This window comes from Lolium perenne, chromosome 5 (assembly GCF_019359855.2).
Source record: "Lolium perenne isolate Kyuss_39 chromosome 5, Kyuss_2.0, whole genome shotgun sequence".
NCBI lineage: Eukaryota > Viridiplantae > Streptophyta > Magnoliopsida > Poales > Poaceae > Lolium > Lolium perenne.
In genome coordinates this window covers 265,822,806-265,893,955 of record NC_067248.2, presented here as the reverse complement: position 1 = coordinate 265,893,955, position 71,150 = coordinate 265,822,806, and the positions used below count along the sequence as shown (strand labels likewise).

The 71,150-nt window shown below is 43.2% G+C and overlaps 4 protein-coding genes and 1 long non-coding RNA gene across 6 annotated transcripts; 2 read left to right on the top strand and 3 right to left on the bottom strand.

The window, feature by feature from the left end:
• Nucleotides 1-30,387: 30,387 nt before the first annotated feature.
• Nucleotides 30,388-32,473, top strand: LOC127303024 (uncharacterized). Its single transcript, XM_051333770.2, has 3 exons — nt 30,388-30,957; nt 31,066-31,403; nt 31,532-32,473. Exons 1-3 carry the CDS (start codon nt 30,466-30,468, stop codon nt 32,061-32,063), a joined length of 1,362 nt encoding a protein of 453 aa, XP_051189730.1. The 5' UTR covers nt 30,388-30,465; the 3' UTR covers nt 32,064-32,473.
• A 225-nt stretch (nt 32,474-32,698) lies between these two features.
• On the bottom strand, nt 32,699-37,425 carry LOC127303023 (uncharacterized). The gene is made up of 4 exons (XR_007853224.1): nt 37,078-37,425; nt 33,707-33,755; nt 33,411-33,504; nt 32,699-33,105 (listed from the first exon to the last, which is right to left on the bottom strand). It is a non-coding gene; the product is annotated as an uncharacterized lncRNA (long non-coding RNA).
• A 3,750-nt stretch (nt 37,426-41,175) lies between these two features.
• Nucleotides 41,176-44,680, bottom strand: LOC127303022 (probable UDP-3-O-acylglucosamine N-acyltransferase 2, mitochondrial). Its single transcript, XM_051333768.1, has 10 exons — nt 44,318-44,680; nt 44,020-44,218; nt 43,840-43,916; nt 43,425-43,474; nt 42,930-42,994; nt 42,642-42,693; nt 42,482-42,552; nt 42,326-42,392; nt 41,685-41,756; nt 41,176-41,593 (listed from the first exon to the last, which is right to left on the bottom strand). The coding sequence occupies exons 1-10, from the start codon at nt 44,439-44,441 to the stop codon at nt 41,519-41,521; spliced, it is 852 nt and encodes a 283-aa protein (XP_051189728.1). The 5' UTR covers nt 44,442-44,680; the 3' UTR covers nt 41,176-41,518.
• A 9,948-nt stretch (nt 44,681-54,628) lies between these two features.
• LOC127303021 (uncharacterized) lies at nt 54,629-61,801 on the top strand. Of its 2 annotated transcripts, XM_051333766.2 has the most exons (16): nt 54,629-54,934; nt 55,982-56,395; nt 56,479-56,704; nt 56,810-57,064; nt 57,148-57,257; nt 57,758-57,853; nt 57,936-58,023; nt 58,211-58,440; nt 58,683-58,867; nt 59,090-59,289; nt 59,498-59,830; nt 59,936-60,037; nt 60,167-60,464; nt 60,662-60,810; nt 60,886-61,170; nt 61,348-61,801. In XM_051333766.2, exons 2-16 carry the CDS (start codon nt 56,085-56,087, stop codon nt 61,546-61,548), a joined length of 3,069 nt encoding a protein of 1,022 aa, XP_051189726.1. In that variant the 5' UTR covers nt 54,629-54,934; nt 55,982-56,084; the 3' UTR covers nt 61,549-61,801. The 2 variants fall into 2 exon arrangements, with proteins under 2 accessions (XP_051189726.1, XP_051189727.1); XM_051333767.2 differs by lacking the exon at nt 54,629-54,934 and having other exon boundaries at nt 55,911-56,395.
• A 504-nt stretch (nt 61,802-62,305) lies between these two features.
• LOC127303020 (uncharacterized) lies at nt 62,306-67,453 on the bottom strand. Its single transcript, XM_051333764.2, has 4 exons — nt 67,184-67,453; nt 66,006-66,303; nt 65,037-65,153; nt 62,306-64,950 (listed from the first exon to the last, which is right to left on the bottom strand). Exons 2-4 carry the CDS (start codon nt 66,300-66,302, stop codon nt 62,830-62,832), a joined length of 2,535 nt encoding a protein of 844 aa, XP_051189724.1. The 5' UTR covers nt 66,303; nt 67,184-67,453; the 3' UTR covers nt 62,306-62,829.
• Nucleotides 67,454-71,150: the final 3,697 nt, after the last annotated feature.

Below are 71,150 nucleotides of genomic sequence, written 5' to 3'. Positions count from 1 at the left end.
CACTCTACGCTTAAAGTCTTGCTCTCCAAAGATTCTTGTATTAGGACATATTCTTATGCTAATGGACTTTACTAATGGTTGTGGTGATAGATTCCTATCTGAGTATTCAAAACTTGGTTCTACCAGCTACGGTGTAATATGGCACTACGGTGTACCAGCTGCGGAGTCCAAACCTTAATTCTAAAAGATTTATTTAAAGTAAGGTATTGTTTTCCCTTACTACCATAACGAAAGTAATGGTACTTAGTAAGGTATTTACAATAGGCATGGTCCTGGTGGTTTATTCCTACGAATGAATTAGACTCATTTAGTCCATCCAATCATGGCTTCTAGTTTATGCCAATTATACCTCTTTTGGTTTCTTTAGGTTCCTTGCAAGGAATCTTTCTAATAGGCTTATGTTTTGATATGGTCAAATTCCTTCGTCTAGTATCTTCTTAGGCTTAGATTGGACTCTGATATCTTCTTCATGCAACTTCATTATCTTAGACTTACTTGTGCTCTTTTATTCCTGAGTAATTATCAATCACCCGCTCAAGTTAGGGTCTAACCCTTACTTCTTCGAGATATGAATCTCGGCTTCTGATCTGACATCCTCCTGAGAGTACTGTTATATGGATACTTTCCAACAACCTTATGAAAATAAGATCGGACTTCCTCTCAGTTCAGACCTTCTTTGTCATATTCCAAATCAAATCTTAATACTTCTCCTTCAATCTTCCTCTCCCCCTTGGAGTTTACTAATGATTTTCAAACTCCTTTTCTTCTAATCATTAAACCCCAAGGTTAGAAGATTGATCTTGGTCTGGCTTATAGTTTGTATTTTTCTAGAGCCTCACGAAGAATTCTTTGCGGTGTATCCACACAGTTGTGGGTATCCGATGGGAATCCTCCAACAAAATGTTTAACAGCTACACCAGCTGCGGAATCCCTCTTTCTTTTAGAGTGAAAGAATGATTAAGCTACGGAATATCTATTACCAGCTGTAGACTATCTAGAACCAGATGTGGCTTACTTGATACCAGTTGTGGACTATCTTATGGTTCTAGTCAATATCTACCTACCAGTTGTGACTAATTTTATAGTTTTAGTTAAAATATACCTCACTTCACATACTTTCTCTTCATGATTATCCTATATCAGCTGCGGTCTTATTATACCAGCTGCGACTTCACTTGTCTATTTTTCCTTCATCTAGGGTTTGTTTTGCAAGAGAACCACTTGTTGACACTGTAATATAGTATCGTAAGTGACTTCACTTGCATTCCCTTCTCCCATAATGAATATGGTTCCACTTCTACTACTCCATATTCACTATTTTTCTCACTTTCATGGTACTTCCCTGTTGAAGTACTCCTTAATTAAGGATAAAAGTGAGTTTTGCTTTGTCCTACCTTCAGATTGTTGTGGTTGCTTCCCACAATTTACTTCCTTCATCTAGTGAACCTTCATCTTGTCTTCAAAATCTTCAGAATTCGTCACTTCCTCACACGAATACCTTTACCCTCTAGACCTATAACATCAAGTAAGAGCTTGATATTGCAACATGCATTTGCATATCAAAGTTAAACTTCATGTATGGATATAGTAAATCAATGAAAATCCAATAAAATCCAAGAAGATTCAGCTTTGTGCTTATAATACACATCCTTATGCCTGAATATAGTAGTTGGGTAAGACATCCATAAACATCAGGCTCAGATGTGTAGTACATAACACCACATAAGATAGGTTTAGGTTGTGATACTTAGCACATATATATGGATTACTACTATTTGTCTCAATATTTACCTCGATTGCTCACTTGCAATCAAATAAACTTGAGAAAATTGGTTCAGAATAGCTGTAGTTGACCTAATTTCCTTGGAAAGTACTAACTTACCTTCCATTTAATTGAAAACTAACCTCATGTGATCTCTTGAGACCATAACATGGCTACTCTCAACACATGATTGTTAAAGTCTACCACCAATAACTCCAAGTTTCTCTATAAGCTATGCTTATAAAGCCTTCTTCCGACTATTATCTTTGGTTCGAGCATACTTGGCACAGTTTCCAGGATTTTAAGGCCTAAGTTGTCAAACTATTCCTTAAATCCTACTCCCTATCATACTTCTGTTATCTCACTCATGATGTTCTACTCCATCACATCATGATTCTCAAGTGAATCATACATGATTACCAACTCTACCATGAAAAGTAGACTTATGTAACTTCTATCACTCTTCCTTACCTCCTATGATTGACTCATCATAGATCTAAACTACCTCGTATGACTTATCTTCCTCATTTTATACCAGTCATTTGACATTTTAAATGACTCCTACTTAACCATAACTTGCATTGGTATACTTCTTCCAATAGGATATCTTCCTTATGGTTGTATCCTCTCTTTGGACTACCATGTATTGTATACCAACTGTGGTCTACTACCACCCATTATCTTAGGCTCCAATGGTGTTCTACTAATTTGGAATGTAGCAAGATAGCTAACCAACTTTACTTTAGAAAGTTAGATAAAAAAGATTGACTCAAGTGTGTCAGGATTATTCTCAAGTGAATACCCATCTCAAGTCATAAGAGTAATTGGTTTAGATAAGACAACTTCCTATAGACACTACCAAACCTATAGGTCTCCTTTAAAGGGTTTTAATCCTAGGGTCAAAGCATTTGCTCTGATACCAGCTGTGGTGACCCAGCGTACCACTGCATGGTGTAGTACACAAGTCGTTGACATAACACATGTGAAACACCGTTCCACTCATATTACATCCCTCAGAGTGGTACAACAGAAACATATGCGAGTCCAAGGTATGTCTATAGAAGTATATACGAACTGTTTACAGAAGATCAACACAGCCTCCTACTTTACAGTGAGGTAAAACTTCAAATAACGCTCCAGAAGAACGACTCGTAGTCTAACTTATTGCTAACCCTAGCTCTAGAGATATATGGCTTGCTATAAAATTCTAGCTACTTAGGTGCTAGGATTAGGGAAATGTTCCCTTCTATAACTAGTCTAAGTTTCCACTCTAGCTGATGCAGAAGTTGACTCCATTGACTTCTTTGATTGTATTCTTCATCTTGTTGCGGTTGACTTCTTTGTCTTCGAGTTCAACGGTAGTTCCTCCTCCGGTGACTCCATAGCTAAGCAGGGGATTTAAGAGTGGGATGCGTACGAGCGTACTCAGCAAGTTCATATTAGGAAATAGGTGTATCATGCACTAGCTACAGCTATAGACCAGGAAGTCATAGGCGAATGCAAGTTTTTGTAAACATTTCTTCAAAAGGTTTATTTTATTCTGAAAACTATGCCCGTCAGTCTTCACAGGTTGACTAGAACTTCATGGAGTTCCTTTCCTGCCGCGTTCGTAGTTCCCTTCCCGGAACAGGAAGTGACTGCCACAATTTGATACCCTCTGCAGAGGTGCGTTACTTTTCCCATAAGAGAACTTATCCTTGTTGCTAACCGGGCAGCTGGCACCGTCCACACTTCCTTGGTGTGAGGCCAGGTGTAAGATCCAAGTCCACACTGCCTTCTCCGCGACCCCGCTGATCCACCCTTTTGTAAGTCTGTCCTCTCCTTTATCTATGGGTAGACCGACCCAGGCCTTTTGTTCTCACCTATACCATTAAGGTAGACCGTTCCGAAAAACTCATGTGCCTTGTCCTATACACCATAGATAAACCGATCCGGACAACCCTTACAATCCTTCATAGACCCTTAATAAGTCTGCCCTCTCCTGTATCTAATGGTAGACCGTGACGGACCACATGTCCCCACCTTTACCAAAGATAGACCGATACAGGCAACCCTTATCACTAGTCCGTTGATATGCGAGAGGGAAAAGATACAACTGACTTCCCCAGAGCCATTATTGATCTTATGGTTAACGCGATATGTACGGCGCTAGAATCACTGGACGGCATTGGTACTTAGTCCTATATGAGTAGTACCCTTGCAATGGAACCTCCACCAATAAACACATACCATGGTTCCATTGCCCAACACATAGTCATATTCATAATTGTAAAATAATACTTTGCTTTTTTAATGCAAGAGTGATAAGTATAGTACTTCGCATATAGTTTGATAAAAATAATCAAATGACATGAGCAAGCGATGAACTTGCCTTTCTTGACTGCAAGATTATGCAGGCACAAGCTTCGATACGTGAGAACTCCAAATGCTGAAATACCATCATCGTCCGGTAAGGACAATGTTTAAAGAACTGGCAAAGATGCTATAATGCATAGTATGAGATGCAATCGTCCCGAGCGTAACCTAACCTCGATGATTTAGGATGTATGATTTGTAAAGATTTCTTTGGGGTTTGTTACACTTTTATAATGGTTCTCAAACAAGGTTCTTATTAGGGTTTGGTTATATTAGCATCATAACCAAGTGATATAAGACATCATAACAAGCACACACATAAAGAATAGTGGTAGAACAATATGTAACTTTTTTTTGTCAATTTTAAGTTCTACAGAACATGGTTGATGATTACTTATATTATATTTCAAAAGAATAACTTTTGAAGAACATGTTAATTAAGAAATAGTAAGTATTTCAAATAGGAACTATGGCTTCTATGGTTTGCTTAACATTTGTACTTTAAAAGAATAACTTTTGAAGAACAGGTTAACAAAGAACAAGAATTACTATAAATAGGATCTAAGTGCTATTAGGGTTTACTAATAGGGCTAGTTGGTTCTTAAGTAGAAGTGATCTACATGTAGCAAGTATTAGTAGGTTTAATACTATGGTTTCTCCTAGACATCATATCAAAGGATGGTTCAAGGTGATACTAGGGGTTAGGGTTTACTTCCTATTTGTTTCACTAAAGAATCACTAATGGTTTCTAAGCTAAGTGGTTTATTACTTTCTAAGTAATGTTTAGTGGGATAGGAGCATGTTATGTGCATTACTACACAAAATTGGTGTTAGGGTTCATCACTAGGATTCTATTAGGGTTTGATGGTTGAGGTTGGTCCTAATGAGATGGTATATAGGAGTGGTGATCAATGGTACTAATCCAATTAACAAGTTAGGGTTTGCTCCTAAGTGACACTAGGGAATCATATAGGTTTTAATTAAGAATAGGGACATGAAATACTAATCTCATGTGACTAGGTCTTATGCTAGTGGATCATAAGCATGAATTCATTTGTTTCTTACTAGGGTTTTATAAGTATAGGTGAAGCTTATATGATCACATGGGCTAAACCCCTAGGGTTTTAGATTTGAAACAATTGATGATGAACACATAAAATAATGGTTCAAGGTCTTACTTATATAAGAACTAGGGTTTCTAAATTATGGCATAACTCTTAAACTAATAATTGGTAAAAGAGGTGTGATTACTAATTACCTTGAAACAAAATTAATAATGGTTTGACATTTTATTAATTTTCACAAGAATTAATATTTAGGGTAACTCCTATTTAGGTTAAATATAGAAATTAGGGTTTAACAATTGTTATTAGGTTTTTAAAATACTTAACTTGTTAACTAAAGATGTTTAAGTAAACAAGTTTTGAATTTACCAAATTAATATTAGTTTTTAACATTTTCATGTTTGATTATTATTTAAGAAAATGAGAAATGGTAATTTGCAATTTAGGGTTTATGAATTATCACTAATATTTAAGTTAAGGAAAAGATGATTAAGAAAATTAATCTTAACATTTTATTTTCTTACTGAATAGCTAATATTTAATTTTGGAACTTAACTAATTATTAAGTTCAAATTAAGCTTCAAATAAATGAAAAGGCATAATTAATGAAGTTAAAAATAAGTGAATTTTTATTTTGACACACATTTTTATTTTATATTTTATTTGAATAGAGTTTATTTTTGTGAGCATTTTCATATATTATTCATATTTTTCTGAGTTGAAATGAATTTTATATGATTTTGCAAAGTTCTAGCTATTTACTGATTTTTAAAATTAAACCTAAATACTAAATGAACTGAGACAGATGTAGCCTTAGACACTGACTGGTGGGTCCTTTGACCAGTCAACTGCCACGCGGGCAGAAGACTAAGTCAAAGATGCTGACGGGGCAGGGACACGTCACTCTCGCCGTCGGCTCAATGCCGGCGACCAGGCGAAGACGGCGCCGCTGATTTAGTGACTCCCAGCACGGCCTATTGATGGTTTCCGAATCTCCTCGACTCACTGAGACTAGTGGTGGTAATGGTTTAGAGAGGGGGTCAGCGGAGCATCGTCGGAGAATGAGTCTGTGGCGGAGCATCTCTGGCGAGATCTCGAACGCGAGCTACAAGGGGTTCTAGGAAACGAAAGTAGGTTCTAAAGACGCGTATGCTCACCCTGAACACGATGGTGTGGTCGACGACGACGATTGCTGACGGAGACAAAAAGGATTTCACCATTACCGGCGATCTGCTGCAATGGGAAAACCCAAAATTGACGTTGCTCCGAGCTCCCCTGGATATTGGGCTCCTCCCAGATGCTCCTGGAGTCCAGGCGCTCCTCCTGGATCACGCGCCGGAGGCTAGGGTGGCCTGTACCGCCGTGTTCTTCCTCGACATCGGCAAACTGGCGCAGATGGAATCGAGAGATAGAGAGGGTCCGAGGGGAAATGGATGGATGGGAATGGTTTAGGGTTCCATTGCGGTGCTTCAAGCCTATTTATAGAGCTCGAGGCGGTCAGAAGCGTCATCTCGCCGGCGGCAGGGGTGGAGATGCGACGGCGACAATGTAGTGCATTTTGGGCACGAATCTTGATGTCTTCGGATAGGCTCGGACGTGAGAGATATAGGGAAAGGTTCTCGAAGCTTCTGTGGCGTCCGAGGCCGTCCCTATCACCAACAGTGAGGTGGTCGGGTTCCTCCTCTGCGCTGTCGTCTTCGGAGAAGAAGAAGACGATGACTTACCTCACACGAATTTTAAAGCGAGCCAAAACAGTATCTGGACTGGTTCTGCGCGAGGATGGGCCGATGGTGGGCTGCTGCGTTGGGCTGCGCGGTCCAGGTAAGCCAGGTGAGTTTCCCTCTCTTTTCTCTTTTCAAATTTCTGTTTTGTTTAATTACTGATTTGAATTTGCTATTTGATTCCAAATTTGAATTTTGTCTTATTTTACAGGTTCTAAATTATTTGAATAACAATTTTTTTGATAATGATACTTACTGTATTGCTTTGTTTTCAAACAACCATTGTATAATTGATTTATTTTGTGTTCTTATGAGACACAATTCAAATTTTCAAATAGATATGATTTTAGGGTTTATCTCAATTTTTTTAATTAAGGAATTAAACCTGTTTTAATTGATTTGAAATTAGAACATGTGCATGGTGAACACATTCTATTTTTCTAGTGCTTAACCATAGTGATCATTCACATATAATTTAATTATGGCTAGGGTTTAACAAATGGTAAAGGAAATGGAATTGGTTCATGATTTTTATGTGAATGATAGTTCTTAAGGTTTAAGAAGGTGATTTGGATATTGGTTTCACTCTACTCACCAAATGATATTTAGTCCTAAGTACATATGGCTTAGTTTATACTTGTGATCCATGTTGCACAAGTTAGAACATATTATTTTATGTGGATTGGATCCTATGTGAAAAGGTTTAGGGTTTTGGTAATGCTTCACTAGTTGAAGTATAAATAGGCATGAGGCATGGCAAGGTTCTACTTATAATCCAAAGTGATAATTGGATTGAAATGCAAAGGTGATCTAGGTTTTTAGTGGTGATCACCCATGTGATATACAATTAGTATTTGGATATGGGCATAAGCTAGGGTTATGCTAAATTGGCTAGGGTTACTCCTCACTTAATTAGGACTCATGCATAAAGGCAATACTAGGTTTGTCCCCACTGTTTGGATAAACAAGGTTTAGGTTTAATGCCCTTACTCCTCCATACAAGGCATGATGATTGGTTTGGGGTTAACTACTAGTGATATACTTATTATTTTATGTGATAGATGAGATCTATTAATCATATGTGTTTAACTTATCATCTATATTTACAAGGTATAATCATGCATTTAGACAAGATCCACTCATTCGTCACTAATCCCTCTTTAATATTCCTCTCATCACACTCATCTTAGATTCTTAGGGTTTATAATTAATACCAAGTTGTGATGATTATAGAATTGGTTTCCTAAGGTATTGCTATTGGAATAGGGTTCTCACCTCCAAGATCAAATATTGACTTGAACACTAGGATTAGTACTTTTCTACTATTCTTGTATGAACATGGCTATGGTTAGTATTATAACTTCTCTCACATCTCAATGTCTTGGAATATCCTAAGGTCCTACTCAAGAGATGATGATATGATCCTCTAAATATATAGTTTCCCTAGGAATTCTACCTTGGTATCTTCTGTAGCTTGTTCTTCAGGAACTCTGATAAACCTGCATCTTGTGGTATTCCTCCACCTCCTAGCTTCTTTATCTTGATCCTAGCTAATTCATATGCTGTGGCTCTATGTGTTTGTTCCCATGTATCATGGTACTAGATGAGCAAATGGATGAAGGGTGTGGCTCTATTTATAGGCTTTGGCAAGCTCTAGTATCATGACACATAGGTGATGACTCTTGTGTTGGTTAGATAAGTAAGGTGCTTGGTTGTCATGCCCTGATCCATAGCAATCCTTTGAGCATGAGGTGGCAAAGCTTGGGATGCAAGTCATGTAGATATTTTCATCCTATGTGGCAAGATCATTATCCTCTCATATGATTTATTTTTGGATAGCCAAGTGGCATTTGCTACTAAATATCTTGTGCATGGTTTTATTATTGTGGATGAGTCACCATACCATCTTTGATTGGATTTACATCATAACATTGGTCAAAAGGTTAAGGTTGAAGGTTATTCCTCGATTTTGGATAGTTGGGTTTGATTTCACCAAGGCATGATCATATGAGTTTCAAAATACTCATAGTTAATTTTATACAAATAGTTTGAACTATAATTCGTAATGTAAATGGATTTAGTTTTATGATATTCCATGTATTTAATAAGTTATGATTTAAATAATAATGTGTGGCTTTTATGCATGATGACCCACAAGTATAGGGGGTGTATCGTAGTATCTTCGATAAGTAAGAATGTCGATCCCAACGAGGAGCAGAAGGTGTTGACAAGCAGTTTCGATGAAGGATTCACTGTAAATGCTCACAGACAAGTATTCAGGGGTTTTTGATGTAACAGATGAATAAAGTACGAGTAAGTAAAGTGCGAGAGTAATAATTGCAGCGAGTGGCCCAATCCTTTTTAGCACAAAGGACAAGCCGGTTTGTTTACTTATAATGACCAAACGTTCTCGAGGACACACGGGATTTTAGTCTAGTGCTTTCGCTACATACGGCTAATTAATCTTCATTGTTTTGATAAGTGTTGTGTGGGTGAACCTATGCTAATGTACCGCCCTTCCTAGGACTAATACATACTTGTGATTATACCCCTTGCAAGCATCCGCAACTACAAGAAAGTAATTAAGATAAATCTAACCACAGCCTTAAACTCTGAGATCCTGCTATCCCTCCTGCATCGATATACCAACGGGGGCTCAGGTTTCTGTCACTCCGGCAACCCCGCAATTGGCAAACGAGTACAAGATGCATTCCCCTAGGCCCATAAAGGTGAAGTGTCGTGTAGTCGACGTTCACACGACACCACTAGAAGAATAACACCACAACTTAAATATCATAACATTGAATATTACTCAACCATACTTCACTACTAACATTTAGACTTCACCCATGTCCTCAAGAACTAAACGAACTACTCACGAGACATCATATGGAACATGATCAGAGGTGATATGATGATGAATAACAATATGAACATAAACCTTGGTTCAATGGTTTCACTCAATAGCATCAATAACAAGTAGAAATCAACACCGGGAGAGTTTCCCCTATCAAACAATCAAGATCAAACCCAAATTGTTACAGCGGTGACGGCGTGCAGCAGTGGAGACGGCGGTGATGATGATGAAGATGATGATGATGGTGATGGAGATGATGTCCAGCTCGATGACGGTGACGATGGCGTCGATTTCCCCCTCCGGGAGGGAATTTCCCCGGCGGATCTCAGCCTGCCGGAGAGCTCTTTTCTCTCTGGTGTTCTCCGCCCCGCAGAGGCGGCTGTGGCTCTTTGCGATGTACCCCTGGAGCTTAGGTTTTCGGGACGAAGGCGTACGCGAAGAAAAGGAGGCGAGAGGGGGCTGTGGGCCCCCTCCTCACAGGGCGGCGCGGCCAGGCCTTGGGCCGCGCCGGCCTATGGGGTGGGCCCACCTCGGGTCCCCTCGGCTCCCCCTTCTGGCTCCCGTCTTCTGGAAAAATAGGATTTTTCATATAATTTCCATCAACTGTTGATCTTCCGAAATATTGCATTCTGACGGCGCTTTTTCCAGCAGAATCCTGACTCCGGTGCGCGATCCTCCAATAATCATGAAACATGCAAAATAGATGAAATAACATAAATATTATCTCCAAATATGAAATATATCAATGAGTAACAGCAAATTATGATATAAAATAGTGATGCAAATTGGACGTATCAACTCCCCCCAAGCTTAGACTTCGCTTGTCCCCAAGCGAAACTGAACTCGGTAAACAGGACCACATGTTTATGGAGTGAAGAGTCGATAAATCAAATACGGACAAGAAGCATCATATTCATTCACACAAGACATTCTAGTGAACAACTTCCTCATATAACTCAACTTGAAACAAGTATAAGGTAATCACAAATAAAGGCGCATAAGAAATCATAGTTGGTGATGGCAAACTTCATTCTTGGTCAGAGAACAGTTAACAGGTTATTCTTATCTATCAAGCGGCGCTCTCATGTTAAAGTTTATATGGCTCATCTTGCATACTCAATCATAATGATCATTGATAACTTTCAAAGCTATATTCATTTAGATTAAACTTGTACTAAACAAGGAAGAATAAAAGACATGATGAAATAAATCACAGTATAATGGTTTGATCACAACAACTCAAATGCTTGCTTGAGATGGAGGGAAATAGGTTTACTGACTCAACATAAAGTAAAAGACAGGCCCTTCGCAGAGGGAAGCAGGGATTAAATCATGTGCTAGAGCTTTTTCAATTTTGAAATCACATAAAGAGAATAAAAGTAATATTTTGAGAGGTGTTTGTTGTTGTCAACGACTGGTAGCGGGTACTCTAACCCCCTTGCCAAACAGACCTCCAAAGAGCGGCTCCCATGAAGGACGTTATCTCTACCAGCAAGGTAGATCATCCCTCTTCTCTTTTGTTTACACATGTACTTTAGTTTATTTAAGGATGAAACTCCCCCCAACCTTTGCTTACACAAGCCATGGCTAACCGAATCCTCGGGTGCCTTCCAACAATCTCATACCATGGAGGAGTGTCTATGGCAAAATTAAGTTGCTTACTGATGAATCAGGGCAAAACATGTGAAGAGAATTATTAATGAGAGTTGATTAATTGGGGCTGGGAACCCCGTTGCCAGCTCTTTTTGCAAAATTAAAGGATAAGTGGATGAAGCCACTAGTCCATTAGTGGAAGCTGCCTAACAAGACTGAAAGATAAAACACCACATACTTCCTCATGAGCTATAAAACATTGACACAAATAAGAAGTAATAAATTTTGAATTGTTTAAAGGTAGCACATGAAGTATTTACTTGGAATGGCAGGGAAATACCATGTAGTAGGTAGATATGGTGGACACAAATGGCATAGGTTTGGGTTGAGGTTTGGATGCACGAGAAGCATTCCCTCTCAGTACAGGTCTTTGGCTAGCAAGGTTAATTAGCAAGCACAAAAGTTGAGGGAAAGAAACGAATATACATGTGATAGAAACAATCATGCATCTTTCTTGTAAGCACAAACAATTTTAACTTCAGAATAATAAGCTATGAGCTAACAAGAAAGGAAGACAATGAAACAACTATATGTATTTCTCTTTTCTACTTAAACCTCAAGGTGTTGTTGCTATTGACCAACGCTAAGTTTGCCAAAACCAAATAGATTTACTCAATGCTCCCAAAGTGGTACCAATACTAAAATCAAGATCAATCATATAATAGAAATTGCAAACTAAAATAAGGTGTGCAATATGTAAATGATAAGACTTCTCATTAATATTTCATAACGATAACTCACACCAAGGGATACATAGACAACCAACTAAAGGAGAGATACTTCCACACTGCAACCCATCTTATATGATAACTTCCCTACTCATGATATGACATTACTTGATAGTAAAAAGGTAAAAGATAGTGATGATGTGATACTGCGGCACTCCCGCAAGCTTGGAACAAACCAAGGGGATGCCAATACCGATGATGAATTACTCCTCCGGCGGTGGTGATGGTGAATTCCGGATAAGCTTCTCAACGAGCTCCTTTAGCTCATCAATCCTTTACGTGAGGTTGCGGATCATCTCTGAATTGTGCTCGACGCGGTTAAGAAGCATGTCCGACGGCGAGTCCCAACTCTTAGAGTTGTTTCCCCACTCTTCATCTTCAGGCTTCATTCTTCCTGCAGCGTTAGAATGATCTATATCCCAGTTGCTGGGCAGCACTGCTTTGGGAACCCTTTCAGTTTGACTATTATGAATTAGAATGTGGAAGGGGTGGTAGGTGCTTGGAGGAGATGTCCTTGGAGCTAGGTAGTGACGTGGAACTCTTCCTCCGGTGCTAATCTGTGCGCTTTTATTGGCGTTGAACGGGTTTGACACCACTCCGATGCTTGCGACGGTGGCACGCGGGCGTACTCGCGGAACTTCCTCAACTTCCTCTTCATCCTCCTTGACTTCTTCTTTCAACTCGGGGTCTTGAATATCTTCCTCTGAAGGCTCCTTGTCCTTGTTGTTGGAGACCATGGTGCTTCTAGATCAAAGACGGATCCTGGCAGAAACAGCTCGAAACAAAACACGTCGAGAAAACAATATACGGACCTCCAGGGGTCCGGGGGAGTATATAGAAAAAAAATTCACGACAAACAGAAAGTACCAGATCGAACCAGAGTCGGAGACGGGCAACGAGGGGCCCTCCTCACAGGGCGGCGCGGCCAGGCTGGGGCCCGCGCCGGCCTGTGGGGGCACGCCCTCGTGCGTCTCCTCCACTCCGTTTCGATCTCGTAATTTTTCATATTTTCCAAAAGTTGCAAAAACATTGTTCGGAAAGTTAAACGCGGACTTTTTCTTACCAGAACTGTTACCTATTCAAAGTCGGACTCTGCAGGACTATCAACTTGGCCTTTGATGAAGGCTTCCGGAGTTACCACTTGAATAACATCAACATCTTCATTATAAGAATCTCCCGAGATATAATGCTTGAGTCTTTGTCCATTCACCACTTGTGTGGCATTACCTTGCAGAGAGCTAATTTTAATTGCTCCTGATCGATACACCTCATCAATGACATATGGTCCTTCCCATTTCGAGAGTAATTTCCCTGCAAAGAATCTGAGACGAGACCGATACAATAGGACTTTATCCCCAATATTAAACTCTCTTTTGATAATCCTTCTATCGTGCCATTTCTTAAATTTCTCTTTAAAGAGTTTAGCATTTTCATAAGCTTCACTTCTCCATTCATCTAGAGAACTTAATTGCAGCAACCTCTTATTACCGGCTAGTTTAGGATCTTTATTTAGTTCTCTAACAGCCCAATAAGCTTTGTGCTCTAGTTCTAAAGGTAAATGACAAGCTTTTCCATAAACCATTTTATAAGGTGACATTCCCATGGGGTTTTTATAAGCAGTTCTATAAGCCCATAGTGCTTCCTTCAATTTACTAGCCCAATTCTTTCTAGTTTTATTAACAGTCTTTTGCAAGATAGATTTAATTTCTCTATTTGATAGTTCTACTTGCCCACTAGTTTGAGGATGATAAGCGGAAGCAATTCTATGATCAATACCATATTTAGCAAGAGTTTTTCTAAAACCACCATGAATAAAATGCGAACCTCCATCTGTCATAATATATCTAGGAACTCCAAATCTAGGAAAAATAATGTCTAAAAGCATTCTTAACGAGGTCTCACCATCAGCACTTTTTGTAGGTATGGCTTCCACCCATTTAGTAACATAATCAACAGCAACAAGTATATGAGTGTTACCTTCTGAAGAGGGAAAAGGTCCCATGAAGTCAAATCCCCAACAATCAAATGGTTCAATAACAAGAGTATAATTCATAGGCATTTCATTGCGTCTGGAGATATTACCAACCCTTTGACATTCATCACAAGATAAAATAAACTTCCTTGCATCTTTGAAGAGAGTTGGCCAATAAAAACCTGATTGTAGAACCTTTTGTGCGGTTCTATCTCCGGCGTGATGTCCTCCATAAGCACTACCATGACATTTGCTCAATATCTCTTGTTGCTCATATTCGGGAACACATCTTCGCAGAATACCATCCACTCCTTCTTTATATAAGTGTGGGTCATCCCAAAAATAATGTCTCAAGTCATAAAAGAATTTCCTCCTTTGCTGAGCTGAAAAGGTTGGAGGCAAGTACTTGGAAACAATAAAGTTAGCATAATCAGCATACCAAGGACTGTCTCGCGAGCTCACCTTTATTACAGCCAATTGTTCATTTGGAAAACTATCATTAACAGGAACAGGATCATAAGCAATATTTTCCAATCTAGACAAATTATCAGCAACAGGATTATCAGCACCTTTCCTATCTACACTATGTAAATCAAATTCTTGCAACAGAAGTACCCATCTAATAAGCCTTGGCTTAGCATCTTTCTTTGTCATAAGGTATCTAATTGCAGCATGATCAATATGAATTGTAACTTTTGAATCAACAATATAGGATCTAAACTTATCACAAGCAAAGACTACAGCTAATAATTCTTTTTCAGTTGTAGCATAATTCCTTTGAGCAGCATCAAGAGTTTTGCTAGCATAATGAATAACATTCAATTTCTTATCTACCCGCTGTCCAAGAACAGCGCCTACAGCAAAATCACTAGCATCACACATAATTTCAAATGGTAAGTTCCAATCAGGAGGTTCAACTATAGGGGCAGTTGTTAAGGCTTTCTTTAGAGTTTCAAAAGCTTCCTTACAATCATCATCAAAAACAAAAGGTACATCATTTTGAAGAAGATTAGTAAGAGGCTTTGAAATCTTAGAGAAGTCTTTAATAAACCTCCTATAAAACCCAGCATGACCAAGAACACTACGAATACCTTTAACATCCCTAGGATAGGGCATCTTCTCAATGGCTTCAACTTTAGCTCTATCAACTTCAATACATCTCTCGGAAATTTTATGTCCCAATACAATTCCTTCATTAACCATAAAGTGGCATTTCTCCCAATTAAGAACAAGGTTAGTTTCTTCACATCTCTGCAAAACTTTATCAAGGTTCCGCAAGCAATTATCAAAAGAATTTCCATAGACGGAAAAATCGTCCATGAATACCTCTACAATACTCTCACAAAAGCCATGAAAAATAGCAGACATGCATCTTTGAAAAGTAGCAGGAGCATTACATAAACCAAAAGGCATACGCCTATAAGCATAAGTTCCATAGGGACAAGTGAAAGTGGTTTTCTCTTGATCTTTAGTTTTAACAACAATTTGTGAAAACCCAGAATAACCATCAAGAAAGCAAAAATGAGTATTTTTAGACAACCTTTCTAACATTTGATCAATAAAAGGCAAAGGGTAATGATCTTTCTTAGTAACCTTATTAACTTTTCGATAATCAATGCACATTCTATACCCTACAACTACTCTTTGAGGTATGAGCTCATCATTATCATTAGGCACAACAGTCATTCCTCCTTTCTTAGGAACACAATGCACAGGACTAACCCATCTACTATCAGCAATAGGATATATAATACCAGCTTCAAGGAGTCTTAATACCTCATTTCTTACCACATCCTTCATCTTAGGAATTAGACGACGCTGAGGTTCAACAACAGGCTTCGCATCATCTTCCATATTAATGGCGTGTTGGCAAATAGAGGGAGAAATCCCCTTCAAGTCATCAAGAGTGTAGCCAATAACACCTCGGTGTTTCTTCAGTATTTCCAATAACCTTTCTTCCTCAATATCTGAAAGCTTAGAACTAATAATAACAGGATATATTTTCTTATCATCAATATGAGCATATTTAAGATTATCAGGCAATGGTTTTAAATCAAAGACAGGATCTTCCTTAGGTGGTGGTGTTGTACCCAGATCTTCTACCGGTAAATCATGCTTAAGAATAGGTTGACGAAGGAAAATTTCATCAAGCTCATCTCTTTCTTCCCTAAAAACTTCACTCTCACTATTCTCCAAATGTTGCTGCAAAGGATTACTAGGAGCAAGAGCAATAGATGCACACTGTTCAACTTTAAAATCACTATTAGGCGAATCAATTTTATAAGGAGTTTTGGTAAATTTAGAGAAGTTAAACTCATAAGATTCACCAGCAAATTTAGTCAAAATTTTCTCTTTCTTGCAATCTATAATAGCTCCACAAGTATTTAGAAAAGGTCTACCAAAAATGATAGGACAATATTTACTAGCAGCAGAACCAAGTACCAAAAAGTCAGCAGGATATTTAATCTTACCACATAGAACTTCCACATCTCGAACAATACCAATTGGAGAGATAGTTTCTCTATTAGCCAGCCGAATAACCACATCAATATCTTCAAGTTCACAAGAACCAATTTCGTGCATAATCTCCGTGTAAAGCTCATAAGGAATAGCAACAATACTTGCACCAATATCACATAAACCATAATAACAATGATCACCAATTCTAACAGATAGCATAGGAACACTAGCTTGCTTGGACTTATTAGGATGTGAAACAATATTAGAGGCATCTTCACAGAAAATAATATGACCATCCTCCACATTTTCAGTCACAAGATCTTTAACAATTGCAACAGCAAGTTTAACTTTTATTTGTTCTTCAGGTTCTATAGGTTTCTTTTCACTTTTATGAACCGCACTATTTATAACAGAGTACTCCTTCATTTTAGCAGGGAAAGGAGTTTTTTCAATATAAGCTTCAGGAATAACATGATCAACAGTTTCAACTACAACACATTTATTTATAGATGAATCAATTTTTTCTTTATACGGTTCATGATACTTATCAAAATTCTTCTTAGGCAATTCATAATGAGAGGCAAAAGCTTTATAAAGATTTTCAGCAACTTGAGAATCAAGACCATAAGTAGCACTCATATTACGAAATTTATCAGTATCCATAAAAGCTTCAATGCATTTATAATCATAATTTATACCTGATTCTCTATCCTTGTCGTTCTCCCATCCTCCAGTATTTTCTTGGATCCGATTAAGAAGGTCCCTTTTAAACTCTTCCTTGTTGCGTGTAAATGATCCAGAACAAGAAGTATCCAGCAAGGTCTTGTCTTGAAAAGAAAGTCTTGCATAGAAATTATCAATAATAATATTACCAGGAAGCTCATGAATGGGGCATTTGAGCATTAAAGACTTCAATCTCCCCCATGCTTGGGCAATACTCTCTCCTTCATGAGGCCAAAAATTATATATGCGATTCCGATCTTTGTGAATCTCACTTGGAGGATAGAACTTAGAATAAAACCGGGGCACAATATCATTCCATTCAAGAGAATCCCCATTATCCAGTAATTTATACCAATGCGCCGCTTTACCAGACAGCGATATAGAGAATAGTTTCTTCCTCACTTCATCCATAGCAATACCTGCACACTTGAATAAACCGCATAATTCATGTAAGAACAGTAAATGATCTCCAGGGTGGATAGTTTCATCCCCTGTATAACGGTTATCCACTACACGTTCAATAATTTTCATAGGTATTTTGTATGGTATTTCTTCCTTACCTGGCGCCTCATCCACTACCTTTGCAGTAGTAGTAGATTTCCCAAATAAACACTCAAGAGAAGATCTCTCCATAATGAATTATAGCAGCAGGCAGAAATAAAATCAGCACAAACAGTAGAAATTTCCCTTACCAATTCCACTTACCAATAGCGCTTCACTCCCCGGCAACGGCGCCAGAAAATAGTCTTGATGACCCACAAGTATAGGGGGTGTATCGTAGTATCTTCGATAAGTAAGAATGTCGATCCCAATGAGGAGCAGAAGGTGTTGACAAGCAGTTTCGATGAAGGATTCACTGTAAATGCTCACAGACAAATATTCAGGGGGTTTTGATGTAACAGATGAATAAAGTACGAGTAAGTAAAGTGCGAGAGTAATAATTGCAGCGAGTGGCCCAATCCTTTTTAGCACAAAGGACAAGCCGGTTTGTTTACTTATAATGACCAAACGTTCTCGAGGACACACGGGATTTTAGTCTAGTGCTTTCGCTACATACGGCTAATTAATCTTCATTATTTTTATAAGTGTTGTGTGGGTGAACCTATGCTAATGTACCGCCCTTCCTAGGACTAATACATACTTGTGATTATACCCCTTGCAAGCATCCGCAACTACAAGAAAGTAATTAAGATAAATCTAACCACAGCCTTAAACTCTGAGATCCTGCTATCCCTCCTGCATCGATATACCAACGGGGGCTCAGGTTTCTGTCACTCCGGCAACCCCGCAATTGGCAAACGAGTACAAGATGCATTCCCCTAGGCCCATAAAGGTGAAGTGTCATGTAGTCGACGTTCACACGACACCACTAGAAGAATAACACCACAACTTAAATATCATAACATTGAATATTACTCAACCATACTTCACTACTAACATTTAGACTTCACCCATGTCCTCAAGAACTAAACGAACTACTCACGAGACATCATATGGAACATGATCAGAGGTGATATGATGATGAATAACAATCTGAACATAAACCTTGGTTCAATGGTTTCACTCAATAGCATCAATAACAAGTAGAAATCAACACCGGGAGAGTTTCCCCTATCAAACAATCAAGATCAAACCCAAATTGTTACAGCGGTGACGGCGTGCAGCGGTGGAGACGGCGGTGATGATGATGAAGATGATGACGGTGATGATGATGAAGATGATGATGATGACGGTGACGATGGCGTCGATTTCCCCTTCCGGGAGGGAATTTCCCCGGCGGATCTCAGCCTGCCGGAGAGCTCTTTTCTCTCTGGTGTTCTCCGCCCCGCAGAGGCGGCTGTGGCTCTTCGCGATGTACCCCTGGAGCTTAGGTTTTCGGGACGAAGGCGTACGCGAAGAAAAGGAGGCGAGAGGGGGCTGTGGGCCCCCTCCTCACAGGGCGGCGCGGCCAGGCCTTGGGCCGCGCTGGCCTATGGGGTGGGCCCACCTCGGGTCCCCTCGGCTCCCCCTTCTGGCTCCCTTCGTCTTCTGGAAAAATAGGATTTTTCATATAATTTCCGTCAACTGTTGATCTTCCGAAATATTGCATTCTGACGGCGCTTTTTCCAGCAGAATCCTGACTCCGGTGCGCGATCCTCCAATAATCATGAAACATGCAAAATAGATGAAATAACATAAGTATTATCTCCAAATATGAAATATATCAATGAGTAACAGCAAATTATGATATAAAATAGTGATGCAAATTGGACGTATCAATGAACTTTAGACCCTGTGGTTTACCTTATTTGGTAATGAGTTTAAAATTGAATTAAATTACACACAAAGGTAGTTGCTAACTTTTAAGTGTTAATAAGTTAGGGTTTGATTCTTAAAGAATGTGTTGTTGTAAGGAATAGCATGTGAAGATCTTTTATAAGATCTTGGAGTTGACCCTTACTTAAGGTGTTGTTTGTTGTAAATCTACTTTCATTTGATCTAGCCCGTAGATCAATCATCTCTACCCAAAACAGGGTTTTAGCAAAGATCATAGTGAAGTTTATAGCACTTGACTTGATGATCTACTTCAATTCCTGCAAGTCAAGTGAAACTTCAGTTAATGTGGTAAATTTTATTTGAAAGCGCGAAAATTCCACGGATTTTCTATGCATGAATGCAATACACACTTTCGTGTTCTCTCATTCTATTGCCTCTAAACCCGAGATATTACAATTTGCAGTTACGGGAGGCCAGCTGCAACTTCTGCCGCTGGACCGTGGAGGTCTTGTTCGACGGGCAGGGCAAGATGTACTTGCACACGGGGTGGGACAAGTTCGCCCGTGACCTCGCGCTCGAGCCCGGCTGCCAGCTCACCTTCCTCTACGAGGGGGACAACGAGATGATCGTCAAGGTGTTCGACGACACAGCTTGCCGCAGGCACTACCACACCGGCGAATCCGGCTAGGACACCGATAGTTAGAACTTAGTGTTCTTTCTTTGCAGTGAATTTGGCTATGGGCCAGACGAACCCAGTAGTCGAGGTTTCTGGATGTTCGTCCTCGAAAGAACCAACAGGGCCACCGACACCATCTGGATTTTCCAGTTTGGCTGACTGGGTGTGCCCTCGAATGTTCTTTCTTGGCAGCGAACATACGGAAATCAACACAACTGGTTTCCTCATTTTGCAATGTTTTATTTGTGTCAACCATGGTTCAAACTATGTATTAGTTTGTGTAAACCATGTTCCAAACTATGTATTAGCTTGTTTAAAATCATGTTCCAATATATAATATTTGGAACTATGTTTAAATGGAGAAGATAAAAAAATTAAGAAAAATAAATGCGTCGCCCCGCTGGAGCCACCCCCAGACGCAAACAGACGCACGGACAAAAACAGTCATTTTAGCATCCGCAGCGCGACGCAAACGGACGCTCGCGGACAATAAAATGCGTCGTGCCGCTGGAGATGCCCTGAGGGGAGAGAATCAGGTAGCAGGAGCCGAAGTTAAAGTTAAAGGAGGACGAACGGGTGCGTAAGGGCATCTCCAACCGGGCGATGTAAATGGACGTTGAGCGACCATTTGCGTCCGTTGTGATCAAAATGCGTCTGGGCCCTGCTCCAGCGGGGGCGACGCAAAGTGACCGACCGTCCGCGGCGACGCCAACCTGGCCAAAAATATGTGCCAGGTTTGCGTCTCCCCTGACGCTCCACGGTCGCGCCGAGCGTCCTCCATTTCCTACCCGGTCATACAAGTCAGGGACAGCGAAATCGACCGCTTCGATTTGCTTCTTTTCCCCCTCTTTGCTGCCTTAATGCGACGCCACCACCCCAACCCCACCCGCCGCCATCCCGCCGCAGCGGCCACAGTACTCGCCATCAGCTCGGTTCTGGCCGCGCGGGAGAGCAGGATCGTACTCGAGGTTGGCTCCGGCGCGTACCTACCGGCTGTTTTGGGGCCAAACGTTGCCGGTTGCGCCGCCCTTCCACGCGCCCACGACCTGTTCAGTCAATTGCGCCAGTAGGTTTCTTCTCCTGTTTTCGGCTCTATTGTGCGCGGCCATTGATCCAAAGTTCGTACCCATGCAGATGGGCATGTGGCAGATGCTGGAGAAATTCCACGCGGAGGTCGTTGACTCCTCTTCCGACGAGGAGTCCGATCAGTCGACGCAGACATTAGCAACTACTGCGGCCTCCATGATCCACGAGTTCACTTCAAATGAGGGGCCGGTGCACTGGGGCTCTATCAAGGGCCGCTCAAAAAACATGCCGCGCAACAGAGTGGAAGGGCAGCTCCGGGTCCACAAGGACTACTTCAACCTCACCGATCCGGTGTTCAAGGAAAAAATGTTCCGGCGCCGGTACAGGATGTCATGGGAGCTGTTCATGGGCATTCTCCGGGGCGTCAGACACTGCGACCCCTACTTCCAATGCAGGCCCGATGCAACAGGTGCACTAGGATTCACCTCCTACCAAAAATGCTCCGCGGCTATTCGCATGCTCTCATATGGAATGGTTGCTGATATATTCGATGAGTATTTTCGAATGGGTGAGAGCACCTGCCTTGAGGCCGTGTACAGGTTTTCCCGAGCCATGATTGCCGTGTTCGGACAACATTACTTTAGGGAGCCAAATGTTGAGGATACAAGGCGGCTCATGTCTATCAACGAGTCTAGAGGGTTCCAAGGAATGATTGGCAGCATAGATTGCATGCACTGGGAGTGGAAGAACTATCCATTTGGATGGCAGGGTCAGTACAGCAGGCATGCGGAGGGACGGAATGTCATTCTTGAAGCTATCATATCTCAATATTTATGGATTTGGAATTCATTCTTTGGCATGGCCGGTTCCAACAATGACATCAATGTGTTGCACCGATCACCGGTTTTCAACAGGCTCATGCAAGGCAAAGCTCCCCAGGTGAGTTACGAGGTCAATGGAAATGAATATGACAAGCCATATTATCTTGCTGATGGCATCTACCCTGACTGGGCCACACTGGTGAAGACTGTCCGTAATCCAAACTCCGAGAAGACGAGGAGGTTTGCCAAGATGTAACAGGCTTGCAAAAACATGTGCAGCGCGGATTTGGTGTGCTCCAAGCTCGGTGGGCAATTGTCCTTCACCCAGCAAGAACATGGTCGCTGAAGACCATGCATGAGGTGATGTTGCTCGGTAGGTTAGTAATTTTTGTTTTATTTCAAATTCTATAAATTACCGAAACTTTGCAAGAATTTATAAAATTCATTTTAACTCAGAAAAATATAAATGAGATATCAAAATTCTTATAAAAATAAAATCTATTCAATAAAAATATAATATGAAATTTTTAATTTAAATAAAAATTTAATTATTTAATACTTATTATTTAAGCCTATTATTTTAGTCCAAAATTCAATTAAAATTCAATAATCAGGAAAAACTTCTAAATTAGTAAAAACCATTAAGTAAATAAAGAAAACACTAAAACTATTTTTCTTTATTTATTATCTTATTAAATCCTTATTAGAGGGATTTAAACCCTGATTAAAAATTATCTTAGTTATTAAATTCTTTAAAAATAATAAAATGCCAAATCCAATATTGTTTTTATTTCAAAGTTATTAATAACTTCAACTTTATAATGAAGTTATTAACCTAAGAACTATATGGTAATTAGGAAACCCTAATTCCTTATTGAATGAAATTACAACCTTATCATTTCATGTGAAACCCTAAAACCCTAATCCAATTAGGAACTCTAGCTCCATTAATCCATATGAACCCTAATTTGCTTCTAACCTAAACCCTAGGTTATTCATGTGATCATGATATTTTATTTTAATTCATAGGTTCATAATTAACAACTCAATGCTTGTTCATATTCATATAGAATATAAGAACCCTATCACTAATTAATTGATACTTTATGTTCTCATCCAGATAAAACTAGATGATCAAATAGGACCAACATTAGTTCCTTTTACCAAAGCCATCATCCTTATTGATCCATGTTTAGTATCACACCATTGTGATCAATCCTAATGGTAATTATGTCTTGTATTGGACATTACATACCATATTCCACTTAACCCAACAAATACTTCATAATTAGGAATCATCCTATTTAGGAACCAACTATTCTTTACTTAATGGATCCAATAGCAAACCCTAGACAACCACAACCTTAACTGAAATACTAATTAGTACATAAGAAGAATGTTCTTCAAAAGTTATTCTTTTGAAGAAAATAAAGAATAGTCGTCAACCTTACCTAATAGGACCTATAAACCCTAGCTAGCTATCACCAGCAAGATATACCAATGTTGATAGCAACCATTTATCACTAATTGTTTAAGATGCTTATGCTTAACTAAAAAAACATGCAAGCTCTAGCTATTGATGAATCGAACACTGTTGGGATCCATCTAATCCTTACTCCAGAAACTAATTTGGAAACCATAGTAAACCATAACACTCCACAACCCTAATTATCATACTTGTTCTTTATCTTCAAAAGTTATTCTTTTGAAGAATATAACAAGTAACCATTAACCATGCCATATAGTACTAAGACCAACCACTGTTCATTACATGTTAGGATTATACCAAATCTTATTGTTGTGTGCTAGTAATTTTATTATTATGATCTATTGCATTACTTGTTTATGATACCAAGTAATCAACCCATAATAAGAACCTTGTTTGTGAATCACTCTAAAAGTGCAACACACCCTAAACCAATCACACCAACTTACTAATCCTAAATAACCGGGGTTAGGTCACGCTTAGAGCGATTGCATCTCATACTTATGCATTATTGCATCCTTGCCAATCTTTTAAACATCGTCCTTACTGGACGATGATGCTATTTCAGAATTTGGAGTTATTGCGTATCGAAAACCTTGCCTGCATAATCTTGCAGTCAAGAAAGGCAAGTTCATCGCTTGCTCATGTCAATTTGAGTATTTTTACCAAATTACTTGCAAAGTACTATACTTATAACTCTTGCATGAAAAGAAAAAATGCTAATTTCATAACTATGAATATGACTATGTGGTGGGCAATGGAACCATGGTATGAGTATGGTGGAGGTTCCATTGCAATGGGTTTGTATCCATCTAGGATTAAACAACAAAGGTCGTCCAGTGATTCTTGTGCCGTAATACCCGTGTTAACCATAAGATCTGGAGTGGGACGGAGTAGTCAAGTGTGTTTCTTCCACTCGTACATCAATGGATGCGCTTACCGTAGCAGTTGTGTCTTGCGAGAACAACCGGATGGGTGGGGAACCTCTAAGTCCCCACGGTAATGCGGTCTATGATGGGTTGCAACTTGCAACGACCGGCGAAGGTATCAGGTCGAGAACCTGATAGTTGTCGAGGTTGGAAGGCATCCAAGTGATGTAAGCCGGCGAGTACCCAAGGTCGGAATTGCAACAAAGGGTGGGTGTGCAAGGTCGGAAGGAATGCAATTTGACTAGGACCATATACCTGGCCCCGTACCAAAGAAGTGTGGACGCGCACGCCACTCGGTTGTGCAACAAGGTTAAGATCTCTTATGGGTAAAGCAACACACCTCTGCAGAGTGTATCAAATCGTGACCTGTCACTCCCTGTTCCGGGTTATGGAACTACGAACGCTGCTGGAAAGGAACTCCACGAAGTTCTAGTAAACCGATGAAGGCTGACGGACATAGTTCTTCTGAATAAAAGCAACCTTTTGAAGAAATGATTATAAAAACCTGCATTGGTATTAGACTTTCTGGTCTAATACCGTAGCTAGTGCATTAAACACCTCTTTCCTATAATGAACTTGTTGAGTACGCTCGTACTCATCCCACTCTTAAATCCCCTGCTTAGATATGGAGGCATCGAAGGAGGATCTACAGTGCAACTCGAAGGCCGAGGAATCAACAACTACTTCAAGGGACAGGACCCTGACAGAAGAGTCAAACACCACATCCAACCAGGAGAAAGCCTAGATTAGCAATAGAAGGGAACTAGCTTCCTAAACCTAGCTCCTATTTAGCTACAATCTATTCATAGCCTCTATAGCTAGTCAAAACCTCTACAAGTAGAGTTCGTGATAAGATTAGACTATGAGTCGTTCTTCTGGAGTTTATTTGCAGTCTTACCTTATTGTGAAGTAGGAGGCTATGTTGATCTTATGTAAAGAGTCGGAGTTGTAATTCTATAGACATGCCTTGGACCCGCATATGTTTCTGTTGTACCACTCTGAGCGATGTAATACTAGTGGAACGGTGTTTCATTGGTGTTATGTCAGACTTGCATACTACACCTTGCAGTGGTATGCTGTGTCACTACAACGGTGTCCTCCTTCTCCTCCTCCTCTACTTTCACGACCGAGATATCCTCCTCCTTCATGGACGGGTCCAGGACGTAGTCGAACTCATCGAGGTACCCGACGCGGCTTCGCACATTGATGCATGTAAAATACATACATGAACTTTTTGGTTTATTGCCACATATTATGGCTGATTTGGAAGGTGTCGGTGGAGATTCAATGAAACTGGAACAAATATTAGGTAGACTTGCACTATTTGGCCCCTTAATTTTTTTAACACTTTGGCCCCTTAATTTATTTACACCCAAACATAACTAGCTAAATATTTTTTTCGATTAAGAGAGCTAATATCGCGAAGATACCAATTATGATTAGCCTCTTCAACAACGAAATGTCCTAAAGACATTATGGATGCACATGACCCTACTAAAAAGGAAAAAGGAATAAGAAAAACAAAAGATCCCACTACGGTGATCAAAACCTTTTAGCTGCAACACAACCCACTGCCAAGACAACACCCGGAGTTCGTGCTCACAAAACAATGCCTTCAACAAGATCATTGCTAGGCACAACCAATTAAGGTCAAACCTTGTATTTTCATCATGGAGCTATTACACCCTCTCAAAACAATGCGGAGGTGGCGTTTTGGCTCACAGTAGCAAATACTCTCTTTATACAAAATAATATAAAAATAATTTTTAAAATGTCAAAAAAATCTAACATAATTTTTTTGGTGTACATCGTGACATTCTATGTTAGTGCACAAATTTTCATGGAGAAATAACATTTTATGTGGCATGTACAAAAAAGATAAAAAAATTATCCTGTACGTAGTCGTGTCATAGCATCAAAATTTGTCTTTTTACAGGACCCACAATTTTTTTTAGTTTTTTTTCTGAAAACTTGCGTACGAACATAAAATATGTAGATGTAATGAATAATTTTATTTTAGAATTTTTTGACACTTCGAAATGTAGATTCACACAACGGGAGCAAATGCTCCTATGAGCCAAAGTGAATATCCCATTCAACAAGAACATTGTCATAAACAACCAATTAAGGCAAGACCTTGGGTTTCCACCCTGAAAGATAAGATCATGAACTCTTCATGTGATGCCACCCCTGCTTGCCGATGTCACTACTGCAAGTCAAGAAACAACAAGCAAAGTCATCATCGTCACAAAGACTCGGTCCACCATTACTAGACCTCAGACCTCAGCCGCCATGACATTTTCCGTCACTGCTTTCTCCATGGAAATCAATAACCAATATCTTCCATGATGGCAATAGCTAGCGATATGGGTCCACACGACCAAATCACATCCAATCCAACAACCTACATGTATCCAATGCCCAATGGAGATCGCTAGTTGAGCATTCCGGAACCCGTGACTCGCTAGATCAAAGAGGGTCGGCATCAAGTAGAAGACCGTCTTAGCGCGAGAAGAACCCAAGGACCGTCTCCTGTATTAAGAAGATCGGCATGCCCCCATGATGTCGCCCGCCAACTCCCAACATTAGACCTGAGATCTCAGCGGGTACCACCACCACCCGCACCCCTCGGAGATGAGGGTTTGAGCCGTACGTAGTCCCTCGAACCAAACGGCGTGCCTCCCTTGTGGCCACAACGATCGCTAAGATTGCCGAGACTACCGCCCCGGCATCCATCTTCGCCAGACGAGCCCCATCGTGCAGGGCTGTCGCAAAGGTCTGGTCGGAGACCCCACCACGCGAGGAGGAGAAGGCCCCTGCTGTCGCTAGGGGCGCTCGGAGATGAGGGGCCGCCAACGCCCCGGCATCCATCTCTGCCAGACGAGCCCCGTCGTGCAGGCTTGTCGCAAAGGTCTGGTTGGATACCCTAACACGCGAGGAGGAGTAGGCCCCTGCCGTCCCTAGGGGCGCTCGGAGATGAGGGGCGGCCACCGCCATGAGCGGCTTTGCCCACCGGCTGCGAGAGGGGAGGATGCGGCTTCAGCTAGGGTTTGCCCACTTGGGAACGATGCGAGCCTATCGTCCTGAATACCAGGGCAAAGCCAAAACGAAGTAAATCGTAGAACCACATATGAAACCTGGCATGTACCCTTGCTTGTTTTCTTTGTATTTTGTTGTTTAGCAGGGCAATATATTCACCATGTGAGAGATATGTAGCTCGCACACACTAGTAGGTATGTAATGATACGAATCCATGGACATTGAAATTTGAAAGCGTCTTTCCTAATGTATGTGTCATGTATCACGGGCGTTTTCTCACGGAAAAAGTATCCGTCGGTGGTACTGCTCTCTTTTTCTCTCTGCTGCAAGAAGGATACGCCGCAGAGGAAGATTGACTAGTTTGGACTGTAGCAAGGCGCTGGTCAATAGCATGCAACGGACGGAGATGTGCATCAAAAAAGGCTTGCTTCACCTCCTTCCCACCGTAGCTTGTATTTGTCTCACTTGTCTCACTTGTCTCTGCTGCTCGTGTCTCTTCTCGGGAAGGAACAGCTTGGAGTGCTCATTGGCTGCAAACACCATGGATGGCCCCTGCCTTTTCACAAAGCTGCCCTCTTTTTCGTAGTACTCCGCTAGCAACCAAGACACAAAGACAAAGGTTGACCCACACTCTGTAGGGGCATCTCCAGCGGCGCGACGCAAACGGACGCTGAGGGACCGTTTTCGTCCGCCGTGACCGGAAATGCATCTGGGGCCTGCTCCAGCGGGGCGACGCAAAGTGACCGGGCCGTCCGCGGAGACGCAAACCTGGCCCGAATATGCGCCAGGTTTGCGTCTCCGCGGACGCTCGGCGGTCGCTGAATCTGTCCGCCTCGGGTACATCCGGGCCCGGTCGGCAGTGAGTAGGTAAGCAAAAGATTTTTTCATTACTATTGATTGGCTAAAAGGACCATCTTTACAGAGATGATTAGTCGAGTTAACCTAAAACTACAACGACCGTACCTACTCGCCGTCGCGCGGCCTACACCGGCCTCGGTTACTCGCAGTCGCGCGCCCTACTACTGGCCGCCGAAAGGGCCGTCGCCGTCGTTGAAGCGGGATCGCTTCGCGCACTCCGCGCGCCGCGCACGCCGGCGAACGGACATCTCGTCCTGCCGCCTACGGCGTTCGAGGGCCTTGGCCAGGGAGCTCTCCCACAGGGCCGTCGCCTGGGCAATGGCCACCTTGGTAGCCGCCGCCTCCGCCGCCGCCCGGGCCTCCTCCTCCTCTGCCGCCGCCTGGACCGCCGCCGCCGCCCGGGCCTCCTCCTCCTCCGCCGCCGCTGGACCGCCGCCTCGTCCTCGTTCGCCTAGACCGCCGCCTGGATCGCCGCCACGTCGGCGATGAAGCGGGCCCTGTCCCTAGCCGCCGCCACCACCGCTTCGTCCCTGGCGGCGATGGCGACCTCCAGCTCCCGGTTCTCCTGCTCGACCCGCGCGGGAGAAGGGCGCCTACGCTGGAGCGAGTCCAGGTCGGAGCACATTAACCCCCGAGCCATGGCCATCGCATAGTTGTGGGCTTCTTCCTCCGCCACCAAGCTCGGCGGCGCCGGGCGTCCCCGGCCCGGGGACTCGAAGGACGCCGCAGAACCCATCGGTCGCCGGCGCGGTCGAAGCGCCTAGGCACGGGGGGGGTCATCGTCCGCGATGTCGTGGATGACGGCGTCGGCCGGAGGGGCCGCGATGGCCGCCGCGCCTCTGCGAGCTCGGCCCTGGCGTCGGCGAGCTCGGCCATGGCGTTGGTGATCTCCGCCCTGGTCGCCGCGAGGCGCCCTTCCGCGCGCTCTGCCGCCTTCGCCTCCGCAACCTCCGCCGCCGCCGCCTCCAGGTCCAGCTGCTGAGCCTCAACGCCGGCGGCGGCTACCTCCTCCTCCTCCTCCGGGTGGAGCTGGCGGCACATGTGAACAACGTGCTCCCAACTCATGTGGTCGGCCATGGATGGATGGTAGGGTTAGCTTGAGGTGTACCCGTCGCCCCCGTCGGTGTCCACCATATATAGCCACGGCGGGGCGGGAAACGGCGTTGGTGCGCAGGGCGTTTCCCGCGCGCGCGAAACGCCGGCGAAACTTGCCAATGTATTGGGCACGCCCGGGAACGATCGTCGTCGCACGGGAACAGTTAATCACCGGCAGCAGTCCTTGACGGGACGTAAAACGCTATTAGCGAGCTTGACGCTGTCCCCGGATAAAAAATGCGTCCGCACCGTTGGAGATACCCTAGACGCAAACAATCACCCTAACCCACAACGCGTCCGCGGGCCAATGCAAACGGATATTTCGGACGTCCGAAATGCGTCGGCCCGCTGATGCCCTAGGAGAGGGAGGGCTGCTTCTCTTGCAAACCGGCTACATAAAGGCTGCTCTCTCTCCACAGTAGTACGTATGTCGTGAACTCGTGATACGAAAATCCATGAACATTGAAAGCGTCTTTTTTCCTAATGCAAAATGTATCCGTTGGTGGTAGTGCTCTCTTTTTCTCTCGGCTGGAAGAAGGGTACGAGTCATGGCCGGAGAGGAAAAATGCTTTTGACTGTTTGATTTTGCTTTTGACCGTTTGGACTGTAGCCAGAGTGCAGGTGCTGCAGCGTCAATAAAACACGGAATGGCTGTTCTTGTGTATGGATCTGCAACCAAAAAAGAGTTTCCATGGCCACACTCCATGGGAGCTCTTATTTGTCTCACTTGTATCTCTGCTGGTCGTGTCTCTTCTCGGGATCAAGAATCAGCTTGTGTCGACACCCCATTGGCTGCAAACTCCGGATGGGCCTTGCCTTTCACAAAGCTAACTACCTTTTCAAAGGCACAAAGGTTACACTCTGTAGGAGAGAGACACTGTCGCAAGACAAGACACTGTAGGTTACACTCGAACTATATAAAGGCGCCTTGCTCGGCGGTGCTGGCATCAAGTTCAAACTTCAAACTTGTCTAGCACAAGCACAATGCTCGGCGCCGGGGGTGCTGGCGGCGGAGGAGGTGCCGGTGGTGCTGGCGGAGGAGATGCCAGCGGCAACGGCGGTGCTGGCGGGGGAGTTGCCGGCGGTGGTGGTGCTGGTGCTGCTCGTGCTGCTGCCGGCGGTGGTGGTGGTGGTGCTGCTGCTGCCGGCGGTGGTCGTGGTGGTCCTGGTGCTGGTCTTGCTGCTGCCGGCGGCGGTGGTGGTGCTGCTCTTCCTTGTGCTGGCTGTGGTGGCGATGGCACCGGCGGTGCTGCTATTGGTTGTGCCGTCTGTGGTGGTGATGGTGCCGGCCGTCGTGGTGATGGTACCGGCGGTGATGGTGAGGGTGGTGCTGGTGGCGGCGCCGGCGGTAGGGGAGCTACTGTCGTCGGTGCAGGCACTACTACTACTACTGTCGACGGTGCAGGCACTACTACTACTACTACTACTACTACTACTACTACTACAGGCGCTCGTCCTCGTCCTCGTGCTCGCAAGGTCTGTCGATTTAGTACCGCGCGCTCAAATAGTGTTTTCTCACGTAGTCGTTGATGCTAAGCACTGCACACGAGCTGTACAGTACTGATGATTTGATCTTGTGCGCAGCTACTTCCGACCAACATCAAGGCGTCTTCCAAGGCACAGTTTATGCTTCTGACGGTTGCGGTCGTGCTGTGTTTCTTGACGGTCACTATTATGCCAGAGAAGAAAGATGGTGCAGGATCTCCGCCCTCGGCACCTCCGCACCTCCCCTCTCCGGACCACCGGCGTCCGCATCACCGTCCTCCGCCCTCTGCGCCTACGTATGGGGCAGCTCCGCCTCCGCCTCCGCCTCCGCCCCCTCCGCCGTGCTGGCCGTCGAATCGCTATGAGTACATAGTGATTGGACAAGTGGCCATGACGTTCATTGCCCTCAGTTCGGCCCTCCTTGCGCTTGTCGCCTTGTACGTACTAGCTCCCCTACCTCCTCCCTTCTCCCTTCTCCCCTCCCCTGCTAGCTTTACGGTTCCCTGCTTGCTTGATTCTTCTTCTGCATGCCTTAATTCAATCGTGTGCTTTCCTCCTCTTACAGGGTGTATGCGATCAGGGCCCATCAGGACTACGAGCGCGCTCGCCAGGTAGGGCAGGAGGACGCCATCTTCCAGGCAGCCAAGGCTGCCTGGCAAGTATCGCTGCTGGACCTGAACGTTCTCAAGAGGGAGTACATGGAAGCTCGCGACGAGGCCACGCTGCACGGAGTTCCCCAACAGATGATCGACGACGCAGTCCATGACGCTAGAGTGGCGCTCGATGCCGCTCAGGCCAAACACGACGAGCTCTTGGCCGCGTGCGAAGCGGCCAGGCCGCTGGAGGGGGTGTTCCGTCTGGGTCGTCTCACGCGCTTCTTGGCACGTGCATCGCTGGCTTCCTCGGCGATCCTCTCTGCTTCGCTCACGGTGAATGCCTACTACGTCGTCATTATCTTCACCATGTTTCGTTTCATGTGTGCGGACGAGGTTAATTGGGCTCGGGTTCTCCTCGTGGTTGTGGGCGGTGTCATTCTCTTCATCCCGATCGCCCTATTTCACTTTGCCATCTTTCAGTCGGCGCTGCAGGCTCCTTAGGTAGAGTAGGCCAGGCTCGATCTAGCTAGCTAGTGTAATCGTTGGCTGCATGCATGATCCTTAGGTAGATTAGGCTGATCGATCGTTGGCAACCATTTCTCGTGGGATGGCACGGGTACAAAGATGGAGGCCACCGAACAATCAGTAGGATCAATAGAGAGATTTATCTCCTCTAGTTAAGCTTTCACTGTTATATCTTGGAGTCTCGCCGCTTTTTTGCTCTTAGAGTTGGACTAGCCAGTAGTGCAATTATTGGGCGCCACCAGGCCACTGATTAAGTAGTACTAGTAGTAGTAGTTGTATGATCAAGAGATTAATCTCACCAAAATAAGTTGTATTAAGATATTGTTATCTTCTATGTGCTGCGTTTTCTCTATTATCTGATTTATAAATCGTTGTATGGATGTTTATTACCTAGATGTCATTGCCAGTTTTTTTATTTATTTCTGAAATGGTACAAATATTTAACTCAGTGGATGAGAAAGATAAAAAGGCAAGCTGTATGAATTCATGCTTTAAGAAAACAGTAGAGAAATGCTATGGATGGGTATGTCGCTTCATCCAGGAACAGGGCAAGGTTCACATTATAATGCTATGGATGGGTATGTCGCTTCATCCAGGAACAGGGCAAGCCATTTAGTTGATAGCTCCTTTAAATTCGAATAAGACCGTTAACACGTGATGCTAAGCAAGAGTATCAGCTTGATTGCAATTGTTGTGCCAACACAGAACCAGCTTGATATCTTAGTGCCTGCTTGAGTAGTATTTGAACATGTGAAACAAATCATAGGACACCCAAGCAAGTCTCTTTTGTTCACTTGCAAGCTGCAGGACAACTACTGGGCCGAGCCCTCTTCCTCCTCCTCCTCCTGCCGGTATCTTCTCACAGCTCACCACAGAATTACAATGTTCAAGTTAGCTACAGGCCATAGTCGTTCTTGCCAACGACGTCGTCCGAGTGGAGCAAGTCTTCGTTCTTGCACCCACCGCCGCCTTGATATGCATGTTCTCGTACAGCTCCAGTGCCTTTCCTCGTGTGTCACTGAGTGCATAAAGCAAGATAGTTGGAATTAAGAAGGCAAATTTAAGAACTGAGGTTCTTGAGTTTTCATTAAAAAATTGATAACACACCGTCAAGCCACTAATCTAGATTAAAACTCATAACACCATCATATGGCTGGACAAAGGCAAGGTATTTGCAGCATCAGCGCAATCATGTAGACGCATTTTTGTGTGCAACGGCTAAACTATCTACAAGCCACTTCTTAGGATTCCTAGACTGTAGCAAGATATCCGATGAAATCGATTCCAATTAATTGAAAGAAATAGGTAAGAGCTTCGGATCACCTTCAGACCACCAAGATGGTGTTTAGTGGATTTGTTCTTCTGCGTCTTTGCCATCTATCATGTAAAAGAGAACCAAAGAACTCTTCGGTCCAGCCTGGAATTTTTAAAACGATATGAATTTCTGTACCGAACATTCAGTAGCAAGAGTGGAAAATGAGCTGCAACTGTTGTTCGGAGCCCAACTCACAAAAAAATACATAGAGTAAAGCCTCTTATTTTAGATCGTTAATCAAGTCCACTAGAAAACTACAGGACACAGTAAACACCTTGACTGAGACAACAGGTTCATAACCAACCTGATATATTTAACTCTTGAGCAACTGAATGTCCGGTTGCATTATCAACCTGCAGCCAAGCAATGAAAAGTTCAGCATGCTCAAATATATGAAAAGTTACATGTCCATTGCTTATCACCCAAACAAGTAGAACATGAGATGTAGATTATACTAGTAGTACTGGATAATCAAGCAAATAACACACAGAAACTGTCAAAACAAATTATGGTCCAAGCAGATATAGCCACAATCTATCCAAGTACATAACGATTTTTCCACGAAACTTTTTTATTTATTGCAATTGCAGTAGTACTTATGCCATACAAATAAAAAAAAGGAAAGGGAAGGATACGTTCATGTCCTTGGTGAACCCTTCCCCAGTTGTCTTGGTGTCTGAGACAACACTTGTGTAGACAAAGTAGATTATCTCTCATTTGTATGATTCATTATGCTATATAAAGGGGATCACCAATAAACAAACAAGTGAAGGTCAAAGATGGTTGATAAAAGATCCACCCTCAACCTCAAGCAAGTGAAAGCGTCACCATCTGAAAATAAATGTTGCAGACAGCAGCACGACCAGCATCTAGACAGACCAATGCATTTACAATCTATTATTCATCTACGGTTCATTGGAATTGAAAGACTCCATCTAGGTGTACTATCGTCTATAGAGTACCACAAGCTAGATGAATATTTGAAAGGGGATTTTCATACTTCCATCTACAAACATTTTCTAGCACCAAGACAGATAAGAGCTTGCACACCAATTTGAATATAGAACATCTATAGCTCATATAGCATTGCTTGCAATACAGTATAAGGGGCGTGGATTTTTTTTTATCAAGAACAGTGCTTCCATGTCAGGAAAGAAAACAAAGGGTACCAAACAATGAACAAACATAAAGTCCCATGTTTGTGTTGTTAAACATTATTGTAAGGAAAACTGATTTTTCTCATTACAAACTACAATGGTGTCTATGTAGAAATGGCTGCATTGATTTAAGTCATCCATCAATGCAGCCATTTCTCTTATAAATAGAAACCGATCCATGCTTTTACCCTCTTATAGTGTATTGTGCAGTCCACTATCAGGAATTTTCGAGAAGAAACAGTTTCCTGCTTGATGCAACAGTTTCAACGACAAGAAAAGGAAGTACGAGTTTGATCTCTAGTAAAACAAGATGTTTACATTACATGAAAAAAAATGAAGAGGCTGCTACAATGGCACGCGATAAAACTGTGGGCTATTTGATAAAATGCCCCACTTTACCCATTTGCCCCAAATGGCACATTTACTTTGGCATGCATAAAATGCCCTGCTTTCTATTGTCCATTTGCTAAAATGCCCCGTTTGGGTGATTTACTGGTACTTGTTGAAATAATATCCTCTTAACTTAGTCTAATCTGTAACCTGCGATTACACTTTGCCCTTGAGTGGATTGAACCTGGGCACCCGTCCAAGTGTGTATCTGCCTGTCTTGCCTATACGAATACACACCTACGCAGGCGATGCCGGTGACAGTGACGACCGGCTGACCAGCGCGACCAAGCCCAGCGCCCCGCTTTCTTCTCCCAGCCGCGTCCTTCCAAGCTCTTCTGGCCGCGTCCCTGTGGTTGGGCGACTTCGCCGGCCAGGCAGCGACCACGCATGGCGGCGGCGGCGCATCTCGGCGACTCATGTCCGGATGAGAGGGTTGACAAGGGATGCGGCAGCTTAGAGGGAGAGGGCGGCGCCGAGCTTCGTCGTCGTGGTCGGACGGTTCGTCACCATCGCCGGCGTAGCCTGCTTTGTTCGTACGGAAGAGATACTACCGACACAAAGATTAGCTTCGGCAGCTCTGGAGCAATCCACCCGCAGTTTAGAGATTTGTATTAACTTGCAGTAAATCATCTAAATGGGGCATTTTAGCAAATGGGCAATGTAAAGTAGGGCATTTTAGCGATGCCAAAGTAAATATGCCCTTTGGAGCAAATGGCAAAGTAAAGTGGGGCATTTTATCAAATAGCCCTAAAACTGTCCACATAAAAAAAAGGCATCCGGGGCAATACACTGAAACAACAGCTGCAAGCACTACTTGTGAGGACTGAAATGGTACATTCTGAACCATGGATTCGAAGGGCATAATAGGGCTGGACCAACTGTAAAAACTGGACGCTCAATTGGTCAAACAGACTTTAGGCATACTCTTACAGTATATGATATGCAAATATGGATTACAAACTGATTATGAGTATGCAAAAGCTGACAGTATATATACTGGTACAAATTCTAAGTATCAAAAGACAGTATAACAATAGTAATTTTCTGTCTTGATTCCTAATTCACTTAACGCCATGTCAGAAGAAGAAAACTATAGATTTCTAGCTAATTATACACCGCTGGCATAAATAAAGACAGATGCATATACTGAAGTGAGAAGTAGTACAGCTTAAGTTCCTAATTCTCTTTAAATCTTTCTGAAGAAGCAGAAAACTTTTCAATTACGCACTGACTGTAGCTTTCTTGCCAAATTATACAACACTAGCATAAACAAAAATGGTGGCATGTTACGTAAAGGAAAAGTAGTCAGATTCAGGTCCTACTTCTATTTTGGAATCAAATTCCTAAACTGAGTGTAACTTTGTTGCAAAATTGCATATTATTGAAGGGAAAAGTAGCACAGATTCAGTGTGTAATTCTATCCAGAACTAAATCTGCACTGACTTTTGGAAATAAACCGGCAGGGATCCAAAATCTGCACTGACTTGTCAATTCTGAAATTTCTACTAAATGGAAAAAAACTTAAAGCATGCTTTATCACATAATTTATGAGGATGCAAATGCGATCAAACTATTCAAGCACGGTCAGATTACAGGACGCCACTACAGATATGATCAAACCTTTTCGAGCATGATTAAAAATCCTGTAGCAGCCGAATTATGTATCCGAGTACACCAACCTATAGAAGGTGATCAACTTACAATCATGACCAAGTGAGTTACAACAACAAGCGATTACACACATCAAAGTATGCAAGAATCGCTCCCCTTGTATCCAGGAGAAGAACAACTAGTACTCGTACTACTTACGGGCGGGTGCTGCCTCACAACTCACAAGTAGGAACATGGGTGCTCCAGTTTCTGAACTTTTCAAATACGTGTGCAAGCAAGCTTCGAATTCGAACTAGCAAAGCAGCTGCAGCTGCAGCAATGCAATGCAATCCTAGAGCAAACCTAGAACACCTTGTGAAGAAACCTAAGACCGGCATCAGTCGATGGTTGGAGGCAATCGCGTAACGGCGAAAGATCTGTTTTTTTCCCCTTCTTTTGCATACACCCGGTGCAGGCAGGGGTAGCCTCCTGCGACACAGCGCGACGATGTGGGACGAGTTACGATTCGAGATCTCACCGGCGTGCGCGTCGAAGGGGACAGACGGAGCTGCTTGGAGCTTTGTGGTCGCGGAGGCCATCTCCTCTCCCTCGCCCGCCGAGAGAGACGTCCTCCTCGTGGGCGAAAGACGGAGCCGGACCGCGTCGGCGAGGGGCATCTGTGCGGGGTAGGACCGTAGGAGGGGGTTGGGGAGCGGGAGAGCCGCCCGAGGCCGGGTTGGGTCGTCGTCGACGGCGTCCAAACAGGGGCCACTAGGGTTCCACGCGCGGCGGCTCGATCGATTGGAGGCGCGGCGGCACCATCGCGACGCGAGGAAATGCAGAGCGGTGGTCACGGGAGGATGATAGAGTTGGGTGGAGTGTTCGACTGATTCGCGCCACCTCAAGTTACGGACCATGGAGCCGTATGGGTGAGCCCGTGAAAACGCGAACCGAAAAATACGAGTTCAGTGCCACCGAACTCGTGTTTATGGACCAAAAAATGACAGATGTAGAACATAACGCGTATCGAAAACTGAAAAACAGAATATTCCGTTTTTCAGTTTTCGATACGGACTATGTTCTGCGCTTGCGGGTTCCGAACCCGTAAAAAGGCAGGGTTTTTCATGGAATGGTAGGATCAAAGGCGACGGCCATGTCGCTGCCAGTGGTGCATCTTCATATCATAGATGAGTTGGGCATGGGTATTGGCATTCTCAATCTGTCGATGGGTTTCAAGGAAAGCTTCAATGCGATCTGGATTGCGTTGGGGTTCCACTCGGGTGCCAACATTGTCATAGAAGCAGGGCAAGCTCAACTCTCTTTCATCCTCGATGATCATGTTGTGAAGAATCACACAACATGTCATGATGTTGATCAGGGTTTTCTTGTCCCAAAATCGGGCTGGGCCTCGAACAATTGCAAACCTTACTTGCAAAACATCAAAAGCTCTCTCAATGTCCTTGCGAAATGCTTCTTGAGCCTTGGCAAATTCAGCTTCTATTCTATCTTGGGGATCCTTGACAGACTTAACAAAAGTTGCCCAATCCGGATAGATGCTATAGGCTAGGTAATATCCCATTGTGTACTCATTGTTCATGACCTTGTAATTGCAAGTGGGTGCTTCCTCATTTGCTAATTTGGCAAACAAAGGAGACCTTTGCAGCATGTTGATGTCATTGAGTGTCCCCGGCAAACCAAAAAAACAGTGCCAAATCCACAAATCTTGTGATGCAACGGCCTCAAGTACAATGGTTGCATCTTTGCTTTTGCCACAGTACTGGCCATGCCCTGCCTTTGGACAATTCTTCCATGTTCAATGCATACAATAAAGACTACCAAGCATGCCAGGCCAACCTCTTTTCTCATTTATCTCCATCAACCGTTTCGTGTCATCCTCATTGGGAACTCGGAGATACGTTGGCCCAAACAACTTGATAATCATGCGAGCAAACCTGCGGACTGACTCCGTGGTAGTATCTTCGCCAATTCGAAGATACTCGTCGGTGTAATCTGCAGGGATGCCATAGGCAATGACCCTCATGGCAGCAGAGATCTTTTGGAAAGCGCTGAAATCCATCACCCCGGCGGCATTCCTACGTTGCTTGAAGTAATTCGAATTGGCTTCGCAGGCCTTCACGATCCGGACGAACAAGCTACGCCGCATGCGATACCTCCTACGGAACAGATGGGGAGGATAGGTAGGTACCTCGGCGAAGTAGTCCTCCATCAGCTGCTCGTGGCTGAGGAGGCGATTCTGCTGAATGTGGTTCTGGCCGAACACAGAGACGCGCCTCCGATTCAGCAGCTTCGCGCGGTCCTCCAGGTCCTTGACGGACAAGAGGAGCATGGTGGCCTCCATCTCGTCGTCCTGGAGCAGCTCGTCGAGGTCAGAATCATCGGAGCTCGACGAATCCGATAGATCGAAGTCGTCGCACGAGCTCATCCTCGATTCGGATGGAGCGGCGGCGGTGGGGGCGGCAGCCGGAGTTGGGCGAGGAACAGCGGGCGGGGTGCGGGGCGACCGACGCTACCTCGGGGATGCAGGGCTCGGGCGAATCGGGCGGGGCGGCTACGGCTGAGTGTGGTGGCAGCACGGGGAAGGAGCGAGTGAGCGGTTGCGTCAGCTGAAATTTTAGCGCGCCCTAGATAGGGATCGAGCATTCGGTTCGCTCGATCGACCCCTACAAATACATGCCGTTTTGAGTTTCGGTCTCGGCCCGAAAAAAGTTTTTCGGTTTTGGCCCTTTTACGGTCACTGATCGGCGCTAAATTTCTGCCCGAACCCGTAAACTGACGGTTATTTTTCGGTTTTGGCTTGTTTACGGGCTCTGTTAGAGATGCTCTTAATTAGATAGAGCGAGGTCTAACACGGTGTCCGACGCTCGATTTGTTTCTCCCCCTCCGATCTCTCCCACCCAATCCATCGCCACCGGTCGTAGACATGTCACCGAAGAACCACAAGAACAAGAAAGCGGTGGCCGGCAAGGAGGCAGCCATTCCACTGGGCAAGGCGCTCGCCAAGAAGGGGGCGAAGGTGCCCTTCACGAAGCCGCGGAAGGGGTCGCCACCGAAGACGGAGCTGGAGGGGTGCACCCAGGAGGAGTGGGAGACGGATTGCGTCCGACGCAATTTCGCGACGGCGGAGCGGCAAGATCAACATGTTGCGGCAGCAACGAAGGAGAAAGCTGCCAATGCGATGCACATTGCTGCGCTTGCCGCCGCCGCAACATCAAGCCCGTGGAGCGGTTCGGTGAGTGGACCGGCGTACATTCCGGGTGTGGCCTCTCCTTCCACGCTAGGTTTCTTCAATGATCTAGGGAGCTCGACGCGGCGGTTCTCGCTGCATTACGTCGACGATGCAGCCACACGGCGGGTTCAACTCGAACGCCGGCGACCGTTCGCCAAACAGATACTTTGCTGCAAAAATCTATTTGGGAGCGAAGTTTGAGGGATGCGGCTGAAGTCGGAGACGCTCCAAAACCAGCACCACCTTGCGGCGATCCCCAATCGACCGATTCGGTGAATTTATCGATCGTGGTTTGGGGGACAAGTGTACACTCACACTTCCTGTCATCGACGCTGACGCTCGCGTCTGCCAAGGTCATGTGTATATAAAGCTCTTCTTGAAAGGATTGTGTATTACTTAGTCTCTCCATTGTCGAATAAGTGTATGACATGTCTTAAACTAAAACTGTATTAACTCAATTTTATCAACTTTCTAAATTAAATAGCAGCATTTTTGACACTAAAGTAGTATCGCCATATTCATCTTGACATGTAGCCGTATTCATCTTTACATGTAGTTCAATAATATAGTACTTTAATACTCCTCCGTTCCTAAATATAAGCCATATATTATTTAAGAAAAATTCTAGAATATAAGGTTTATTACGTTGTCCCACTTGTATAGACAATATTTTTAGTGATTTGATTATGTTTCCTTAGCTTATGCAATGTCCTCTATTAGCTCATCTTAATTGCCTATGGTTAATCCTAGCCAAATATGGTGTAATTTTTCTTAAATGTATGTTTCTTAATTTTCATGTCATAAACTATATGGCTTATATAAAAATAATTAAATTTAAAAATATTGAACTTCAAAAAAAAGACGTACATTTATTCGTTGACCTGCTGCTCGCCCACTTAATTTAATATTAGCCTTGCAAAACGCCTATCACACAACTCTCTATTAGCATGCGTCGCAATATCACGAGCTGAGAAACTTGCTTTTCTGCTCTTGAAAACTATTTTGATGATTTTTTCCCAAAAATTCAGTTCAGGTCGCGCTCTCTACCAAAAAGAACATATTTCGAAGTGTTGAAATTTTTGGGCACAAAATTCTACATGTATTTCTCCACAATATATGTGGTCATCAAATTTCGTGAAAAACCAATACATCTTGTGGCCTGTGTAAAAAATGAAATTTTATCTTGTGAAAACCTTAATTTTAGCGCTGAAATTTGTCTTTTTACTCACGTCACACGACAAGTGAATTTTTCATGAAACTACTTTGTGGACGTGTATCATGTGAAGATGTACGCGCAAATTTTTGTTTCAAATTTTTGAACATTTTAAAACATGTCTAAGATGCATTTTAAAATAAAAAGAGCATATGCTCTCAAGAGCCATGAGCCCATGACACCACTCCCATTTTTTCCTTCTGGTATTAGCCGATTGAAATCATGTGATCAAATTCTGGCAGAAGAGACTGACAATCTGTCTCAACTACAATCCGGTTACAGGGATCAGCGATGGCGCTTCTTCCCCAGACCGAAGCCGAAATGGATTCCCGGCAGAGAGATAAATACACCCAGCGCGTTGCCATCATCCCCTCCCCAATCTCTATCAAATCAGCCGCTTTTGCGTAAATGCATAGTGCAAAGCCATGTATTTCAATGCTAGCTGTCTAGTGAGATAATACAATTTCCCATCAAGAGGATCAAGTTACAGCACATTTGGATCACGCAATAGCGGAGATACTATCTTCTGACGACATGTTTCTTCGAGAGTAACCGCAAGTTCACAGTTTGCCGGCGCCATTCATTTACCGGGACCTAAATTCCAAAAACATGAGTATTTAGTAGCTAGAGGGGTAAGGAACAAGAACCTTAACTTGTGTGGTTGCTGCTATAATGAAATGCTTACAGCTGGAAATCCACCATAGTCACCGGGATTTTGAATGTCCTTTGTTGCTAGACTATTTGCTGCAAGTCGAACCTGCAATGGTATCGAGGAAAATCAATTTGTGAGGGCTGTGAAAATAGAGTAGTGGGCAGGCAAAATATAATGTTATCAGCTAAGTCTTGTTTAGATGTCGGGATCAATGTTGTCTAGATGCTTGATATGAATATCAACAGGGAAGAAATGTATGTTTCCCTGAGCATTTGTTTGCTGTCACCACTAAATATGAAGATGAAATCTTGCATGAATTTCTTAGATCCCAGTCAATTACTTATTACTTAACAAGAAAACAGAAGAAGTGTTTTCATGCAATAGGGAAGAAATGTATGTTTCCCAGAGCATTTGTTTGCTGTCACCACTAAATATGAAGATGAAATCTTCCATGAATTTCTTAGATCCCAGTCAATTACTTGTTACTTATAACAAGAAAACAGAAGTGTTTTCACTGCAACTCAAATTAGTTTTGAACAGCCTTTGGTCATGAGAGTATTGCGAGTAATGCAGCTAGGTTGTGGCGCATGACAACACACAAACACAGAATTATGTGGAACTTACAAGTATTATGCACTCAAAATATGACAAAGTACAGAGTCGGAAAACCGCACCTTAGAAGCAATGGTGACATGATCCCGGATTGCCACCCGACCACCTAATGTGACATAGTCCCCCAACCTGTGTGTACATAATGGGGCGGACAGGAGGGATTATATGACACACCTAAGAGAATGAACAATTCGTTAATGAGATGAAGGTATACATACGTTGCAGAACCAGCAATCCCAACTTGTCCGCAAATCATACAGCACTTTCCAATTACCACATTGTGACCTATCTACAAGAGGATACACCAATTATTAGAACAAAAAAGCACAAAAGAATCTCATTAATAAGGTGTTCTTTGGATCGCAGGGGAATCAATACCTGAACCAGATTATCAATCTTGGTGGCATCTCCAATTATTGTGTCTCTCCAACTGCAGTTAATAAATATTTATGAAAGTTGTCAGTAAGGATCAATCGCAATCAATTGTATAATGGCATGGAAAGGGTTGATAGTAGAAAACATTAGGCATCTTGAGAACAATTATGGACTAGCCAACATAACATCCGCCTTAACCAAGCTACACATCCTCTCAAATTCTTAGGGCATGCAACTATCCAATACTCACAGTACATGATTTTTCATCAGGATTAAGAAGGGACAAGTTACCTTCCTCTGTCAATGCATGTATTTGCACCTATCTCCACATTGTCACCGATTCTTGCATAAAGTACCTGAAAAATACAGAGCTATTCGATGGAAGCCTACATTTTGATTTTGATAACCGTATATAGCATATGCATAAGAATTCTCAAACAATACCACATATAGAGTCAGTCATTTCGTAGGTGCTACTTAGTGAGCATATATTTCGACAAATATTTTTTTCCATGTCAGTGGACTTCCTATTTTCTGTTAGACAACAGGGAAGTACTTGAAACGTCAAAACATTCAAACTCAGCTTTTCCTTAGCTATACAAGATGAAGCCGCTCAGATACCATAGTCCATGGGCTGTAGGGTGGCATTGCACATTTGCTAGAATAGGTTTAAAAAAATCCTTGAGCTCTGAACCCAATATTGCACCACCATGTCAACTTATACTCAGTAGTGATTCCTAATCTTCACAGATTATCCAGGAAGTTGTGATAGTGGTGAGCACTAACCTGTGGTTTCTTCTTGACTTGCCCATCCTCGCCCACAAAGAAACCAAAACCTAGAAGAGATACATCAGCAGTCGACACTCATAATCTTACATAGCATCAGAATAAGTCCTACTGTTTGACAGTAGTAGTATATAAACCCATATTTACCATTCGCCAAGTATAATAGAAAAACGAATGAAATTCTAACAAAAAACAGTCCAAGTAAGCTTTGATGCCCCCCACAAACTGAGATGTACTATGTCACTTGCCAAAAGGCCTAATAAACTGGAATGCTGTGATCAGCTCACAATCTGCGTGTTACTACCATATCATTTTCAAGTATGTGAAATAATGCAGCATGTTCTTTGTAGTGTTGTAGAACATACTATGTCTACAAGAATGACATATTTACAACACTAGGTGAACAAATGCTCACCATCTTGGCCGATGCAAGCGCCATTATGGATAGTACAGAACTCGCCCACGGAACAGTTGCTCAAAACAACATTGTACCTGCACATGTACACAGACAAGTCATTTGCAGCAAATGAGCACTGCCAGTCAAAACAGAGTTTGCTCTCATGCACACTCAGATCAAACTGGACAAACACCGTACCCGATCCTGGTGGACTGTCCGACAGACACCGAAGGCCCGACCACGGTGCCAGACCCGACAACGACCTCCTTGCCAATCACAGCGCCGGAATGCACCACGGCGCCGGCCTCCACCACCGCGGTGGGGTCGATGGATGCCGCCCGGTGCAGCACGCCCCCGCCGTTGCGCCACGGCAAGAACTCCGCCGCGGCCCCGGTATCTGCTCAGGCCATCCAGGAAGAAGCCAGCCAGCAAAGCAAGGTCACACTACAGACATCACACAAGTACAGTAGAAAAATGGTCAGCCCCAATTCACTACCGTGAGAAGCAGCAGCGGCCGCGCCGTCCCCCAAGAACCGCGCGAGCCGGCCGGCGCAGCGGGCCGGACGCAGGAGCAGCTCCGCCGCCGCCTTGGTGGTGGTTCTTCGTAGGATGGCTGCCATCGACAATCCCCTTGCTGATGAACCCTACAGAGGTTTTTTTTTCGAAAAAACAGAGATTTTTGGAAATAGAAGGAGGTGATGGCTCGCGAAACCAAATCTGCTACGGTTTCCGTGGCAGAGGAGAGGAGCCGGCTGCGGTGGCCGGCGAAGGCGACGGCTGCCGGAGGCGGAGGCGGAGACTGGGACGGGGCGTTTCCAACCAGGAGGCCACCGTGGGTTTTTTTTTGGATCGCACCGGACCGGGGTGTCTAGAGCCCACGGGCCGATGGCCCAATCCAATCTACCTAATACAGTGTATTTTAAACTTCAATTCATAACTTAGTTCTTCTAAAAACACCAAAAAGAAATGGTCAACAGAGTAAACTTCAATTCATAACTTAGTTCTTCTACAAAAGTGATTAAGTAAAAAATCATTTGAAAAGGCTATCACGGTGCTACGGTCAACAGAGAAATCATCGATATACAATAAAGAGTTTGTTGTCCTTGCTCACATGGTTCTAAAATCCACCACCTTCATCAGCAAATGGATATAGCAATATCACTTATTTCTATTGGGTTTCGTTGCAGAAAACACAAAAAAAACCTACGCCAGAACAACATGGCCAAGATCTATTATATGGAGTTGCAAAGTAGCGGAGGGATTCAGTGTTCATAGCCTTGAAGACCGAAAGCGTTAAGTTCACGGTGAATGTTGTGATGAAGGTGTACGTCGACGCCAACATCAAGGCCGTGAAGAAGTACAAGCGTTGGAGCGCCCCAAGCGTGCGCGTGGTCCGTGTTGAGGCTTGTCTCGTCTTCCGTTAGAGGGGGTCAGCCGACGGACGGCGACGTGGGGGTTTGCCGATCTACCTAATAAAGGTCGTTGCCCAAGGGTTCCTCTTGTGAAAAGATTGAGACTTTCCTTAGGCCGGTCCTATTTGATATGGTCGGCGTCCTGAGTTTCGGAAGGATCCATCGACAAATGTATCAGTGCACCTTATGTCTGGAGTTTGCTAGATCGGTTGCTATTCGATTGTGCGCACCCATGCTTTTATTCCGACCGTCTAATTCTAGAGGGAGCGGCGCGAAGCTCTGTTCTTTCTTGCTATTAGGTCACATTTTTGTCCATGATGAAGTCAGAGGCGGAGATTATCACGAAGAACGGATTTGAGGATTAGCAATGGAGGTTCGAGTCTTTGCGCTGTTGAGGGACTTGCTTGGTATTCTGGGTTTTACATCAGCAATATGTAAGTGGGGACGACATCACGGGTGAAGTTTAGAGTTTTACCTTTGAGGGTGAAAATTTAAGGTCTAGCCTTAATTGGTTGTGTGTGGCAATGATCTTGTTGAAGACATTGTTTTGAGAGCGTGGACTATCTTTCAGGGTGAAAACCTGAGATCTTTCGGGTGACGCTTGGTGGTGAATGTATTGTTGCTGCTTAGGCTCGAATACCATAGCATAATTTATTTTCTTAGTTTTTTTTCTTTAGTTGTGTGCATCCGTACTGACATTAGGGTATCGCGTTGTTGCAGAGGTATAATTTGTATCTCTCGATATTAATATATTTATTTTATCAAAAAATATGAACTTTTCCTTAGGTTATTTGTGGCGCAGCCTTTTGCTCTTTGTCTCGATGAAAGCACATGCTAAACTGAGAAGGGTACAACGGGGCTTTCGATCTTTTTAGGAGAGGCAGACCGGATCAAAAAATAGAGAACCATGCACGATACAATAATGGGATCATCGGAACTTAGCATCCTTTCGATCCTGCTAAGCATAAGCATATATTCTTTTATTCGTTTAGCCTCCTATATATACTTAAATCAGAGCATCCATATGTAGATATGCTATAGCTACGTACGTGCTTTGCCGTTCGCGCCGTCCATTCAGTCATACCGGTCACTTTTTCGCTAACAGGCAAAATACAATAATACTATTTCTTCGGATAGATTCTACGGAAATTTTCTTTACGAACTGACCTCCTTCTCTCCAATCGCACGAGCACATGTCTCATCCTTAAGCTTAGTCCGTACGATAATTCCGTAGGCGTAACATTATTTGGTAAAATATATCAGTTTTGCAAGTTCTAGGTTGGTCAAGGATCAGGTTAGATGCGATGTTTTCTGGTGTGTGCATGTATGTGTTGATAACGGAGCAACTCTCGAGTGTCTGACTACATATGTCACGTGGTCTACTTTATCGGCGTCTTGTATATATTGTTGATGTCTTAGTTGTAGCTTTGCCGTTCTTTAGGTTTTCTTCCTGTTTTATTCACATAAACCATGCGGGTCTCTTGACTTGACTATGTTCTTTATAACTAATAGATTTAGCAACACTTTTGCGAATAATTAAAAAAATCAGCTAAGATCTTGATCGACTCCGGAGCCGTTAAATTTGTACCGTGATTTGTGCACCTTGGAATCGCATTTGGGGTTGCAATTGCAACTAAAAATTCTCCGTTAACCATTACCCAGGAAACTAGCTAGATAGCGAAACTTGGCCAAGAATTAACCTAGTTCTATGCTCGTAAAAAATTAATCGTATCCAAAGTATATTGTAGTAGGATAGTCTCGTAGACTATGCTGTTGAGGATCTTAGCTATTACCGTACATGAAAATCTTGAAAAATCATTTTCCTTCAAACTAAAAATAGCAAAAAAAAACCTTTGTTCTTCCGTGGAACCAATGATCAATCTGATCATTATGTTGGACACGCCCGGTTTCTATATAGTGAATCAGACTCACCATACCCGATCCTTAATTAAATCAGCTCGCACCTGCACCAGCGCCATTGCTAGCATTTGCATTGCATGCGGCTTCTACGTTGTCAGCGGCTCAATTTGGGGACACGTAAGCTGGTTGGGTGTGTTCCTTCTGGACGTATGCCACGTGCAGCACGTGTGGAAAAGGTTCTATCTCCACTCCACTAGCGGCTACCTGTGCTCGTTGTCGTGGACACGTGGAAGCGAGCAGGTCTGGGGCACGTAGCTTTCGGCAAAATGATTCCCATAGAAAAGTTGCCCGTTAACTATTGTAGTGTCAGATTTCTTTATTGTAATCTGTGTTAAAATATATCTAAAATATTTTATATTAGTAAAGAAGATAAATTTATTTTTTATATGACTAAGAATTACTCTAAGTATCAAGATCATTAGCGGAAATTTAATTCGGTTCCCAGGTGCATATGCTTCCTCTACCAAAAAATTACATTTGGAAAAGTAAACAATTTTGACAAAAAAAATTCACATGTACAAATCTACAATATATGAGCAACCAATAATTTTTTTGTTTTCTGTAAAAAAAGAAAATTTTATCTTCTAAAAAACCTTGTTTTAACATTGATTTTTGTCTTTTTTTGCGCACGCCACGCAACAAGTCAATTTTTCATAAAACGACTTTGTGAGCGTGTAGCACGGAAGATGTACGTGCGAATTTTTCGTTTCGGATTTTTTGAAATTTTAAAATGTGTATGACATGCATTTTAAAATAAAGAGAGCATATGTTCTCATGTGTCAAAACACCACTCTCGATTGTTAGTATGAAATTGGCACTAACTACTCTGGTCTCTTTTAATTGAATCAAATTTAGCATAACTTTATATTAAATGTGGGGCAATTAAATAGGACCGAAAGGAGTATTTCTAAGTGGACTGAGAACTCTTATCAAATATCAATTGCAACTCATGGTGCAACTGATAAATAGCAAAAATCAGAAAGTAAATCTAACGGTTCGGATATTTTTTCTCTGTTGCATTCGAACTTGCAACTAAAGAATCTCAGTTGTAACTCGACTTACAAAAAAAAAACTTATTTACAACCTAACTTGCAACTCCTATGCACTAATCATGTTGCAAATTAAACGGTATAGGACTCGATTGAGCACGGAATTTATTTCTCAGCTAGCTAAGAACTAGTAAATCCTAGAAAACATTTTTCGATACAATTTCAACCGTACTCATTATGTATAATATAATGGAGATTTTGTTTCTCATTTTTTTAGGTCAAAGTTAGCCTAAGGATAAGCGTGAGCCTTATTGAGCAAACGACCGAAGAAAATGAGTCCATGATAGCTAAACAAGTGGTCGAGCCGTCGAGGTAGAATAGTGCAAAGTAAATTGGAATGGCACATAATTCCGCCATTCCAAATTAGGTTTCGCATCTTTCCAGAAATAAAAAAACATACATACTAAAGTGTGTGTGGGCATATTTGGAACGGAAGAAATATATATCTCAACTCTTGCAGGGCGTATGCGCGAAAATGCGAGAGTAGAAAACCTGTATGTATACGGTGGATACCTGAGGCTGAGGACCAAGCGATGCAACGGGTCGCCTTGCCAGCGCGTGTGCTTTGACGCCTGGACACTAGTCACTCCACGTTGGTCTGACCGGCCTGCGTACAAAACTCGCAGTGCACAATCATCATAAATGTTTGAAGCCGACGTGTAAATCAGACGAGATCCGGCCGCTACTCCTGACCAGGACTTGCATGCACGTAGACGTAGCTTCGAGGTTTTGTCCTACTACGCCTCCTTTGAATTAATTTTTTTTTAAAACGGGAGGCAACAGATTTCTCTCATTTCACTAAATAATGACATGATAAGTGAAAAGGAAAAAAGAACTAGAGTACATGGGACTACTCTGCCGTTATTACATAACTCAAGCACTTAGCCCTGGTGCACACCCAAAGTTTCACCTCGGTCTTTACAGTATTGAGGAGGACCAAAGGAGGGGTGGATTTGTTGCGGAAAACTCTAGCAGTTCGCTCATTCCATATAGTCTAACTCACAAGGATAATTATCGATGCCAAGACCTTCTGATTTGGGATATTTGTAGCTGATATATTCTCCCACCAAGATTGAAGTGCAATATCATTCGTCCACTCGTTCGTGGCAATGGAGGCGATTCCGAACCGATACTTCGCTCAAGTTCTTGTTGACCAGTTTTGCACGTGCTAGCTAGTAAGCATCTTAATGTGCTTAGAAATTAACCAACGATGATTAGCTAACTATCGGCGACCACTGATCTCTATTGAACACAACATTATTTTCCAGCCATTATAAAATCAGCTTGCGCCTTCAAACATCACGGCCCGGAGCCATCACCAGAGAGCGGCGATTTTAATGAAGCCGGTAGGTGTAGGTGTTACATCTACCATCCACTCTCTGCTTTGAGATTGGTGATGCTTTTGGCATTTGTCTAATATAAAACTAATAATTGAAACATAAGTGAATTTTTTTTTGAAATTAAAGTGATACATGGAAAATATTGTGAAACAGTCTGACAAAAAGTGAAACTGGTGACATTATTGCTGACGTCACTACGGTTTGTTTCACAAAAATATTAGTGTTTCAGTTATGTTTCAATTATGTTTCAAATTTGTTTCACAATTTTGTGATAAAATTGGTCAGCACATGGCTGGCGTCATTGCTGACGTCACTGCTGTAGGTAGCGTTCACTGTAAAAAGAGGTTTTCGGCTCCATGCAAGTGTTGGTCCCACGTGTCGACGTGCACTACATGAACCACTAAAGGCCTTCAGCCGTCAGCACAGCAGGGCACACCTCGTCGGCACAATCCTCTCTCAGCACAGACCATTTGGCCATCGGCACAACCTCCAGGTGGGCCCGCCGGTCGTCTAAGGACCATTTGCTAGTTGCGTCACTTTTGATTTTTTGTTAGAAAATTTTATATTATTTGAATTGTTTGATTCTAAGCATGCTTAATCTCAGCTCAAATTAGTCACTCGTTGTCAAAAACTACTCCCAATCCAGCACGCAAGATTTTTTCATTCCTTCTGGATGAGCTTCTGGTAGAGGAGTTATACTTTGTTGATAATAATGCCCTATCAATCATATTATTTCTTGGGCCATCGAGATGTCGCATGTCTTTAATTTTTTAATTCCAAATAACAATTTGACTAAACAACAATGAATAAGTAATAATAAATCTTGAAACAAAAAAATAAATTTATTTTTTTATTTTTTTATCAAAATCTAAAAGAAAAAATTCATATTTCCTTCTTAATTTTGAGGAACATAAAAAATAGGTAAACGCCGCAGGCATTGAAATTGGATGTAAAATTTTCCGTAGATACATTTTCATATAAAAATATTTTTATCGGAGGTCGTTTGCAACAAGAGAAGTTGTTTTACCAAAACATGACGCTATTTTGCATAATATGTAGAAATTCATGTTTGTTAATGTTCCTCATAACTAGAACACATAATACATGGTCATCTCAAAGGATTTTATTTTTTGAAATTTCTGACATTTTCTTATATTTTTTTTGAAAATTGCAAAGGCGATTCACGGGGGGGGGGGGGGGGGAAGAGGAAAAAATTAGAAAAAAAACCTAGTCCTAATGTCGTTGCCTCGCTGTCACGATGGAGACCCCTGTGCCAACGTCCTTTTTCTTTAGCGACGGTGGCCGTCCGCATAGGTTTCCTTGCGCCGACACCTTTCCTGTGCCGACGGTGCCCTGTTCGATACTTGTGCCGACAACCCCGACAAATATCCATCAGCACAGGTTTTGGCCCTCGGAACCTTAGTGCCTTTTCTGTAGTGGTGGTATGTTACTAGCCTCCTAGATTCTACTTTAGGCCTACTTTGAGTCACAGAAATTTTATGCTCCCTCAGTTTCATAAAATTTGTCTAACTTTGCCTAAATTTAGATATATCGATCTAGATACTATTTAGCATTTAGGTACATCTAAATTTTGATAAAGTTAAACAAGTTTCATAGGACGGAGGAAGCATAAAAAATGTAGGATTCATGTTCCTATAGAAATTTCCACTATACTGGTGTTTGATTCATAAGAATATATCTACAAATATAATGGAACTTTTCCTTTGCAACCAAAATCCCATGAAAACAGCCTAAGAAAACAATGAAGTCTGACCTTATTTGTGAAGGAAGTTTTCCTTTGCAGTTTTCCACTTGCATTTCTTTCCAATTTCTATTTCTATTCCTATACTTTGAAATCCTACTAAACCAAAGAAGGCCTTAGGTTGTAGTCACAGAAACGAAATGCCCGAATTTGGAGATCAGCAAGGGGCACATGTCGTGTCACCAGCAACGTGGACCGAGCAGAGTACGATTGGCGTTGCATCTCATGGAGCAGCAGAGAGTAGAACAAAATGAATTTAGTAAGCCCTCTCAACTAATTTGATCAAATTCGAATTAAAACCCAATAATTACTATGGGTTGAAAGAGTACTCCGTATATGAAGGAGATTACGCAGGAAGTAATGGTGGCTTCACTGATCGATTACAGTGGCTTCGCAAGTTATTAAATATAGGACATGACAAGACAAAGGCGTACGCGTGCAACAAAAATGTTAACTGGAAAATTTCAAAGCGGGTAATCCATATATAGTGCTTCACGGCCAAGCAAGCAATGTAGTCCAATCACACGTCCCTGCCAATACTTCCTTCAAAATTTCGACAAACATAAGTGTGTTTGCCCTTATTTGCATTCCACAATTAATGTTTGAAGACGACTTGTAAGTATGCCATGATCTACTAATTGACCTAACTATAACACTCGATGGAATGAGATTAGCCTACACGTCTCCCAAAAATATCTATCTCACAATGTTGACCAAAATTTTGGAATAATTTCTCAAACAACAATTTTGTGTACATGATCACCAGTGATCTCTTTTCACAAAAGTAACTAAAAATCATATTTCTAAGTTTCAGAAAAATCTGAAAATAAATCATGATGTAGTGAGTATTGTATCCCACAAACGTGTAAATTTTGAACTGTAAATAATGTGTATTTTGGGCTGCACAAAAATAACAAATATGTGGATCTGAGTATAGTGATTCAATCTTCCAAACAAATTCAGACTTTGTTATTTTTGTGTAGCTCAGAAAATAAAACATTTGTACTTGAGATTATATACGTTAGTGGATATATGTTAGTGTAATACATCGTTAGCTACTTTTAGAATTTTGTTACATGATTTTTTGAAATATATAAATATAATTTTCGATTTTTTAATACAATAAAAGCACTGGTGCCCATGATTCAAAAGGACTTTTCATAATTTCTCGCACAATAAATATTTTTACGCCATGAGAAAATATAGTGTAATAGCATGTGCGAGAAAACAAGACGTTAACTCGTTGTATTACTTGCACGCAAACGTGTGATTATATTTCATTTTATTTTCCCTCTCAATCACACTTAAATTTGCGGTACATATACCAATTACATGGCCACATGTGAGTTCGAAGTGCTTTCATTAATGATTAGTTTATTACTTATATACAAAAATATTAAGGTTACACCCTCGTGGTCAAATAAACTTAAATAAAATTTAAAAATAGGATGATGTATGCCAATATGTTGCTAGGTCAAAGGCGTGCGTGGGCTTACTACATGATATCAGATTTATGGATTTGATGGTGTAGTCTTGCAAAATCAATGGCACTTTTAGGAGTGGGAAATCTACGATGCTTCATGGTGGCAAAGTAATATCCCTGTTGTGTTTGCCAACACTTTCTTCCTAACTCGGAGAAAAATATTATCAGTGACACCCTTCTTTTGCGTTGCACTTTAATGTTTGAAGACTGACTTACAACTAAAAGAAGACCTAGAAGGTAGAATCTACCATGAACTCTGTGGGTTTAGGTTGTCCTATGTGTCATATTGAAATTACATTTGACTGTCAATGTTGACCAAAATATTTGGGCCATTGTAGTTTAATGGTTTGAGACGGTTCAACATCTTAGGGTGCTTTTCCCCTAGCGTCCGCTTGCATGCTACAGAATGAACTCTAAGGATGCTTGGCATAGCTTTTGACCATGCATGGCAGATGGTCTAACATGCACAAGTATATAATTTTTTTGATAAAGGAGCATAGTCCCAGTCTCTGCATCAATAGATGCACACGGCTTGCTTTATTAAAATTTATTGTCAAGTCCTAAAATATTTATCATCACAAATTACAATCAAGGAAAAGCTAGGGTCGATACATGAATCAACCAGCTGAAAATATGGCACCCAGAAAAAGCTATGCATTTGCTATTCTATTAAGATGCCGCCACCTAGTAGCCTGAAAATAGAAGTTCTAAGCAACCACTAGCATCCGGTTGCATCCAATAACCATATCATCCCGCTGCTCCGTTGGGAGGAGGAAAAGCCATTGTTGAATTGACTGAGCAGCTCGCCGGATAACCTGCAAAAAATTAGTTCCACATTGCTTGTTAAAGATAATATCATTTCTAGTCTTTCAAATAGCCCAACAAATGACCGAAACACCAATTCTAGTTTTTTGATTATCAGCAAATAGATATTAATCAAAACAATGACATGAGAAACTGGCTGATCGTTTGATTCTACAATTCCCTCTACTATGTTTATGTTGCCTGGAGGGTTTCAAGTTGTGCCTTATTTCTCTCTTATTGTATGTTTGTTGAGTCCTATAGTGGCTTTTCTTTTGAGGGAATACGGCACTTTATTGATCACAACAAATCATTACAAAGTATTGTACAGTCTTGTTGGAGGTTTGATTCTGACTTTGAGCATGAATTTAACTAGCATAGTATGGTTTATTCGTCACAAATATCATATTGTTGGAAAGTGCGTCCTTTAAGTATGAATCAAACCATATGCTTGATGCAGTACATAATTTATAACACGTTCATATGTTAAATACATGATTAATGTTTGGCTTATAATTCTAGTACGGCCTTGCAAACCTGAATGGAACAAATACAAGGCAGGACATTTAATTCAGAACACCTCTTTCCACCCGTTCAGTTATTTATACTTCCTCCTTCCCAAACTAGGATGCATATTAGTTGTAGTTAAAGTGAAACTTTGTAAACTTTGATCGAATGTTATTAGAGAATAATATCAACATCTTATATAAAGTTTAATTTCTCCAAAAACTAATATGGATCCTAAATTGGAAAGGAGGGAGTATTAATTTAAAGCTGGGTGTAATAAAAAAAACTGTGCCTAGAGAATTGTAGGCTCGAACAACAAAAGATAATCCAACTCTGAAATGCATGGAGGCATATCTATCCTCGTATGTGAAGCACCACCGACCATGATCTGAATCAGGTAAAAAAAAGGCACAAATTGGGCATCCAGTGACCACAGTACCTTCCCCTCGAAGAATATGCGTCTTTCAATCAATCAAGAAAAGGAAAAATCTGTGATCCAACTAGTGCGAAATTTCCACCTGCACCATGGCCACGACGCGTCAGGCTGACGAACCATCCTCTGGTTCCTTCCTTTTTCTTCCACCACCGCCGGCACCGCCAGCAACACCAGAACCGCAAGCATTTCCTTCTCTTCTCTCCCTCCAAATTGTTTCTTTCTTTAATCAAGCTCCCCTCCGTGTCCTACTCTGCTCGCTCCTCCCCGCGACAGCCGGCGAGAGCACCAGAATCCTCCAGCGAGGATTCCACAGAGGAGATTTCGCTGCAAAAATCTCGTCTTTTCCCCCTCCGTCCCACCAGGCGGCGCGGCTGTTCGTCCCCTCCCCTACCCGGATTGGTTGGTAAGCTCCCCAACCCTCCTTGAATTTTCGCCATCCGCTTATAGTCGGCTGGGCCGAATTGGGGCTGGGAGGCGCGGATCTTGGGAGGTCTGGAGCTTGTGTGCGCGCGCAATTCAGCTGTTTCCCTTGCTCTGCAACTTTCTCCCCGCTTGACACCCACCGCCGATTCAGTTTGCTGGCAGCAGCTCCTCCTCCTAGGTACCCGTGCTGTTTACTAGTCGCATTGGTTCCTCGTGCTCGCCACCGAATTTCGAGAGGACACAAAAAAAGAAGTTACGGGATCTTTGTTCTTGTTCGCATACCGATGTTCGTACTCGCCTTTTATGTTTCTTGGGTCCGTTAGATTTGTCTTTTACTCCTATGTAAACCAATGCACATTTCGCTGGAGTACTGGACAGTGGATGGCTCCACTTCTTTGTTCTATTGCTTTTAGGGGGGAAATTGTTGGAAAGTTCAGTCCTTGTTAAGCTAGCTTTTGCTTGATATAGTGTCTTGATTAAGAGTAGTTTTTGTCTCTGGTAATGATTACATACTTGTTCCTTTCCCCAATGGGATCTGTTAATGGCATGTGCTTAATGTGCCCCCTGCAGTTTTGTCTACTTAATAGTAGTACTATTTCTTTTTGTTATTATGTCTCTCTCTATCCAATTTCCCCTCCTGGGATCCATTTATATATAGAGTGGGATGGGTAGCTGTCGGGCTAATATCATTGCCATATTTCTCAACATTTTCTGAAATTTTATATTGATTCGCCTCTGCGGATGTCAGTATCTGCATTTTGCAAATGCACAGTACATGCTTCAGGGTACAATTTGATATTGTGTAGCTGTGACACTATACAGAAAATAGTCTGCATATCTTCTAGGATTCTCTCAAGCACCACAACACAATAAATTAGATCGGTCTTTTAGGCAGTGACCAAAGAAGCACATTTAAATCCTTGCCCACTTTGCAGCTAAAGACTTCTTTCATAAGTTAGTTCTGATACTGCTGTTCTGCATGTCTATCGTCATTTTGCCGGGTTATCACAATTGTTTCTTTATGCAGATCTGGACACGGTTCTGAAATTTTCAGAAGTGGCAAATTGCCCCCTCTATGGCTGCTTAGAGTAGGAGTATGAGATATCACTGACTCGGAGAGCAGATTTTTTATGGGAGAAGGAAGGCTCCATAAGCATCCCTCTGGCCGTTTTATTGAATCCCTTAAAATGGAGAGGGTTAGGACTATCCTGACTCATAGATACCCATACCCGCATGAGCACTCAAGACATTTCATGATTGCCGTGATTGTCGGCTGGCTTTTCCTCCTTTCATCGGATAACTTGCAGAACCTTATAATGAAATTGGACAAGAATTTCAAATGGTGGTCCATGTATGCTTGCTTGATTGGTTTCTTCTATTTCTTCTCGTCGCCGTTTATTAGGAAGACTATCAAGCCAAGCTACTCAAACTTTAGTCGGTGGTAAGCAATCTCTGGAGCCAGTGAAAAGATAATTTTAGTTTGAACAATATGTACTGGTTCCCTGAGTCTGTTTCTGAATGCAGGTACATTGCCTGGATATTCTTGGCAGCATTATACCATCTCCCTAGTTTTCAGTCAATGGGGTTGGATATGAGGATGAACCTTTCCCTCTTCCTCACCATTTATATTTCCTCTCTAATTTTCTTGATCGTCTTTCACGTCATATTTCTCGGACTCTGGTATTTGGGTCTTGTTTCTCGCATGGCAGAGAAAAAGCCGGAGATGCTAACTATAATCCAAAATTGCGCAGTAAGTTTCTTGATATACAATGATGCAAGTGTCTCCATCACCTTTTGCTCTCTTGTTTAGATACTTGTGCTTTATCTAAAATTTATATCGTTTGTTATATCACAGGTTATCAGTATAGCTTGCTGTGTGTTTTACAGCCACTGTGGTAACAGGACTCTTTCAAGAGATAAATCTATTGATCGTAGAACTGCTAGCTGGGTTGCATTTTCACTCTGGAGAAAGCAAAATGATGACAATACACTGATTTCAAGGCTATTACGTATGCATAAGTTCAAAGACCAGATTTGCTCGTCCTGGTTTGCTCCGGTTGGCTCTGCTAGTGATTACCCACTTCTCTCGAAATGGGCCATTTATGGAGAAGTTCGTATACTTCACCTTCTGTTCATGCTTGTATATTATTCTCTTTATCTATTGGTTTATTCTTATCCTGTTTCTTGCTCCAGTTAGCTTCCAATGGATCTCAAGACTCCAACATCATCTCACCTGTGTACTCTTTGTGGGCTACATTCATTGGTCTTTACATGGCCAATTATGTTGTGGAACGGTCTACTGGGTATGTTGACTCTCAACGCATCCATCTGCTAGTCGTCTGTAAGATAGGAAATTATGACGATGAAAAGGAAAATGGAATATATTCCTCATGAATTCTTGGTTTCATAAGCAGAACTATGCACATGAATTTCAAACTTTGTGTCCCCTTTAGAAAACGCCAATGGTTGTTGGAGAAACTTGGGAAGTTCTAAAAGGTGTTACATTCAGTTTATTACCTGCAAATCACATGAATATGCTCTAGTGAAATAACATGGTGTTAGGGGTAAAATTTTCTGAGGTCATTAGGGTACTTAGGACTTGGACATGATTGTGATCACCTTATTCATCCCTTTTCACATGTTTGCATGCTTCTATTATCTATGAAATAACTAAGCAGGCGAGAAAAAGATGCCAGTCGTAACTGTATAATGGTTGAAGTATAATTTGAACTGAACATTATTGGTTTGTTTGTTCGGTGTTGGACTCATTCGTTCTCTTTGTTTCCTTTGAGTTGATGTATAGATGGGCTCTAACTCATCCTTTGACAATTTCGGAGTATGAGAATCTGAAGAAACTGTTGAAACCAGATTTTGAGGACATGGTTCCTTGGTACTCTGGGTATGTTATTGGTCTATACATAAGCTCTTATTATCCACTTCATGCTGTAGAAGGGTTGAATATTTGTTGATATGCTCTGCAGGACCTCAACAGATTTATTCAAAACTGTTTTCGACCTCATGGTATCGGTGACACTCTTTGTTGGTCGATTCGACATGCGTATGATGCAGGTACATGACCAGTAATTTCAAGCCTTCTGCTATCATTTTGGTTTTGGATTTTGCTTCCTTCAGTTTTTGCTTGTCCTGAATTGCCATTTTCTAGAGTTGTGTTGTTGTGCTCTAAAGTGCTTTTGCAGTTCCTAGCTGAGCTCATTGTTCTGTTAAAATTGTTGACTTCTTTTTCTCAACCCATCAGGCTGCAATGAACAAAGGTCCAGATGAAGCTAAGAGGGGCGACCTTTTATATGATCATCTTGATGCAAAAGAAGAACTTTGGTTCGACTTCATTGCAGATACTGGCGATGGTGGCAACTCTACATATGCTATAGCACGTTTACTTGCTCAACCTTCTTTAGTCATAAAATCTGACGATTCCAGGCTTACATTTCCCCGCGGAGAACTACTACTAATTGGTGGAGACCTTGCGTATGTTGCAAACTTTGATCATACAGTTTACATTATGAGAAGTCTTCAATTAGTGTTTGCTAATTAATGAGTGGCAAATATTTTTCCTGTGATAAGCTTAGTTTTTCGCAAGTTGCATTCCTTACATGGATATGTCATATGTTAATTATCTTTTCCAGATTGTTATAGTTGGTTTGGGGTTTTCCATGTTGATCTTGGATTAAGCACTTCAGAAAGATGGTGATTGTTCCATTCTCTTGCAGATATCCAAATCCATCCGAATTTTCGTATGAGCGGCGTTTTTTCTGTCCTTTTGAGTATGCTCTCCAGCCTCCCGCTTGGTATACTCCTGAACATATAGCATTGGAAAAACCTGAACTTCCCCTTGGAGTTTCTGAGATCAGGCAGTATAGCGGACCACAATGTTTTCTGATTCCTGGAAACCATGGTACATATAGCCTACTGATATTTATGTATCCTGTTTTCTTCCTTGCCGATCAATGGTACAATATTTATTTACAAATGATGTCTTGGCATGGAATGCAGTAGGGGCCTTCCCTACTCTTTTTCTGTAAAACAGAGATATCTTGGCACGGAATAAGTTAAACTCTACTTCTACCACACTATTGTAGATTGATGTCTTGACAAAATCTTCCCTGTTTTCGTGCAGATTGGTTTGATGGACTACACACATTCATGAGGTATATTTGTCATAAAAGCTGGCTTGGTGGGTGGTTTCTTCCCCAGAAAAGGAGTTATTTTGCATTAAAGCTTCCAAATGGGTGGTGGGTTTTTGGTCTTGACCAAGCTCTTCATGGTGACATCGATGTTTACCAGTTCAAATTCTTTGCAGAGTTATGTCAACAGAAGGTAATTACATCCTTTCATCTACAACAGGCTCTATACTTTCCATTTCTTGATTTGATGATTCAGTTGTAACAAACAAGTAGATTAGAATTGTGAGCAGTGCTAGTGGATCTTGTTACCGTAAGCAGAGAACAATGCACATTTTCATTATTCTGCATCAAGATTTGCTATATGTTGATTTTCTTAGTGTGTATTACTGGAATTTATGCAGGTTGGAGAGAATGATTCTGTAATCCTTATAACTCATGAGCCAAATTGGCTTCTGGACTGGTACTGGAGTGATAGAACTGGAAAAAATGTAACATATTTAATACGTGAGTACCTCAAGGGACGGTGCAAACTGCGGATGGCTGGCGACCTGCACCATTATATGCGTCATTCTTGCGTCGAGTCCAAAGAACCAGTACATGTACAACACTTGCTTGTAAATGGCTGTGGTGGAGCCTTTCTGCACCCAACACATGTCTTTGAGAACTTCAAGGAATGCTATGGGAACAAGTATGAAACAAAGGCTGCATATCCTTCTTACGAGGAGTCTAGCAAGGTAGACCCCTACTTTTATATCTTCCTACAAGTTCAGTGCATAACAGGGTTGTTCTTGGAATAGTTTTGTTTCCAACTGACTTTTCTCTTTTATTCCCCTGTCAAGATTGCACTTGGTAATATATTGAAATTCCGAAGGAAAAATTGGCAATTCGATGTCATTGGTGGTTTTGTGTACTTCGTATTGGTTTTCTCAATGTTTCCACAGGTGAGAGGCTAGATAATAGTTATTGATGGTATTTTTCTTAACAAATTATCAAGTTTTGGATATTACAGTAGTGTTTAATGTTTCTAGATTTTATCTTTTGTGGCCTGACTTAAGCATGATGTTCTTCAGTGTGACTCATTTCGTATCTTGCATGAAGACTCTTGGGGTGACCGTATGAATAGTTTCTTCATTGCAATGTGGAATGCTATATTTGAGATTCTCGAGCGTTCTTATGTATCCCTAGCTGGTGTTGTTATTCTATTGATGGTATCATTTTGTTTTGTACCCACAAAACTATCACGAAGAAGACGTGCTTTGCTTGGTTTTCTTCATGCTACTGCCCACATAACTTCGGCTGTATTACTGATGCTGCTGATGGAACTTGGTATTGAGATATGCATCCGCAACCATCTATTAGCAACATCAGGTTTGTGTTCGATACTTTTTCATGTTATGTTCGTCATCTTGAATCCTTGTGTACAAGTTTGTAACAGATACATTGTCTGTATACAGACTTGGGCTTGAAATTCCTTTAAGACAATGCACTTGCAAGTCTGTTCTCCATCTTTTAATGATTTTTTTGCACGGCAATGTAAAACATTATGTTGGATTATCCAATCACAGGATACCACACCCTCTACGAATGGTATCGAAAGGCGGAAAGTGAGCATTTTCCCGACCCAACAGGACTTCGCGCACGTTTGGAACAGTGGACTTTCGGGCTTTATCCTGCATGTATCAAGTACCTTATGTCCGCATTCGACATCCCAGAGGTCATCCTTTGAACCACACAAAGATCACTTGTTCTGATGAGCTGTACCTTTTTTTCACTGTTATTTATCTTTCAGGTCATGGCAGTAACTAGGACCACAATCTGCAGAAAAGGAATAGAGTCCCTTCCTCGGGGAGGTGCCATTATCTACTATGTCTGTGTCTTCCTGTACTTCTGGGTCCTGTCTACCCCCGTTGTGTCAATGGTGTTCGGGAGCTACTTATACATATGCATAAATTGGTTCCATATCCATTTCGACGAGGCCTTTTCCTCCCTGCGGATAGCGAATTACAAGGCGTTCACACGGTTCCACATCAAGAAGAATGGAGACCTTGAGGTGTTCACTCTGGCTGTGGATAAGGTAATGTTGCTGCGAGTTATGACTTGCCGACACATCATTGTGGTTGCATTTGCTCCCTCCCTCCAACCGTGCCATCCACTCTTGTCAAATTATCATGTCTGATATGCTTGAGTTTACTTTCCCATGCTTGCTTCCCCATGTCGAGGCGAGTGTCTCACATATGCTGTCAATACCCAGGTGCCAAAAGAATGGATGCTGGATCCAGACTGGGACATGGAGCCCAAGGAGCCGTTCCAGATGAGCCACAATAGGAGGTTCCCAAGCAAATGGCGAGCTGGCTCCGGATGGTCAGAGCCGACCAGCACGGTGCGGGTTGTCGACCAGTTTGTCATCCCACGGACGCCTACAGATCCTTCTTTATCGGACCTTGCTACATGATTGACATATAGGCGACGCTGTTGTAAACTTGTAATGTGTAACATAGTAGTTCAATCTTGTGCTACCTGTGTTGCGAAAAGGCTGTACAGTGATCGAAGGTATCTCAACTGACATAGCGTAGAACAAAGCTAGTAGAAAAGATAGGGGTGAAGAAATGTAGAATCACGAGGGTGGATGTTGTAGATCTGTGCTGAAATTCAAACCTTGATGGCTCTTAGCCAGCCTGTTATATTTGATGCTTGTTTCACGTTTTTGTCTCGTCTGCGCCATCAGTTTGATGATTTTCTCCTTCAATTTTTTCAAGACATCATTTCCATTTATCCATGGTACTGGTTCGTACCAAAAATATATGGCTTGAACGTTGTTTTAAATCCAACTTTTGGAATTTTCTATTAATATTGTTTTAAATATTTGGAAATGGGAATCTGTACATCATACTATATTTAAAAGTAGTCCAAGGTAAAATATCTTGAGTATGAATATTCACTTGCTACAGCTTGAAGTGTAGGCTTTACTCTGGTACCTTGTTTTTCCGGTTGCTGCAGTTTGTGCTATCAGATTTTTGCCTTGGCCAGTTTTCACAAGTCTTACCATGTTGTCTATAAAAAAAAAGTCTTACCATGTTGTATTCCTTCGTATGAAATACATAGCAGCAAGCTCGCATGGCTGCATGAACAAGACATCTTGATCATGAGTAGCAGGTGCAAAACAACAAGATTGATATTTATGAAAAGATATTTCATTTATAAGACTAAGTAAAAGCCTGTCATGCCTCATACCAGCCATCCATAAACAGTAGCATAAGAAACGTAGGATGCACAAACTGATTCCCTATCATTTTCCTCCAAAACACAAAATATCATGCAAACTAGTATATCTTTCACCTACGTATGATGCCAGACATTACATTCAACTTCCTCACTATATATGTATAATAATGCAAGGCCACTTGGTATTTTGTACCTACATTTGACAATAATTTTAACCAACATAATACGAGTTACATGTCACAAAAAGTACATTATCGGAAGCACCTTTGGTACGTGGACCTGATGATATACTTCTTGTATCGTATAACTCCCATTTTGTTGGTAAAATTAATGGTCAAAGTTAGACGATCCAAAATATCAAGTGGCCTTGCATTTAAAGACAGAGGGTGTCCTACTGTAACAGCTACAATCAAAATGTTGAGGATTCTACTAATCCAGCTGCTGCAGTAGCACCAGTATCAAACTGAATCCTTTAAAGTTCAGTAGTCTGGCATCAGTCTCACTAACACTATCAGTTGCACCTCCGGTTGGTGCTCGTGTCAGCTTTCACTTCCATCTTCACGACACTGTTTTTACCACAGAGACTTGATTTATTAGCTTTCTCGGAGTCATTCGACTTGCCATTTCTGAGCTTGTCAAGTGCTTGCAATAATGAAGAACCAAGAATTGCTTGCAGCTTCGCCTCGTCCATTGTATTCAGATCCGTAATGTTCAGATCAAGTGTAATTTTCTCTGTAGGGGCACCACTACCAGACGATTGGTCTTGCTTACTGTTTACCTCCTTCGAGTTTGAGCAGCTTAGCTGGTTGATGTCTACATCAGTGGGCTTCACTATTTGTGTTTTGACAGCGACAGGAGGTGGCGTTACAATGCTGGCATCCTCCACCAAATCACTGTCTACAGATGCAGGTTCATTTAGGTCAATGTAAAACTTGTTTCCACCAGTTTCGACAGGGCTATGATTCCTCTCCATCATGACATTCTCTTGGAGCTTGTTTTCAACAGTTTTGACATGGGTATGAGTCATTTCCATTATGACATTCTCTTGGAAGTCGTTTCCACCAGTTTTGACAGGGCTATGATACCTCTCCATCGTGACATTCTCTTTGAGCTTGTTTCCAACAGTTTCGACAGAGGTATTAGTCATTTCCATTATGACATTCTCTTGGAGCTCTTTTCCAACAGTTTTAGCAGGGCTATGATTCATTTCCACTACGGCATTCTCTTGGAGCTCCTTTCCAGAACTAGCAGTGCTGTTAGATTGCCCAAAAGAAGGGCGCACAAGCTTTCTTCTCTTGGGTTTGACACTACCTTCGTTTCCTCCATTTGCATCCAGGCTTGCCGCTTTGCTGCGCCTCTTGAAGTTCAAGAAGGGAGGATCTACGCTTTCTTCTTCTAGTTCAGTTGGCAGGTTTAGCTCAGAAGGAGCATAAGGTCTGTCAATGTCCTGTGCACGGACCAACTGTTTACAAACATCTTCCGTAGGACTTCTAGTCTTGCTACTCCACTGTTCGGTTCTTTTAGAAAGTGAATAGAGCAGTTGGTTGAGTGAAGGGCCTGGAATTTCTTGGGGAAGTGGTTGTGGCTTCATTGATAAGCGAGAGAACACGGTCTTTTGTTGACGCTGACTGGGAACTGTTATGTTGCTTTCAGCTCCTACATCATGATTAGTATACGGTTGGTTTGACATGTAGGCTCCTGTATCATGTCCAGAACCTGACGAGCCTGAAACATCACGATTAAAATCACGTCTCGGTTGATCCTTTTCAAAGTCTTCCGCGCAATCAGGGATGGGGATGTAGCCAGCAAAGCATTCTTTCTGTTGACTGATTGCTGATACTTCAGGAGCTTCAGGGTATGCCGGAATACCTTGTTGAGTTAATTCAGGTGTTAGGGATTTTGCCCTGTTCAAATGCCGATGCTCAGATGCATAAATCGCTTTGCATTGTTCACAGTTGTCGTAGTCATCCTCCAAGTTGGCATTGTGCTGTGAAAGATGAGGATATGAAGGGACATACGGAGTCAAATAGCTTCTATCATCACCAGTTGGAAGCTGTGTTGAATAGCGAGAATATAATGAGCTACTGCCTTCATATGGCTGCTTTAAAGACAGCCTAACTCCATCAGTTGGGCCTTGTGTGCTGCATCCAGAGGACAACCTATTTTGCAGATAATCATGAGATAATGGGTATGACTGATTTGCAACAAACTGATCTCCATGGTATGTACGTGTTTGAGAGCAAGCAGCAGCTACTTGAGTTATTGTTGGAACATCTCGGAGGTCTTCATGACTATAATAAGGTAATTTTAGTTGTTTGCTGTGGATGGGAGCAGTTTGGACTCCAAAAGGTTCAGTAACCAAGGGCATCGACACATTTGGCTGTGCCTCAAAACTATGTGGAACAATTGGGTGCATGCTTGTAGAGGCAGAGCAGTTTGTTTCGACTGCAGAACTTGAGGGTATTAAAGAGTGCGATTGATCAGCAGAAAGTGGAGAAACATTTGGACTCAAGCTCCTTTTGTCTGGTCTCCCTCTACTGGAGTGCTCTTTTTCCAGATAAGCACGTGTTGAATAATTGGAAACAGGATGCGGTACCCTTTTCTTGTCAAACAACCCATACAGGTTGACGACCTGCAAATGGAAACAAGATTAACCACCAAACCCTAACCCTGGATTGGAAGGTTCATGAATTTAAAATATTAAGTTCCATAGCAAACCTGCTGGCAGGAAAGGTCAAAGTAGAACTTTTTTGAGATATAGTAGTTGTCTTCTATGGCAGGAAAAAACTCATCTTCGGTGAGTGGTCTGCACTTCCAAACAATACTGAAGCAAACCTAGGGAAAACAACAGCTCAAAACCGAATGAATAGTTAATTATTAGTATATAAAAAAGCAGCAGTCCCCGCCAAGCAGATAATAATAACTCTTATAGACAGTTCACGATACCCTTCTTGCCATGTTCACAATTACAAGTTGAATGTAAATGCTAGCACATTCGGCTAGTAGTAAAAGCAGATTTTCAACAATAATTGGGAATATATAGTTCCACCAACTCTTCATACAGTAAGTAATTGGGGCATGTCCACTCTCTTTATTTGAACCAATGTAGTGCAATTGCAGCTGACATATGGTTGAACCACCGCAAACTCTTATAGAAAGTACAGGGTACACTTCCTTGCCATGTTCACAATTACAAGTTGAATTCATTCATATGCTTGGGCGTTGAGATAGTAAGTAAATGTGATTTTTCAACAATAATCAAGATATACAATTCCAGCACCAACTTTTATATACAATTGTAAATGAGCCAGGTCCTCCTACCATTAGAATTAGAATCTCGAATTAATTGAAACATAAAAGGAAGATTGCATTCCAGAGATCATCGAATCACTACACATCCTCGAGTTCCCTGAGCCATATTGCGGTGGACTAGTAATCAATAGTTACCACTGTGAAGCTAGCTCCATATTCATTTGCTCGAACGGCCAGCAAGTAGTAAATGCACATTTTCAAGAATAAATAGTAATATACAGCTCCAACATAAGCTAATTAAGCATATCTACCTACAGATAAGATTCTTTATTTAAGCCCTAGGATGCAAAAAAAAAAACCTAAACCATATTACAAGTTTACAAGGGATTAAATTGAATAGCAAAGAAGAGGGAAAATGACAGGAGGAAGGTTTACCTGCGCGGGATAGGTGCGGCCTGTGAACCGGAAGGCGCCCCTGCGGATATCCATCCCGCCGTCGGAGGTGGCCTCAAAGACCCCGTAGAGCTTGCGCTCGGTGTAGTCAAAGAGGAAGAGGGGCATCCCCTGCCTAACCCTGGCGACGAAGCGCTCGTACTCGGGCGGGAGCCCGAAGACGCCGGTCCCGAAGCAGTGCTCCCTGGTCTCGCTGTTGGACATGAAGATGGCCCCCGCCATGTCGGCGGGGTCGGCGTCCTCCCTGAAGGAGCACCGCGGCAGCTGGAGCCTCCGCATCCTGGCGTTGCAGTCAATTACAGTAAGCAAAACATGTACAAGAGCAGTCAAAGTTCATTGTTGGAGATGGGTTTCGATCAAGAATCATGCATAAATTTGGCTATTGCATTGAACAAGAGCAGTCAATTACAGTAGTAGGTAATTTCATATGGTAAATGAATCCAGAGATCGGTTTGATCAAGAATCGTAAGTAAATTTGGCGATGGCATAGCGCCTTGCGTTGAACAACAGCAGTCAATTACGGTGAGCAAAACATGTACAACAGCAGTCACAGGTCATTGTTAGAGGAGGATGGGTTTTGATCAAGAATCATGTATAAATTTGGCTATTGCATTGAACAAGAGCAGTCAATTACAGTAGTAGGTAATTTCATATGGTACATGATGCCAGAGAGTAAAGGCGAGCAAAAGGAAGAGAAGGCAGAGGCGAGGTGGTCCATGTGAAGTGAACCATAAAGAGCAATGCAAGAAAAGTCGGGGGGCCATGCCAAGAACGGTGGCGGGTGTCTGGTAGGTAGGTCGGCTTCATAACTAGTAGCGCATGAAAAAGACGGTGGATTTGATTCGGCCGGCAGCACGCATCGCATGAATGTTCCCTCGTACGGCCGGGCGGGCGGGAAGAACATGGTTTGGCCATCAACCTTGAGCGAGCCAACCCCCGCCCGCCCGCCCGCCCGCCATCCCCGACTCCAAAAATAGATGGACATCGGAAGAGTAAAAATTGGCGGCCGCGCGTGGATCCAAACTTGACCGGCAGGTTTGCCTGAAGAACCGGCCGGTTGTTGGACGGTGAACTAGTGGCAAGTAGCAAGCAATCCCAATCTAGCGCAGCGGCGGCGATGAAGTGCAATAGCGGGGGCAAGAAGAGGAGGAAGAACATACGTTGCGGGGGCGGAAGGCTAGACGACGATGAAGTAGCCGGCGCTTGTGGGGAGTCTGAGGCGACGGCGACGGTGGCCGCGGGGGAGTGCTTGTTCTTGTGATTTGTCGGTGGTGGCGGCGGCGGTATTGGTGGTGGAGGAGGGGAAGAAGCGGCAAGTTTGATGGGAGATTGGATGGCAACCGCTTCGGATTCGATGCGATGCGATTGGATTGGATTTGATACGATCCGGTGCGGGGTTGGTTATGGAGTAGTAGGAGGATGCGGTATTTATCTCTGCTCTCTCGATGCTGCTGGGAATTCGTTTCGGCTTCGGCGATGGCGAGGAGACTGGAGAAGAGAGGGCGTGCGCGTGCGCTCTATCTGCTGCTGCCCGGAAGAAGAAAGAAGTCCACATACCCCCCCTAACTATCACGTTTGGGACACTAACCCCCCTTAAGTTTTAACTGGGACAGATGACCCCCTTAAGTATCACATACCACACAAATAACCCCCCTAGCATCGGATTGGCTGTTTTGCGGGCGGTTTTGGTCCAAGTGGACAGTGGTCCGGTCAAATCCCCTTGCTTTGAGCATGGTCGCCGTTCTCCTCATCTCTCCCGCACCGCGCCGCTCGTCATTCCGTGTCGCCGTCGCTTTGAGCCTCGATTGAGCAGACCAGCAGCTGGCTCCTCCTCTCTCCCGCACTAGTCGTCACTGTCACGCTGTAGGTCGTAGCTGCTGCCTCGATCGATCGAGCGTGGTCGCCGTCGCTGTAGGTCGCTTGCTCGTCGGTGCATCTAGATATGCTGCTGGCAACGTCACATGCTGACAGGTGCAGGGAGTAAGAGATAAAGAAAGCTGCTGTGAATAATACATAGTACTTGCGAGCAGGAGTAGTTGAGATTTAGGCAACAATCTGCACAAGTGCACCACCACCACGCGCACGGCAGCGGCACCACCACCACGCGCACCTGACCAACTGCATCAACCTGACGAACTGCATCAACCTGACCAACTGCATCAACCTGACGAACTGCATCAACCTGCACCACCACCAGGTGCACGACAGCGGCGCGTCCGGGCAGAGGCGCATTCCAACAGGCGAGTCTTCCGCGTCCGCATCAGCCTCCGCCAGCAGCTCCGTCGGCTCGTCCGTCCAACGATGCTGGAGAGGAGCGACTTGAGCGGGGTGGGGTCGGGCGGGTGCTCGAGCTCGAACTCGAACTGGTAGAGAGAGGCGAGGTGGCGGTCGTGGAGCGCGGCCTCGTCGGGGTCGTGGTACTGGGCGGCCGCACGTTGGCGGCAATGGGCACGGAGGAGCTCGAGGTGTCCGGCCAGGTCGTGCGAGAGGCGGAGGGCGGCGACGGGGAGCACGTCGGCGAGCTCGGCGTCGAGGTCGCGGAAGGAGGTGGCGAGGTGCGGCCGCCGGAGCAGCGCCCAGACACGGCTGGCGGAGGGAGGCGGCGGGGAGCACATCGGCGAGCTCAGCATCGCGGAAGGAGCCGGCGACGTGCGGCCCGCGGGGCAGCGCCCACACGCGGCCGGCGGAGGGACTAGCAGCTGACGTGGAAGTGCACGCCGTAGAGCTTCCGGTAGCGGAGGTCGGCTAAAACCACTTGCCACGTGGACCAAAACAGCTATCAAAACAGCTAAGGGGGTAAAATGCCTGGTATTTGATACTTAGGGGGGTTAAATGCCCCAATCTAAACTTATGGGGGGTTAGTGTCCCAAACGTGATAGTTAGGGGGGTTATCTGGACTTCTTTCCCCGGAAGAAAGAAGCAGATAGCAGCTGGACCTGGACCGGCGCGTGTCACGTCTGGAAAGCTCCCTTCTTCCCTCGTGGGCCACTCTCAGTCAGCGCTCCAAGCTTCACATGGGCCGGCCGGCTAGTCAAAAGCCTCACCTCTCGTCGACTCCATGCCGTTGAAAGTAACCCAGAGTCTAACATGGTCCTAAGTTGAATTGTTTCAAGTTTGATTGAGTTTATTTATTGGTCAAGATAAATCAGCATCTACTACCATGACATAATAACTTTTCTCGGTTCATTCATTGCAAAGGGTACGTTTTCATGCTACACGTATCCAATACCGCATCTCCCACACACAAAAACCCCGATCGGTACCAGACAAACTCAACTTACCGAACAAAATACAGACATCTACTACTACTGCTACTAATCTGGAACAGAGACACTGCATTCTTGTTCGTACGTGGGCCAAGCCGCGCGAACACCACAACCCCTCGAAGCAGTAAAAGAACGCTAAATTAACCGTGGATCCACGGCACCTGGTTAAGCCGACGATGCGAGCGCGAAGACCACGCCGGGTCCAGGTACAACCTTCTCGTATATCTGATTGGAATTATCGTAATTTTCATACTGAACTCTTGTACTTTAAACTTGCTTGAAGGTAATTGTTATGGTCTTACCACATGTATATGTTTCAGATTACTCATTTTGACGGTTACAATAATAAATATCAGGTAAAGTGTTGTTTTCTAAAGAGTTGTATTGTATACAGATGAAAAATACAATATGGACCCAGAAGACCACACACCGTACCCCCAAATCGCAATCAAGCCCATCGTCCTCATCGTCACCACCCAAGTACAGAGACCGAATCCGGAAGCCGCCCGTCTTTAGACACCATCGAGTCACCGCCGCCACCATCGCTACATTGGGCTTTGAACACCGCAGGAGTGCCCACCCCGAGGGGTGAGAGCTAGTAATCTTTTCCAGGCCATCGGGCAGGCGGGAGCTGGTGGAGACCAAGCAGAACCTCCAATCCACGGACCCCGAGCAATAGGTCCCAACCATCGACGCCACGTCAAGCCACCTCCTCCCCTTGCCACCATGGTCGGCCGGAGGAAGCTTCACGACGCGACAGTCGCATCTCAAAAAAAGACCCTAAGAATCCTAACGAGGAATGCGATTGTACCGTCCCCTTCCCCTCCCTCGCCACCACGGCCGGCCGAGGGGAAGACAGCACTAACAACAGCCCTCCGACTCCCAAAGCTCCACGGCAGAGTCGACAGACGACCGTGCCCGGAGAGAGCACCCTCCCCAGATTCACCGATCTGAGAGGAAACCAGGCCAGCAGCTTGCCGGCTGATACGTCTCAAACGTATCTATAATTTCTTATGTTCCATGCTACTTTTATGATGATACTCACATGTTTTATACACATTATATGTCATTATTATGCATTTTCCGGCACTAACCTATTAACGAGATGCCGAAGAGCCAGTTGTTGTTTTCTGCTGTTTTTGGTTTCAGAAATCCTAGTAAGGAAATATTCTCGGAATTGGACGAAATCAACGCCCAGGGTCCTATTTTTGCACGAAGCTTCCAGAAGACCGAGGGGGAAAGGAAGTGGGGCCACGAGGCGCCCAAACACTAGGGCGGCGCGGCCTAGCCCTTGGCCGCGCCGACCTGTTGTGTGGGGCCCTCGTGTGGCCCCCCGCGTTGCCCTTCCGCCTACTTAAAGCCTTCGTCGCGAAACCCCCAGTACCGAGAGCCACGATACGGAAAACCTTTCAGAGACGCCGCCGCCGCCAATCCCATCTCGGGGGATTCAGGAGATCGCCTCCGGCACCCTGCCGGAGAGGGGAATCATCTCCCGGAGGACTCTACACCGCCATGGTCGCCTCCGGATTGATGTGTGATACGTCTCCAACGTATCTATAATTTCTGATGTTCCATGCTTGTTTTATGACAATACCAACATGTTTTGTTCACACTTTATATCATTTTTATGCGTTTTCCGGAACTAACCTATTGACGAGATGCCGAAAGGCCAGTTGCTGTTTTCTGCTGTTTTTGGTTTCAGAAATCCTAGTAAGGAAATATTTTCGGAATCGGACGAAATCAACACCGAAAGTTTTAGAATTCCCGGAAGCTTCCGGAACACCGAAGGAGAGTCGGAGGCGGGCAGCAGGGGGCCCACACCATAAGGCGGCGCGGGTGGCCCCCTGGCCGCGCCAGCCTA

Bases quoted from the DNA above. Each gene is read 5' to 3' on its own strand.
- LOC127303024 (XM_051333770.2), top strand. From the start codon at position 30,466: ATGCTCGGCGCCGGGGGTGCTGGCGGCGGAGGAGGTGCCGGTGGTGCT. The intron at 30,958-31,065 runs GTCTGTCGATTT...TCTTGTGCGCAG, and splicing joins CTCGTCCTCGTGCTCGCAAG to CTACTTCCGACCAACATCAA. The intron at 31,404-31,531 runs GTACGTACTAGC...CTCCTCTTACAG, and splicing joins CTCCTTGCGCTTGTCGCCTT to GGTGTATGCGATCAGGGCCC.
- LOC127303022 (XM_051333768.1), bottom strand. From the start codon at position 44,441: ATGGCAGCCATCCTACGAAGAACCACCACCAAGGCGGCGGCGGAGCTG. The intron at 43,917-44,019 runs GTACGGTGTTTG...GTACATGTGCAG, and splicing joins GGACAGTCCACCAGGATCGG to GTACAATGTTGTTTTGAGCA. The intron at 42,553-42,641 runs GTATTGATTCCC...ATCCTCTTGTAG, and splicing joins AGATTGATAATCTGGTTCAG to ATAGGTCACAATGTGGTAAT.
- LOC127303021 (XM_051333766.2), top strand. From the start codon at position 56,085: ATGGGAGAAGGAAGGCTCCATAAGCATCCCTCTGGCCGTTTTATTGAA. The intron at 57,854-57,935 runs GTATGTTATTGG...TATGCTCTGCAG, and splicing joins ATGGTTCCTTGGTACTCTGG to GACCTCAACAGATTTATTCA. The intron at 60,465-60,661 runs GTTTGTGTTCGA...ATCCAATCACAG, and splicing joins CCATCTATTAGCAACATCAG to GATACCACACCCTCTACGAA.
- LOC127303020 (XM_051333764.2), bottom strand. From the start codon at position 66,302: ATGCGGAGGCTCCAGCTGCCGCGGTGCTCCTTCAGGGAGGACGCCGAC. The intron at 65,154-66,005 runs GTAAACCTTCCT...TGTTTTCCCTAG, and splicing joins GCCGCACCTATCCCGCGCAG to GTTTGCTTCAGTATTGTTTG. The intron at 64,951-65,036 runs GTTTGCTATGGA...TTCCATTTGCAG, and splicing joins TTGACCTTTCCTGCCAGCAG to GTCGTCAACCTGTATGGGTT.